The sequence below is a fragment of the Triticum aestivum genome, chromosome 3D, assembly GCF_018294505.1.
Source record: "Triticum aestivum cultivar Chinese Spring chromosome 3D, IWGSC CS RefSeq v2.1, whole genome shotgun sequence".
In the NCBI taxonomy this organism is placed as follows: Eukaryota; Viridiplantae; Streptophyta; class Magnoliopsida; order Poales; family Poaceae; genus Triticum; species Triticum aestivum.
Window position 1 is genome coordinate 43,684,467 of NC_057802.1, and position 72,089 is coordinate 43,756,555.

Sequence of the window (72,089 nt, forward strand, 5' to 3'; positions counted from 1 at the left end):
AAAGGCCATTTGACTTTATCGTACGCTTTCTCGAAATCCACCTTGAAAACAACTCCATCTAGTTTTTTCGTGTGAATCTCATGGAGCGTTTCATGAAGGACCACAACCCCTTCGAGGATGTTCCTGTCCGGCATGAAAGCAGTTTCGGTAGGCTGCACCACAGCATGCGCGATCTGCGTGAGCCTATTAGTCCAGACCTTGGTAAAAATTTTGAAACTAACATTAAGAAGACAGATGGGCCTAATTGCTCAATTCTCACAGCCTCTGTTTTCTTAGGAAGCAGGGTTATCGTTCCAAAATTCAGTTGAAAAAGCTGAAGTTGTCCACAGAATAAATCATGGAACAACGGCAACAGATCCCCTTTAATAATATGCCAGCACTTCTTATAAAACTCAGCTGGGAATCCATCCGGGCCGGGAGCCTTATTATTTTTCATCTGCGATATGGCCTCAAACACCTCTTTCTCAGAAAAAGGAGCAGCTAAAATATCATTCTCAACAGCAGTAAGTTGAGGAACATCCTCAATCCTAGACTCATCTAAGGAAACACAGTTATCCTCTGGAGGCCCAAACAACTGCTTGTAATACTCAGTGATATATAATTTTAGGTTCTCCTGTCCTAGAATTGTTCCTTCATCTTGTTCAAGCTGAAAGATCCTCTTCTTTCTGTGTTTGCCATTAGCGATCATGTGGAAGAATTGAGTGTTCGCGTCCCCCTGGACTACTCTTCGGACCTTGGCCCGCAACGCCCACTTTAATTCTTCTTCACGAAGAAGCTCTTTCAGCCTCATCTCCGCGTCAAGCTTGGCATGAAGCTCCGAGGCTGGCAGAACCGTGGTTTCTGCTTTTACATCTAGGGACTGAATAAGGGTAAGGAGCTGCTCCTTTTCGACCTTATAAATCCCGCTAAGATGCTTAGCCCACCCACATAGGAAACTTCTCAAGTGCCTAATCTTATTCTGCCAATGCTCAAGCGCAGTCCTACCTCCTGCATCCTTAGCCCACTCTCTGGCTACGAGATCAAAGAAGCCTTCTCTTTCAAACCAAGCAAGCTCGAACGAAAATGAGTTTTTGTTTCCCAAGTGGGTGGCCTCACCAGAGTCAAGAAATAAAGGCGTGCAGTCAGAAATACCACGAGAAAGTGCCTGAACTGTTACAAAGGGAAATTTTTGTTCCCATTCGACACTAGCCAGAACTCGATCCAACTTTTCAAACGTCGGATTTGGCATCGCGTTAGCCCAGGTGAACTTTCTTCCCGAAAGCTCTATCTCTCTCAGATCCAAGCTTTCAATGATAGTATTAAACATGAACGACCATCTGCCGTCAAAGTTATCATTGTTCTTCTTATCACGCCTTCTAATGATGTTAAAATCACCCCCCACCAGGATTGGAAGCTGCTCAGAACCACAAATCCTAACCAGATCAGCCAAGAAATCAGGTTTGAGTTCGGGCTGTGCGGCACCATATACCGCCGCCAAAGCCCAATTAAACCCATCAGCCTTCGACCGCACCCTAAACTTAACAGCAAAATCTCCCATGACCACGCTTCGGACTTCGAGCGAATCGCATCTAACTCCAAGTAAGATCCGACCCGATCTTCCTCGCGGTGGCAGACAATGCCAGTCAAAATCAATACCGCCTGATAAAGTATTGAGAAATTGTGGCGAAAAATTATCTCTACCAGTTTCCGACAATGCGATAAAGTCCAACCTATGCTCTAAAGACGCCTCTGCAAGAAACCTTCTTTTAGCCAAGTCTTTCAGACCTCTGCTATTCCAAAAGATTCCTTGCATATCTTGTCATGGAATTTTTTAGCCGTGCGGATCCTAGCACTCCTACGCACTGCGGAAGTCGGGTAGATCTTCCGCTTCCATTTGCGTTTAGGAATGTTCTTACTCTCCAGCCGGTCCTCACAACCAGGTTCAGAAGTTCTGACTACAACATTCTCAAAACTCTCATCCTCCTCCTCAGGCTCAGGAAGAGGAGGAGCAAGATCCGCACAAAAATTATCGAGCACCCTGACCCCAAAGCATCAATATCGGAATCATTCATGGGCTTAACCGCTTCTAAGTTATGAATCATCTCTAAAGCCCGTTCTGCATCTAAATCCGGGATATCATTAACGAAATTTGAAATTTCACTATCATTACTACCTAGTGAAATTCCAAGTTGGTTTGCATTATTAATAATCTCATCATTAGAAAAATGCAAGATGGAATTTGAGGTATTAACCGACATACCAATAGTGACCTCAACGTCATGAAGCTTGGCCGCCCTCATGGCGCACCGCTGCTGTATGTCGTCAACCTCCGGATGATCCTGGAGACGGTAGCTCAACCGTCGCCCCTCAGAAACCGGATCTGGAATCCCACCGAACGCAATAACCTCCTCCCGAGTGACCCTGCTCGGGGTGGGGCCTCCTGCCTCACCCCGAACACGCAACCGGTCAGCCTCCATCGACGAACCAGCTGGACCGCCGGAAAGCGGTGGGGCGCTCAACGGCACCGCCGACGTCGGTCGCGCCCCACGCCAGAGAGACGGCACCATGGTGGGGGAGGAGGGATCATGGGCCACCTGCCCGAGCCCCCCACCCACCCCGGCCCTCCGGCAAGAAGGGCTCACCGGCGCCACAGGAGGGCCGGCCACCCTAGGCGCCCCAGGAGAAGAGGGCCCCGAGGCCACCTGCCCCGAGCCCCCTCCGGAATGCGGAGCCGCCGCCTGCAGCTCCGGCCTCGCGAGAGGAGAAGAGGGTGCCGAGGCCACCTGCCCCGGACCCCCTCCCGAAGATAAAACCTCCACCACCAAGACCTCGTCCACCGCGAGAGGAGAAGAGGGCGCCGAGGCCACCTGCCCCGAACCCCCTTCATAAAGCGGAACCGCCACCTGCAGCTCCGGCATCGCGACAGAAGAAGATGGAACCGAGACCACCAGCCCCGGACCCCCTCCCGAGGGGAAGACCTCCACCACCGGACCCGCGATCTAAGGAGAATCAATGGGCAGTACATGGGAGGGAGCCTCCTCCTCCTCTCCCCTGACCGAGATCGGCGAAGCCCCAAGGACTGGACTCACAACATCCTCAAAATCCAAAGCAGGTAACGTGTGCTCAAACACCTCGTCAGACTCCACCCGCTCACTCCAAAGCCTCGGAGGCGCAGAAGCCGGCTTGAAAGATCCAAATCTCAGAGAAGTCGTGGGCACCAAGGAGGGTGGTACCGTCCCATCCCCGGACGTCTGAGAAACGGATCTCGGTCCATTGGACAACTCTCGTCCAGTATCATCAACCGGCGCCTCCTTAAGTCCCGAGCTGTCATCTCCCTCGTGCATATCAACATCAGTCCCGTTAGCCACCTCGGCGAACAGACTCTCATCCTCAAACTCAATCACGAGGTTATAAATCTGGCCTCGATATGCCCACTTGACCACATCAAGCACGAACTCAATATCCAGAACACTGACCTGCAGTCGGGCTATCCCGTGAGCTCTGGTAAAAGCCATATCCACTCTCTCCGTTTTTCCCACCATAATGCCCAAACCAGCCACGACCCTAGCATCCTGCATCGGCTTCGAGGGAGCCCCGGAAAAACGCAGCCAAACCTGAGTAAGAGGCTTACCCTGAGGCTCGACCCTCTTCCACTCATGAAACTCAAGGACACAATCTGTACCCGGCACTTTGCACATCCCAAAACTCAGAAGTCTACGCAAATCCTCAACCGAAGGGAACTCAACCCTAAACAATTTCTCCTCGAGACTAACAAGCTCCCACTGGAAGTCACCTGGAGCTAACTCCTTCAGCCTCTGCACAATCTGTGCCTCAGAGACCTCTTCTCTGGTAACTTTGACAATCCCAGTCGTCAAACTCAGGGTCTCGTCAGGAACCTCCCTCTCAGTAGGAGACTCAAAGAACGTGAGTTCAGCACAATACACTCCATACATCATGAGAGACGGTGACTGATCTCGCAAAATCGGACAATCCCCCGTATCATGTGCCAGCTTGCCACAAGTGCCACAAAGTTCAGCCACACACTCAGCAATAAAATGGCCCTTCTCACCACATCGATAGCACAACATTTTCTCTTTCTTGCGCGCCCACTTGGACGCCCTCTCCGAATCAGCCCTGTCTGTCGCCTCCACTGACGCTGTCACCATGGTCTCATTCCCGGGTATCTCAGCATTAGCTAGCGCCGACACCACCTCCATAGCCTGACCGGACAACACCGGCTCCTCGGCAGTCCCGTCAGCGGCCGTCTGCTCGACAACAGGCGGAGGAGGCTGTCATGGACGGTACCGGCCACCTCGACCACCACGATGACCGCGGAAACCACCCCGCTGTCGATAGCTCGGGCCAGACGCCCCCTCGACGAAACCACCCGGGGGTCCCATAAAAGGTCGCTCCGCCGAGCCATCGCTCTGCCAAGCGTAGACGCGGCCACCACCCGTCGACGAGGAGCCACGGTGCTGACCAACCCCATAAGCATTGTATCCATCATCTCCCGACTGACCCCGGGGCGTGTCAGAAGTACCTCCAACACCCGAGGTTTGAGGCGGCGGCGGTGCCTGCGTCTGCACCGTCCCAGCCCGAATCTGCGAAGACTTGGCGACGAGGTGAGGTGGCGGGGCCGCCCTAGGCAGCTGACCGGGCGTCAGCCCCGGGTTTCCCGGCGCAGGCGGCCTGGGCGCCGCGCCGCCCCGGCCCGCAGCGGCAGCCCCAGCCAAACCAGGCGCCGAAGGACTAGGAAGAACCTGCCCACCGCGCCCGAGCGCAGGCAACGCCGCCGAGCCCAGCGCCGGCGGCCGGGCACCGGGCAGCGTCACTCCACCGCGACCCGCGGCCGCACTGACCATCACCGTGCCCCGACCCGCAGCAGAAGCCACCGGCAGCACCCCTCCACGGCTGGAACCTTGGGCCAGCAGCGGTGCCACGCCACGGCCACTGCCAGCGCCCGGCGGCGGCGCTCCCCCGGCGCGGCCTGTCCCGGAAGGCGCGGCGGGCTTTTTCCCCGGCGGCAAAGCACCACCGCGGCTAGCCATGGCCCGAAGGGGAAGGATGCGCCGAGCACGACCACCTACAGCAGAGCGTAGCCGCGGACTCCGGCGACGAAAAACCCTAGGGCGCGAGGATGAGGATGGGGACGTAGATCGATAGGCACTGCATGCGATGTCTCCCATGTTAGCGATCGGAACCGGACCTGTCTGGGCCTCATACCCAACAGTCCCCGGCCCACTGATACACTGCGGCCCATTCTCCACACCCAGCCCACTTAGGCCCAGGAGCGAGTTCAAACGCTCCTGGCGAGCCGCCTTGATCTGGTTCGCCATGACCGCCGGCGTCGCCGCCGCGGCCACTTCCGGTGCCGGTCTAGGCCCTGCCCGGCGTGGCTTCTGCACATGGAGCTAAGGCAGCAACACAAGAACCCATCAATCAGGCCATCGACGAAATTGATGATCCCTCACTGAAGAAGGACAGACGTCGTCGTGGTGAAGCCCGAGGCCATCATGAGGGATGGAGCCGTTCTCGTCGAGATTAGTTAGTTTGTCTTATTTTCTCAGAGTTGTGAATAACAAATGGATGATAGCTTGTTTGTTGTGTTGATTTTTGTAGTGGAACATGTTGCTTACAACACGCTTTGGTAGGATGCATTGTGAGTAGTAGCTCTTAGAAATTATCCTGGTATGTTATTGCTGGTGTAGGAGGAGGCAAAACACACAAGTTTGCAATTCACTTGTTGTATTTCTGCTCTCATATGTGATATCTCATTTATACCATTGGTATTCTTCTCAAATTTCTCGCCTCATGGATCAAGGAAATGCTTTTTTTGTTTGCCTGATGAGATGGATAATACATGTATCAATGACCAACAGCCGTGTATGTATGTAAAAGAGATGGCATAGTGGCTGGCTTTTAGAAAGAAAAGAAAGAAAATCTTCCAGTTGTATATTTGGTATTGATGGGGAAAACAAGTCAAAGTCGGTTAGATACAAAGGTACTCCCTCTGTTCGGAAATACTTGATGTGGTTTTGAACTAAAATCATGTCAAATATATTTCCGAATGGAGGGAGTATTATATTTCTGCTCTCACTTATTTAGATTTGTGTATGAGATTGTTCATCATACTCATTATTTGTCCCTTGCGAAATAATATAACTATTTTATTACCGTTAATGTGTGGATGAAACAATTTACTGCTTCATCACTCAATGTTGTAGTCTAGCAAAAACAGTCATCATCAGTTCATCCAGAATAGATAGAAACAAACAAACTGGCTGTTATCTACCGGCAGCGGTTGTATTTTCTTCTTTGTGCAAGGTCTTCTCGCTTTCTGTGGGACAGCTGTACTTGTTCTTGACGGCTGCTGGTTGTTCTAATAAAATTCATAAGTTATTTGCAAAAAAAAAAGAACATAAGTTAAATGCTGACCATAAAGAATAGAGTAATTAGGAAATACTCCCTCCATCCCATAATGTAAGACGTTTTTTCACACTAGTGTAGTGTCAAAAAACGTCTTACATTATGGGACGAAGGGAGTAAATTATAATTGGGGTGAAAATTCCATCCCACGTATTCCCTCCTTCTATATATACAAGGCCTAATACATTTTTCAAGATTGTTTTTGACTGTTGATAAGATTAATAATATATGAGATGTATAATGTGAAAATTATATCATTACAAGCTCCTTCCACATACGAATTCGATGATGTGCTTTGTGTAACTTGCATGTCATATATTATTGCTCTAACATGTGGTTAAAGTTAGTTTCGAAAAACGCATTAGAGCCTATATACATGAAAGGAGGGAGTACTCCCAGTACCCGAATAGATGGATCCTTCAACTAGTAGTTGGGGCGCGCCCGTGGCACGCCTCTTGAGGGGCATCTGGCGCGCCTCTTGAGGGGCATCTGGGCGGTGCCAGGTAGATGAACGCCCTTTTTACTTCCCTTTTTGGATCAGGATAGCAACACATGTACATGCAATTCTTGATGGAACTTATTATATTGGAATATCACCTGAGGAAGAAACTGAAATGCCACGCCCACAACGATATAGCATTGACAGGAGCATGTTGTTGTTTGGCAACATAAGATACATTAATAGAAATTACACGCACGTCGGCCCCGGCAGCGGTGGCAGGCCCTTGATGCCTCCCTCTAACCATGTGGCTGACAAAGCTGCGGCAGTAGCTCGTCGTCGCGGACGGCGACGACCCTCCAGGACACGGTGTTGATGGAGGCACGAGGGAGATGTTGAGCTTGGTTTAGAGGTCCCTGATGGCAGCCCTAGTCCTCTCGATGGCAAACTGCTCCGCACCGTTGGGGTCTTGGTTCCTCAACTTCCTTGCCTGCAAATGAGTTCCACTTCATATCTTTGGCATGACTGGTTCTGAGCTTCTAACGATTATATGAATTCTGAGAGAAGCGAGTGTGCTCGTTCAAACATACACTGACTTCCGGCTCACCTTGTGGCTCTGAAAGAGCTGGAATGGCTCCGGTGAAGGTTTACAGATGCCGACTTGCTCGTGAAGATAGATAACCTACTTCCAGTTCTTCTTTTCTGCAAGGACTTTTCCTCAGCAAACATTTGTAACACTGGTTATATTTATTTCAGTTCTTAAAAAAGAATGGTACAAATAGGAGAAAATAGAGGAATATCAAGGTAAGATCCTAGGAAAGGATGCCTCAAATTAATTGAATGCCCACTGAAATGAGTCAGACATATCATGTAATATGAAATAACGTTCGTCAAATTGTGCAAAGGAACTACCTTTGCTGTCCCATTGGCTCGATAGACATCAAAGTAGTGTGAACTGATTCAGTCTCCGTCTATCTACAACGTTATTATATCCTGCCAAGAAAAAGCAAAACTAATTATACCACCATAAGTTTTATACAAACCACATCAGACAGATATTAGATCAAAACGGACAAGAAAGCATCAACGAAGTTTAAAGATTCCACCCTCTAGATTAACATTGGACTGTACACTTGACAGCGAAATCAGTTATTTGCAGCTTCTTTCCACAAAGTTTGCAGAAGTTACACAAAATACCCATTTTTTTAACATTGCCACTTTTTTTAGCAGAACACAAATAACCTTGTTGTTCAAATATGAGAAAAGTTATAGCTTAATGATTAACCAAAGTTCGTTTTCTTGAAAAGTGTATCAAACTTTTACGAGAAGGCCTGTGCGCATTTATCTTGTCTCGGCACATTCGGCTGCCATGTTTCGTCATTAGTCTAACTCATGTACATCAATATGGGCATATGCTATAACATTATGATCTAATAGTAGACCATCGATCAAACATACGATACTATATTATTAGAGTTCAGAACCATCATAGGCATTGGTACATCTAACGAGGATATGTACGACTCACCCTGGAGCATGGATGGGTACAATGCATTGTAGTTAATCGAAAAGCGAATACAAGCTAACATGAAGTGCTTTCAGTTTGGCTGAAAAAAGGGGCCTAATGAGGCCATGACTTGGCTTTGTCAGAAGCCTGTTGTACGCAATCGCAAGAAACGGCCAGCAGTAGTGCAATCCGGATACTCACGCCTGCAATGATTTTGTAGCATTGCCACTAGACCTCTTACGCTTATATTCACATAAATCCGAGTGAAGCTGCATCAAGAAATATATTTTAGACATGAGAAGCAACAACAGTAGCTTAAGAAAAAAAACATGTTACATATAGTAATATTTCCTTACAGCCTAATGGTACGAACAAATCAAAGTTGCTGGATTTGGTAGCATAGCTAAAAGACAGAAAATGCAAGTTGACTATGATGTCACTGCTAAAGAAGCATAAATAGCATCTATGTCTAGTGAAAAAACAGAACAAAAGGAATTATCTTCATGTTAATCCATCTATATCTAGCATAATGATTTTGTAATATGCTAGTACAATAGTATAATAAATGATCTTGTATGGCTACCGCATGAAGTATGGTGTAAAAAAACAGAAAATTGAGTGAAATAAGTCATGTCGACATAGTATAAGAAATCAATAAAAAAGGATCATACATCATGTACACCAAACCGGGTTGATCTCCCTTCTTAGACATGATAATCACTTCCAAATTAAAGACCAATGCTTGCCTATAATTCTAGTTGGAAAGTAACCTCACTTCTAAGAAATCTGAAGGTTCTAATTTCCAAATAAGCCACTCCTTGAATGTTCTCTCATGATTCTTGAAAGAAACCTTTGAGTTGGACAAGAACAGTAGCAAAAGTAAGTAAACATGAAAGAGCAGATCAACTCAAGGTGTAGATGGGTAAAGCAAGATCATTCGGTAAAACTGAAATATTTATCAATCAAATGCTAATAGCCATATGACACAACCAGCAAGGCAAGAAATCAAACGGGTCATGGAGGAACTCACCCAGAGTTTAGGCCCGTCAATCTGGCCGTATGGACCCTAGATGTAGAGAGAAAGCATGCATGCTCTTCTTGCTCCCACAACACCACAGCAGAGTAGGGGTTGGAGATCAACTAATAAACATGGAGAGATCCATATATGCCAATCAACTAATAAAACACCACCGGAGCAGCACATGCATACGTGGAATATGAACATGAATAAAAGCACCTGCTAATGACAAAAAGAAATGACTTAATATTCAAACATTACGCCATCGATAGGTAGAATACAGAAAGTGTATCTGTAACAGTAGATGTTCCCATTGACAAAATGAATCGTGTTCCCATCTTCAATTTTCCTGCAATTTCACCTATTTTTCATGCCTCGCTAATCATCTAGGGAATGAGACTATGATGAACAGCCGAGCACTAAAGTTTAATGCTAACAGCCTTCCACAAAGCAGATAACACCAGTAGCCAGCTTTTCAAGATCAATTAGCATAGCTTGTCTGTCAGAAATAAATTGCATCACGAAAGCATTCCAAGACTACCTGGCTGTCAGAAATAAATTGCAGCAAATAACACCAGTAGCCAGCTTTTTAAGATCAATTAGCATAATTTGAAGAAAGCTTAGCATGAATATTGTATTCATCACTCTGCTAGAGCAAATTTTGGTTGGTTGCGGCAACAGCAGGTTGATGAATTTCATGAACTATCAGTACTGTGCAGGTGCATCCAAATCTGTATGATACCATAAGAATAATATAAGCAAGAAAACAGAGTACTTCCATGCAAAGAACCATAAAGAAAGGTATAAAATAGGAGTTTAAAGAGAATCTTTGATGAAAAACCTCACAAAAAGTGACCATAAACTAAATCTTAGAACAGAGATAGATCTTGTGTCAGCATAATAAAAATGAAACGGCTATTTGACTAATTGAACGACCAATTAGATAGAGCATAGGCATTTCAAAACCTAATGTGGATAATAGCTAGTCATCTGAACGGATTAGAAGGCATGAGGGAAATTACATATGAAGCGAAGCAGTACACCTAATTATCAAGATTTTAATCCCCAAATAAACATTCGAAAAGAACATGAGAATATCTCGTGGTCGCCTTCAATTGACAATCTGAGAACAAGATTTGCAAGAACATTTAGTATGCAATTTCCTTGGGAGTTGGGTAAAGTAACTCTTGTTATATATAAGTGAACATAATTACGTATAGTCCAATCAGTAACTAACAAGGTATGCAAGTGAAGTGTCCAGGCTGTGCAAACTTACAGCCTGAGATGGTTTCTCACGTAGAAAATGCAACAAAAGCGACCCTTGCAAACACCAAATCATTTTGGCACCGCTGATTATTGCGTGCGTCGGGAGGGTTGAGGTGTGTCTGTTGCAACGACGTGCGCACGTCAATGCTTGCCATCGTCCAGGCCTGCGTGTGCCGTAGCAAACAGAAGAATCTTGCGCATCAGGACCCGCAATCCAGGAAATGGGAACAGAAAACTGAGATGCAGTTGAGTTTACCGACGAAGATAAAAGATTAGAAATATCATCAATAGAAGCTAAGCAAATAAGAGTTCAGAAGGAAAGTAAACAAATAAAGTCAGTGTGGGTTACCTTTCAGTATCTGAATTAACAAACGCCAGCCTTTCACCCAAGACAAGATCAATGATTAGCTGCATAGGTACTCAGCTAGTGTTGAGGTCCACAGTACATAGCTAACAGATGACCAATCTTGATCCCCTTAGTCTGAACTATAACAATCTAATTAGAGTTGCGGTGGCAAAATAGAACCTTTCAGATGGTAACTGGGCAGTGGAATGAACAGGTAGAATTTTAATTCAGCAGCGCACTTGTCGTTTTACACAAATTCATGGACCATGATTCAGCTACCGAGTCAACTTCAAAACCCTAGCTGTTTAGTTATATCTTGTTTCTACTACATGGTTGACGTAATAAAGAGAATCATCCTCTCTCTCTCTCTCTCTCCTCTCTCCTCTCTCCTCTCTCTCTCTCTCTCTCTCTCTCTCTCTCTGTGTGTGTGTGTGTGTGTGTGTGTGTGTGTGTGTTAGATGTTGATGCCCAATTCATTCCATCCCCGAAACAAGCAAAATCATGAGTGCTGCAACCCACTTCTCAAACCAAACCCCCAAACAATGTACGAAGGAGAGAAGGCACATCTAATCATCAGTTTAATTCGCTGGAAGTGTGAGAAATTATGTGAGTACTGTATAAACTACTTGGTTGGTCTTCCCATAATCAGTTCGTCCATTCACCCCAAAGGGAAATACCGCTATTTGCCTTGATTCCTGAACTAATGTGTAGCAACAGTGTCGTGAGTTTTGGGTGCCCAATCACCTAAAACCAAATAGATTTGAAGCAATGGAAACCTATGAGTGCCACTGCCTACCGACCATCTCAGCACCAGCTTCTACTATTCTACTAGAACTGGGTTTAATTTCGAGCTCAAAAAACTTCCCCAACCCAATTTCCACTTCCTCAGAGTTCAGAGTGGTGAGAAGGGCAGAAGGCACACCCTATGGATGGCGTGGGATGGTAATCACGATGAAATGATAAAAACTGGGGCGATGGATAGGCGTGTTGGACCTGAGCAAGGTGGCGACGTCAGAGGAGGAGGACGAAGCCGGAGTCGTCGACCTCGAGCTCCTTCGTGCCCAGCTCCAGGATCTGGTCCATCTGCCTCCAGATCCAGGCCGGCACCGCCAGGCCGCGGGCTGTTTGATCCCAGTGTACGGGAAGGAAGGAGATGGCGCCCGAACCTGCGACCACCCCGAGCCTCCTGCGCCAGATGCCGATCTGGTCCAGGACTCGACTAGGAGGAGAGAAGCGGGGAGGAGAAGACGCAGGAGAAGCGGCTGAGCCGGCAACGCAGGGACCCAGGAGAGGAGGAGGCGAGCGGAGAGGGGATGCACCGGATCCCCACCAGGCACAGCGACGAGAGCGCTCCTTCTCCAGAGGAGGGGGCGGCGCAGGGCAGAGAGAAACGGGGAGGAAGTTGCGTGCGGGATTGGACTCTTTTTTGTTTTTGTCCCAGTGATCTGTTTTGTCTTCCACGCTGTGATGACGTGGCTATCGCGGGGAGGCACCCGGCATTTTAACCGAAGACCGAATTACCGAACCCAGAAAACCGGGACCGAAGCCGAATGAACGGAAACCGGAAAAAATGGTACTAAATTCGGTCAGCAACTCTATAAAACCGAAATTACATCGGTCGCTTCGGTTTTAACCATCGAGTACCCGAAGAACCGAAGTAACCGAGAAAAATTAGTAACAGGCCAACTCCATGCATTAGGCCCATAGCCCACTCTCGTACATGTGTCCGTTTAAGCCTTCACGAGAGTGCCTTCAACTTCAGCGTGCCCTCACCGCACCTTATCCACATCTAAGACGCCGCAAGATCTGAGCCGCCAACCTGCCGATGCTCCACCGCTCCTGTTGATCTCGCTGGCTAGCGCCGGGCTGCCGGCGCCGCAGCATCTCTTCCCTCCTCCTCGTATTTCTCTCCAACAGCGACCACACCTCCCAAGTCCCAACTCAAATTCCACAAGCGCTCCTACAGGCTAACTGAACATGTCTGCCGAGCTGCTCCTACAGGCTACAGCTGCATCTCCTCTCCCGTTTCTTGTCATAATGTATTTTTTGATTATTTTTTTGGTTCATTTCATCGACGACCACTGCTTGAGTTCTTCCCTATGGTGTTTGACTTTTTCTTTGGTCTCTTCGGTCTGAAACCGACGACCGAACCGAAGTATCAGTCCACCGAATTCTCGGTTAGTAGAATTTTATAAGACCGATCGGTCATCAATTTCGCAAAACCGAAATTCTTGTTAAACCAAAGAACCGAACCGATCGGTTCGGGTTAACCGAATGTCCAGGCCTACCCTTGATGCGCAGCTGAATGGTTTTAATTAATTCTCCCTACACACTATAATTGAGTACCTACCAAGTGCGTTGTTTGAAGGAGCACTACCAATAAAGCTCTTGATGGATGGATGGGTGAATACTAGGCAATCCCTCCAAGCTGGATCCTTCAATTCTCCCTCGAAACTAGGCATGCCCCTTGAATGGTCTCCCAAACCAACGCAACGCTGCCTCTGAACATGGTTAATAATGTAGCCGGCTACCGGCTACAAAGAGATGCCATGTCATCTATAGTCTTTACAAAAGCTCACTCATATAATAAGTTGGCTATACTAATTACTGTAACATTTAATGTCTGCATGTGAAAGGAGACATGTAATTGGGAGGGAGGTGCTAGGGCAGGTGCATGCAAACTTTTTCCTCGTTTGTGCTGCTGCAGCCAGGCTGCACATGTAGGGCTCGCTGCCCTCTCTCTCCTCCTTTCTCTTTCCTCCACCTAGGATTTTAATGACATGGCATCTGCTATAGCCTGCTGAATAGACCTTACTATACTTGCTCTCCCTCTCGTTTCCATCCATCACGCGGATCGACCCTCCCCCCTCCCATCGGATGCCTCCCCGCATTGCTTGCCCGCTCCTCTCCTCTCCATGATATGGTGGCTGGCACCCCGTGCCCCCGCCCCCCATTGCTAGCTCCTCTTTTCTCCTTAGTCCAACACTTCACACGCTCATGTACAGCATCGTCGACCTGCCCCTACCATGATGCATCTCCGGTCGGCTTGCCTGTTTGTTTCGCCCTCTCTATTCGATGTAAGACCGCGCGCTGCTTTCTCCATCTAATCTCCTTCTTGAAGGAAATCAGCAATCTTGGCACTCAGCGAGCGCTGCCGGGCCTTGCCCGTGTGGTGCTAGCGGCTGCGGGTCTGCCCTTCCCCGCGCGCGCCCCTCCTGCTCGGGGCGGTGGTGGTTGGCGGCGGTGCCCTTTAGCCGGCGTCGGTGTGGCCTGGCGGCGGTGGTGCCATGACGGTGGCTCTCGACGCGACGGTGCGGCCATTGGCTGTGGGGCGGCGCTAGTGGCTGCGGCGCCCGCCCAGCCCAGATGTGGGCCCATTTGGGCCCCATCTGGGTTGGGCGGGCTGGTGGTTCGGCGTTCGGTGGCGTCGCTCCTTGGTGGTGGTGAGGTGACAGCAGTCTGCTGGCGGTGAGGACTTCATCGGTCGATGAGTTGCAGCGTGGTGACAGCGGTCGGCTCCGCTGCGGCGGTGGAGGCTGTCCCCTCCCTCCGATCGAGTTGTGGTCGCTCCCGTGGTCGATGTCTCCTTTCCCTCTCCAGGTTTCGTGTTGGCAGCTCCAGAGAGGTGGCGAGGGTGGTCTGGTACCCGTGGTTGCATGCTGATGGGGTGGTGCATTTCGTAGTACCTGGGGTGGTGGTGGTGGTTGCGGATCGGGAGAAATCCCTATCGGCTTGTCCGGTACCGACGTGGTAAGTCCTGCGGGCGCCGTCGGACCTTCCTGAGGGGCGTCGGGTATATCCCTTCCCCGCTATCCCCCGCGCACCAGGGGAAACCCTAGAACTTGTTCGGGCAACAGCGACGGCGTCGTCGCATCCCTTCTTGAAGGTGTTGCTTGGTGCGCGGCGCTTCGGGATGCTGGGAGCGTGGTGGTACTTCTTCGGAGGGTGCAGCGGTCGCCGGTCTTCTTTCTTTGTTGATTTGCCGGTGTCGGCATTTATTTCTCTTGCTTTTTCTTGTTTTTCCTTTTGGGCTTGTCTATGCTGCGGCCCCAGTGAGCTGGATGTATTGGATGTTTGCTTTATAATATAAAGCGGGGGAAACCCTTTATTGGAAACAACAGACAATCTCTTCGTTCACTGTAAGTTTGCTGGCCATATTTATGCCCTGACATCAGTTTGGGAAGTAACACCATAGATAATATCCAAACTCTAAAGCAAGCAACCGACAAGCCATTTTCCATGAAAATCATCACTCTTGCCTCATGGATCACCATAATTTATCATATCTTCAAAGAAATTACAGATGTAGGAAAGCTTTCAAAGATGAACTGAAGCTAATCTTCCACAGAGCAAAAAGAGAATCTTACTCTGAATTCCATATCTGAATTGGTAGCTTCATGTACCCCGCGGGGGTAAAAGCTTGTATACATTTTCTTTAATATGTTTGCAGTGTTAACTCACTTATTGTTTTCACTTAGAAAGAGAAAAAATATAATTCAGATTATTTAACAAAGATCCAACACTCTTTAAATGTGTGTGTTCCACTTCTAATATTTACCAACATAATCTTCAAGGTGAAGAAAGTTCCATCGTTGCTATTCCTTGGTGACACCCAGCCACAATCCTACACAAATCAATCAGTATGTCCTTCAGTTACACTCAATTAATTTAAATATCTTGGCATATACTTAAGAAAATATGATATATTGAGTATGGCACAAACTCGTGAAGAAGTATCTGACAGTTTATTACAAGATGAGCAAAGTTGTTAAGATCATCAAACATGATTAATATGAAACACGTACCACATGGGAAGGTAGTTGTATTAACACATACTCCCTCCATTCGGAATTACTTGTCTCGGAAATGGATGTATCTAGAATTAAAATACGTCTAGATACATCCATTTCTGCGACAAGTAATTCCGAACGGAGGGAGTAGGTGTTAAGTTCAGATGCGTGAGGATATATGGAAAACAGAAATCTGTAGCAGACATATATTGCAAAATAGAAAAGGGAGTAATGATGCATGCCTAGCTACTTGTTAAGTTTTGTAGATTGAACTTAAAAAAGTTACCCAGTTTAGTCTGTTTCTCTTTTCACTGACACCTTTCAGAAAACATACATACCACATCACCCATCAATTCCTAATTAGTAACATAGATAAAGGACAAGAACTTCACTGCCTCTTACCTTCTTGAGCCCTTTATACATCCAACAGCATAAACTGCACCGAGATTGAAACCAATTATGTTCTCAAGCCTGTAATGTTAAGGAGGCCATGCACTACTAATTAGTAAGAAACTCAAAAATACTAGCAAGAGATCGTCTTACACGTGGAAAATAGAGCTATATACATCTATGCAACTAAAGGGAGAAGAATTGAAGTAGTACGTACTTGTAGGTAGTGGAGTTCCATATGCGTACGGTCCCATCAAGTGAACCTGTAATTAACATTGGAAGCTCAGGGTGCAAATTGGCGGCACTGACATGGTCCACATGCCCTTCTAGCTTGTCAACACATTGACCCATTCCCAGTTTCCAGATCTGATTCAACAACAGGGGAAAAGAGAGAGGAAAGGCATTGAACAATCGTACATGGTTTATGGCAGTTAGGATTAATTGAGTGTGTTCTTCTGTTAAGAGTGCACATATGTGGCTAGGAAAAAGAAGGCACCTGTGCGATCCTGTCCTTACAGCCCACAATCAGATGCTGCTTCTTATTGCGTGTAAAGTAATCAATACAAAGAAGGTTTTCCACACACCCATCCAATTTCAACGTGACGATTTCATCAGAACTTATACTCCAGATCTGTCAATTATCAATGCCACTTACTGTAAGTGCATATAAAAATAAAGGCACCGACAAATTTAATTAAAGGAAACATTAATATAAATAATAAGAATCATATCCAACCTTGACCGTGCCATCCCTAGAAGCACTAGCGAAACTGTCCTTGTCCTCTGGGTTAAACTTTACTTGCATCACTCTGTCAATGTGCCCCTGAAATGTCCGTGTGCATTCCCAATCCTTGCTCCAATCCCAAAGCTTAATCAAGTGATCATCATCATCAGATGATGACAGCACAAATGAATCTGTTGGATGCACAGCCAAGGTTGTGATGCAACTATCGTGAGCATCAAAGCTCGCTACGTCTTTGCTTTCAACGTAGTTGTACACATGAATACCCCCGTTGCAATCACCGACGACGAGCCAGCTCTCCCGTGCAATAAATTTAGCCACATGAACTGCATATACGAATGATCTAATTAAGCATGGTGATGCATGTGCAAGCAACGAATTATACCATGCGTGGGTAAGCCATCAATCTTGTTTGAACCGGATTAATTAATTAATTAAGCAAATCCATGCCTGGTTCATCTGTGACATCTTGAATCGAGTTCAACGTTGCCTGCGCATGGGATGGGATACATAATACATGAATCAGTACGTAACATTGAGAATGAATATCTGATCGACCACTGCTAGTTCTAGCTATTGCGCGCGTACTGCATATATGATTGAGTCACCCCATGTACGTACCATTGTCTTGTAGTTCCAAGAACGAAGGCTCCCCACATTATTGGTCGTAATAATCCTGCACATTAATTATATTTCGTGAGCAAATGGCTGACAGATGAAATTACAAGAGATTAAGTAGCTAGCACTCACCATGGCTCGGTTGGGTGCACATCTATGGAGGAAACTTGCTGAGCATCAGACGTGGTTATGACCTGAAATTAACATTCAAGTCCACCAGAAAACCCATTCAATTTACATATGGAACACAAAAACCCCAACACAAGACCGATCAAAAGGCCGGAAAAGAAAATCCCTACCTCAGTTGTCGGCCGAGTGGGCTGCCAGCCACATCAATCACAGATCACGCGCAAGCCAAGGAAAGAAAACAACAAAAATTAATGGAAAATGAAATAAACAATGACAGACGGACCACAGATGCACGTACAGGATCCAGCTTTCACAGGTAATAGTAGTATCATGCGCGTGTATCAACCTAGACAGACTAGAGTAGTACAACATCAATCTATAAAAAGACTTATATTTAGGAACGGAGGGAGTAGATAAATTACCTCAGATGATGATGTCACATGATCATCTTCTTGATGTTGACAACAGAGAACCTTCAACGTCATCTCTTGCACTACCTCTTGGTCAGCACCAGCTTTCTCTTTAGTTTTCTCAAAGAAGTTGTTGTACTTGACGGAGATCGAATCTTTCTCAACATCCTCGTCCTGGAGGTCATATTCATTCACCGCAAGGCTATACAGTGTGAAGAACTCGCCGTCAATGCCCGATGGAAGTGGCTGCTGCTTGAGCATTGTGAGAGTGAGGGTGTAGGTGGATCCTGGAGGCACAACGCCACATAGTGGCTTCTTTGTCAAGTACCTCTTGGGGCTTTTTGCCACAAGCATGAACGCAACGCGGTCATCTCCCTTGTTATTTAACTGCACTGAGCAGGAGGAGATCATGGCCACCTTCTTTCTTGGTACTTCTACCGATGACATGGCTGGGAGAAAGTAGAGCTCTGAGGGATGAACATGAAGAAGCTGATCAGAGTCTTCTGAATCAAGCAGCTCCGAGTCCAAGATAATTTCCACTTGCGGAATCAAGGTTTCTGTTTCGTTCAGTGTATGTACGATATCCCCGATGGTAGGCCTTCTGCGTCTGTTACTCGCCAGACAGGTCAACGCTATATCCAAGCATTTCTTAACTTGTTCACAATATCCTTCAATTAATGTAGCATCCACTGTTTTCTGCAGCCTCTCCCTCCAATTTTCAAGCGTCTACAAAATGCCATGGAATTGATGCAACAACATAATTGACACATTTAATGTTGATCGGCAGAAGAAATGTCTATGTACACAACATATACTTACCAGCTCAATAAACTTCTCGGAAGACATATCGTAACATTTCAAATACATTTTCACCCCTGTCATCAGCTTTATGATTATAACGCCTAAGCTGTATATGTCATGCTTTTTTGATATTACTTGTTTTTCAATGAATTCCGGCGGCATGTATTCACTGTGTAGCCAGATAAGAAATATTACAGTTATTGTCAGTGACTCAGTGTAAAGCAAAATTTATTGACCATTTAAATAGAGTTCACAACTTAGGCCAGGCCATTTAGCTCACCGTGCTCCACTTATATCCATTGTCCTGTCGCTCTTTCCTGCACCGAATCTTGCTAGACCAAAATCGCCTATTTTAGGTGTCAGTTTCTCATCCATCAATATATTGCTAGGTTTTAGGTTCATGTGAATAACAGGACTCTCCAAACCCTCATGGAGGTATCTTAAACCATCACATAAGCCCTTAATTATTTGGTAGCGCATACACCAGTCCAGTCCGGATTTCACGTCTGTAAAAATAAACAGAGATTGCATCCAAAAGAATTTATTTTGTTTCCGTACAGTTGACAGGCAAATCAATCACGAACGCACATTTTGTTTGCATGTTGGCGGTGTCATATATACCTGAGATGTACCGATTAAGGGATCCATTTGGGAAATACTCCAAGCAGATTGCCATGTGTATATCCAAACCAACCACTACATGCTTTCCGTTGAACGGTATAACCACTTCTTCTGTCTCGTAGCAGTAGCCAACTAATTGCGCGACATTTTCATGATGGAACTTCTTGTGGACTTCAATTGCATTCTGGAACTGCTTATTATCTATTCCTTTTAAAGTATAGAGCTTCACAGCAATTTGTCCATCCCCATAGACTCCCTATTAATTAACTCGACAAGTTTAACTTATTAGTACAACTGGGTCTTAATTTGACCAGAGGCGTGACGACATTATCTGGGTATATCTGTTAATGTAAATGATGATCATACTCATACCTTGTAAACACCTCCATAGCCACCCCGGCCAATTAATTCCTCTCGAGAGAAATCGCTTGTAACGACTTTTAGTAAACTGAAAGGCATTGCCCTTGGCTCCGCATACCGAAAGTTGCCTGTGTAAGTGTAGAAAATACTAGCATCACTGTCCCTTGTAATTTCGATAGTTGTAAGTAGAGAATCTACTCGTGTGAAGCTAGTGCAACCGATTGAGTATCCTAGTTAATTAAAGATAGGATAGATAGCACTAACCTGAAGAAGATCTGGACTTGATCGTGATGCTGTTGTTCTTTCTTATAAGAATGGGCGAATTCTCACCACTGTCTTGATAGAACTACAGTATATATCAAGAGAGAATTTTCAGGATCCGTGTCCATGTGAGCTCCCTTTTGCAAACTTGGTGGAAATTATATTTCTAAGTATTGAAAAACTACGAAAATAATCATGTACATAGGAATTCGGTAGAAACTTACTCATGTAAACTTTCATAAAAAGTTATGACTATTTGCGATCTGTGTGAAAAATTAGAAAATGAGAAAGCTACGGTACAAAATGGGAAACTTAAACGGTCATTTTCTTACTTTCACATAGGTTATATATGGTCATTGGTTTCATGAAATTTACATGGGTAAGTTTCTACTCAAAACTTACTTTTTGCGAAGTTTCAAAAAGTGAGTTTACATGGGCCTAGGTTATATTGAGCATTTTCCTATATATCAAGCAAACAAAAGAGCCAAAAATTTAAGGGTAGGAAATGCTCCATACAGGTACGTGGCCACAATACATGTGTGGTCCATATATATTTGACCGACCAACTAGGCTGGCTAATGGCTTGGTCTGAAACAGGCTGGGTGAGCTGTGTTCGGGTTGTGGGTGTCAATTGGATTGGTTCAAAGGGGCAAATGGTTTGATGGTGAAATAGGTTGGCAATTTGGTTTGGGTTGAGTATTTCAGTTATCAAGCAGGCCAATAGAACCTTCCCCACCTCTGCCCGCACCCAATAACAGCAAGCAATACAGATCCCGTTTCTTCTGGCAAAGCGACGAGGCCAAGAAGAAATATAGATTGGCTATATGGGATATTATGTGTAAACCCAAAGACCAGGGCGGGTTAGGGATCGAGAATTTAGAGGTAAAGAATAGATGTTTGCTTAGCAAATTGTTATACAGATTATCGACGGAGACCGAAGGCATGTGGGTACAAATCTTGCGGAATAAATACCTACATACTAAGACTTTGGCTCATGTGAATGCAAGATCAACAGACTCACCCTTTTGGAAAGGGTTAACAAAGACAAAAGTAACTTTCTTCTGGCGGGTGAAGTTCCTAATTGGTAGTGGTACTTCTACTAGGTTCTGGGAGGACACTTGGCTAGGGGAGACGCCCCTGCCTTACAATACCCCTCTCTTTATAATATTGTGCAACGTAAGGAAGATTATGTCGTCACAGTATTAAACTCAGTACCACTTAATATCCAATTTAGGAGATCTCTTGTAGGGGAACATTGGAATGCTTGGTTACACCTGGTATGTAGGTTGATGGATGTTCAACTTTCAGATCAACCGGATACAATTAGTTGGAAGTTAACCACGAATGGAGTATTCTCTGTCAAATCCATGCATTTGGCCTTAATTGGTTCCGGGCCATTGTCGAGGTCGTTGCACATATGGAAGATTAAAGTTCCACTCCGCATCAAGATCTTTATGTGGTTTGTTCACAAAGGAGTCATCTTGGCCAAAGATAATCTGATGAAAAGGAAATGGGTCGGTCAATTTAGATGTTTTTGTGATCAAAACGAGACAATTAAACACCTTTTTTTCGAATGTCCACTTGCAAAACTGTTATGGCGATCCATTCATATAGCTTTTAACATTAATCCTCCAATGAGTATAAACACGTTATTTGGGACATGGCTTAATGAAGTAGACATACACACAGCTAAACATATTCGGATAGGGATATGTGCACTATTATGGGCTATATGGAACACTCGAAATGATATGACTTTTAATGGGACAAAATTCACTAATTTTTTGCAGGTTATCTACAGAGCTACAACCTGGATCCATATGTGGTCGTTACTCACTCATGCGGACTACAGGAAGATTATGGTTATTGGGTGCAGCCGATGGAAGACGATAGCACGGGCTACCCTCGGCCGATTTGGATGGCGAGCTAATAATAGGCTAGGTGTATAAGCATCGTAGCCTGTTTTTTATAGCCGGATGTGGCACTTTCTCACACGGTGTGACGTTTTACAGATTTGTTTATCTTTCTTGCTCAGACTTTGAGTTTTCATGGAACTTAAGACATTGTTTTGATTTTATTTAATATGACTGCATGCATCGATTGATGCAAAGGCCGGAGGTAAGCCTCTTTTTTTTAAAAAAAATATCCCAATTCGGGTGGTGGGGCGCCCTCGAAGTGCTTCCTCTTCGAGGCCAAGACCAAGGCAAGGCCGTCGAGCCCATAACACCATCCGCACTAAGCGGTCCGGTGATAAGTCGAGGAAGTACAATAAAGAACTACTTCAACTTCATTTGAACTTCGAAAATGGTAAATCCCGTCTTCAAATGTTCAGTGTATCTCCATGTTCACCTCATAAGCATCAGGACCATTTTAACTGTTGTGGTATTGTTATTGTGGTTGCGCTGGTTTGTTAGCATATACTATCGCACTCGCGCTGGCGGTTTTCCCCGTCAATGCAAAGTCACATTTGTTGCTATTTGTCAGCAAATTTTGACATCAACGTCTCAAACAACACGGCGTGATGAATGTACAGGTTGAGATGTGACCCTTCTATCATCGAAAATGATTCCCTCCAATCTATTCTCAAACCCCACCACCAAAACTGACTCTTCGCCTTCTACTCTGTTAATCTATTTCTCTGTCTGTGGTCGTGTCTCCGGCATGTCTGTTAAGTAAACATTTCCTTAGCAATGTCCACACTAGAAAATAGGATGATGTGTTGCCAGCACGGCAGACACATTCGCAATCCTAACTCCAAATGTACAACTAGGTTCTGATAGTTTGGAGATCTCTCGTTATTAATTTCTGCTTCTATTTGGTTCGTACTTACATGGAACAAAGGCGTTGGAACTGGGAAGCTACGAATTGGGGATTAATTTGTGCAAAACGCGTGCATCTTTCGGATGGACCTAACTAGATGGGAAAATATATACCAGATTCAAATGACATTTTTTCCAACTTAAGTGGTGAACAAAAAAAATCAGCTATTCTTTGGGGCACCTCTCATATATTACCAAAAGGTAACTATTTAAGGAGCTTCAATTACTAACTCATACCCATTACACTATGAGTTGTAGAAACCTAGTAATATATAAGGTAATTTCTGACAAACCGAAATGTCATATGTGTCGTGAGTGATGGCACCTGTTCATTCTGCATCCATTGGTCACCTATCATTGTTTCGGTCTCGTTCAAACTAGAAACAATATCCTGTATAGTAGGCCTTTCTTGTCGGTTTGGCTTCAAGCAATGTAATGCTATCTCAATGCATCTTTTCACCTGGTTGCAGTATACTTCGAGTGACGTGGGACTCACTGTTTCACGTAGCTTCTTCTTCCAACTTTCTTGTACCTGCAACATTGGACCCAAAGTTAGAATGACAAAGCACGCAATGGTTCACATAACACACTGTTGATGTTGTAGTTGACATATACAAAGAACATGCATTCTTACCAGCGTAACAGATTTCCGGGTCATCATCTCAACAGTAGAATTGTAGCCTTGATGTCCGGTCATTATCTTTACAATGATAACGCCCAAACTAAATATGTCAAACTCGCCTGATATTATTTGACACTTTATGTATTCCGGTGGCCAATATCCGCTGCATGCCAAGTATGGTAAAAAGTGTTGCTTACTGGGTAGAAACACAAAATAGATACCAAGATTTCATGCATTGCGATGGAAACACATAATGAAGCGTGGCAAATGGGATAATGTACCATGGGATCAATTCTTCTCTTTTAGAAAAGCATTTCTGAATTCTAAAGCAAATATATAAAGTAAATCAAACTGGAGATCATATTCATGCATTGCGATGGAAACACACACACACACACACACACACACACACACACACACACACACACACACACACACACACATATATATATATAATAGGTGGAGGAAATAGTTTTGTTTATATGTTAATTTTGACCTCACTTATACAATATTTATTGTTTTATTATATGAAAGGAATCATTTTTTGCAAACTAGTGAGGAAGGAGAAAGGTGGTGAGACAAGGGCTTATGGGCAGGTCTTAAGTTTTCTATACTGTGAGATTGTGCTGCACGGGGCATCCATGACTCCCTGTGGCTTAGGCCTTGTACAATGCTAGGTGCTTAGAAAAATAAATCATGTTTTTCTGAAGCACCGGTGCCTATTTTTATAGGAGAGACGCCTAATTCAGGATCTGTCCTGTACAAATAAGCACATGTGCTTAGAAAAAGCCTGATTTATTTCTATAAGCACCTCCCTTATACACTTTGCATTATACAAGGCCTTAAAAGATGGGTCAAACAATAAAGCTTCCCAAGTTGTGAAATCGGATGATACAAAAAGGTGGATTCATGTTGAAAATTAAACTCATAGTTATTTGAAAATTGAAATATCGATATTTTTCATAATATGACTAAACCTTCTCAGAGTAAAAGAACTGAAACACACCAAGCTCAGGTCAAACTTCTACAATGACCTAGACCCAACTGCCAAATAGAATACTTACAGTGTACCGACAGCACTCATCGCCCTTGTTGTGTTTTCTTCACCGAAGAGCTTTGACAAGCCAAAATCAGCGATTTTCGGCATCATTTTATTATCTAGCAATATATTATCCGGTTTCAAGTCAAAGTGCATTACAGGATACCCCAGTCCCTCACGAAGATATTTTAGACCCTCACATATCCCTTTGATTATTCTGTAACGTGTGTGCCAGTTAAGTCCCGTTTTTTGATCTGCAACAAAGCAAGGAAAAAAATAGGCTCAAAAAATGCAAATCGAAAACATAGACGTTCATGAGCTAAAAAAAATTTAATTCTCCTGCGATAGAGTGGGCCAACTTAATTACCAGAGATATGCTTGTGAAGGCTACCATTGGATACATACTCGAAGCAAAGCGCCGTACGCAGACTTACAGCAGTAACTTGTTTTCCTTCGAACATAGCAGGTCCTTCCACTGATTCATTACAGAAGCCCACTAACTCCACAATATTTTGATGCTTAAGCCCCCTAAGATTGTTGAACTCTTTGAGAAACTTTGTATCATCTAATCCAACTGGAATGTTATTTAGTATCTTCACGGCAATCTCTCCACCATTTTCATACACACCCTGTCCGACATCTCTTGTTAATATTCAGCATCATTGTTGTGCTAGTAGTGGACACAATTATTTTGTTAGATATTAATTAGGTTATCTTGAGCATAGTACTACATCTTTTTGACATTAAGACAAAAGCGTTGGCAGTACCCCCCCACCCGCGTCGCTCCCAGGGCGGCTCGGTCAGAAACCCTACCCGCAGCCGCAGCCGCCCCCCTCCCCTCCTCCCCCCCTCGCCGCCGCACGTCTCCGGGCAAAGCCCGTGGGCGGTCGGCGGCGGTGGGATCTGGTTTGCGCGCGTGCGTGGCGCAGGGGCGTGGCCCTCTCGGTGGTTGCATGTGGCGGAGTTGCTCGCTAATTTTTTTTAAATAATACATTTTTTATATTAAATTACAGAAATATTACGCTGAAAAAATAATTTTCGAAAATAATACACCGTCGGCCCGCTGCAGGCCGACTGGACCTAATCGGCCCACAGCAGGCCGATCGGCTTGCTGCTGGCCGACTGGTGGCCCGGCTGCCAAGCGGCGGCCTCTGATTCGGCTGGCCACGTCGCGAGGGGGAGGGAGGGGGCTGTCGGCGTGGGTGCGCCCCTGTCGGCCTACCGCGGGCCGATCGGCCAGCTGCTGGCCGACAGGGTGCTGCCACCTCGCGGAGCTGGCCGGCTGCTGCCTTATCCTCCCCTTCCTCCCTTCTTCTTCTCCCCTTCCTCCCTTCTTCTTCTGTTCTTTTGTGTTCTTACCTTCTCCTCTCTCTACACAAAAATGCCACCAATTTATACACCTAAATGAGCAAGTTTTTCGCAATTTTGGCACCGTGAATGGATTCAACTCAGTTAGGGCAGCCAAAAGAGGTCTCGATCTACTGATGGGGTAGCTCGTGGTGGTCGTGGTGAGCATTTTGGTGGAGGTGGTGGTGGTGAAGTTGGGGCAGTGTGGTGGTGGTGAAGTTGGGGCAGTGTGGTGGAGGTGAAGCTGTTGTTCGTCGTTCTTCGTTGGAGGCGGAGCACCGGCAGTTTGGTGGCCGCCGTTCGTCGTTCTTCGTTCGCACGCACGCTTTAAGGGTATATTTCATCCCACATTTTATTTTTCGTAGGTGCTCCGGTAGTATTTGTTAATATGTTTCGATGTGAAATAAATTAGGTGTGCGATTATTGTTATTTGCCCGGTAGTATACGTAAATATATTTAGATGTCAACTAATTAGTTGTGTAAAAATGTGTAGTTGCTCCGGTAATAATCCGTACTATATGTGGATGTCAAGTATTTAGGAGTGTCAGTATTTGTAGTAGTTCCGAAAAAAGGTCCGTAATATAGGCAGTCCAGTCAAATATATTAATCTGTCAATATTTGTAGTTGCTACGGAAAATATTCGTAATATACTTGTAGGTGGGTGAATTGTATTAGTTGCTCCGTTAATATTATGTAATATATAGCTAGGTAATATATAGACATGTCTAATATTTGTTAGTGGGGATATTAAGTTGTTGCTTAATACTTGTATTTCGTTGTTGAAAAAAAAAATAGGTGAGTCGAGATGTCCGATGTAGTGAAGTTCAGATTTTACTACGGTCCTGGTACTGTCCAAACAACTGAGTTGGGAGCAGATCTGAGTGAATTTACTCACATAGAGGTGCCAATGAGCGCACCACAAACATGGTCAGTCAGTCAGTTGAAAGAATGGATTGCGGCAAGTTTAGGTCTTGATACTGAAACACACACCGTCGGTGTTCATGCATTGTGGACACGGTCAAATTCAAAAATTTACTTTTATTTGAGGCCAATAGAGGGAGACTCCGATTGAGTGCGGTGGTTACAAGGTTGTGAACGAAGGGGATGCAATCATGTTGCTTTAGTGCTTTCCGTCGTGAAGGAGGTCACTGCACATGAAGGCGAGGGTGGCTACGAAGGACAGAGCAGTCAAGTAGAAGGAGGAAATGCTTATGGTTACGAACAAGGACAGAGCAGTCAGGTAGAAGGAGGAAATGCTTATGGTTATGAACCAGGGCAGAGTAGTCAGGTAGAAGGAGGAAATGCCGATGGTGATTACAATGGCGAGGTGGACGCTGACGAGGTAGATGGGCACATGCAGAACCAGATGGAAGAAGAAGACACCGGTGTTGAAAGGGGTCATGCCGATGATTCTGACGAGTCAGATGAAGAAGAAAATGTAGAGGAGGTCCCGAATCCTGCATGGTGGAATCATGACTTATCATCTGCAATGACCGTGAATGATGGACATGATTCAGCCTGGCAATATCACCAGAACAATATTGCGACGGGTGCTATGTATCCGAACAAGCAAGCCCTGAAGGATGCAATAATTAATTGGGCAATGTCCACGCAAAGGGTTTTCACAGCTCAGGTGTCCAGTCAGAAATTCCTGACAATGGTATGCAAGAACGCAGATTGTCCCGCCAGGGTGCACGGCTTTCTCCCTAAGTATGGCACAAGTTGGGTGATAAGTGACTTAGTTAATCACACTTGTCTTATTCCCTGCATCCCTCAAGATCATGCCAACCTTTCATCCACGCTTATTGCTCGATTGTTTTACGATGAGATAGTGCAGGGCAAAGCTATGGAAGTGAAGGCAGTCCAGACAAAAGTCTTTGCCAGGTTCAAGTACATAATTTCTTATGGCAAGGCTTGGAGGGCTAAGCATGCGGCGCTTGAGAGGAGATTTGGTTCTTATTTTGATGCATATGACTCTGTTGTCCACCTCCTTCACACCCTGCAGCAGCGGAATCCAGGCACCTATATCGATATCCAAGACATGTTCATGCCAGAGTTCCCAACTGTGAGGGTGTTGCATCGTCTCTTCTTCTCTTTCGGTGTATGCATCGAAGCTTTCAGGCATTGCCGACCGGTGATATGTGTTGACGGTACTTTTCTCACAGGCAAGTACAAGGGTCAGATCCTGACAGCCATAGGTCAAGACGGCCAAAATCAAGTCGTCCCACTGGCATTTGCTTTTGTGGAGAGTGAGAACATTGAAAGTTGGACATGGTTCTTCAGGCAGTTGAAAATATCAGTTGTGAAGGAGAAGCCCAATGTGTGCATCCTTCATGACAGGCATGCAGGTATACTCAGTGCGATAAGGACACTGACAAACCCAGGCCCTGAGAAACAAGTTCCATGGCAGGACTTGCAGAGCCGTTGGTGCATGCGCCATCTGGGGGCTAATTTCTTCTCGCAGTTTAGAAATAAGAACCTGATGAATCTGTTCAAAAAACTCTGCAAGCAGAACCAGTTATGAAAGTACAATTTGATACGCGACAGACTTAATGTGTGCACGCAGAGACACGTGAGGGACAGGAAAGCTGCAAGAGATGCAACGGTTAGGGCACATGTTGAAGCAGTAGCTGCACAGTTGGCAACAGGAACAGCGGCCGTGGAGGAGGAGCCTGTTGGGCTATGTGACCTGCCAGGCTTTGACCCACCTGGTACTAGGAGAAGGCTCTGGAGGTCGATTAAAACCTTCGAGCAATGGATAGAGCATGAGCCTCTGGAGAGGTGGTCTTTGCTACATGACACACATGGAGCAAGATACGGTGTCATGACAACGAACCTCGCGGAAACATACAACTTTGTCCTCAGAGGAAACCGGGCATTGCCACTTATAGCCATCGTTGAGGGTATTTTCTATGGCACCGTCAAGTATTTCAGAGACAGACGTCAAATAGCAGAGCAGCATATCTTGAACAACCCAAATACACGGTACTGTGAAAGAGTCACGAAGTACATGGACAACAAGATGCAAAAAGCTAGGTCACACACTGTAGTCGCCATCGGTAATCAAGAAAGAAGGTTTGAGGTCCGCTTAGCCAACAACAAATTCAGATGTGCAAATGAGTTGAGGACGCATGAGGTGAAAATTGGCAATGAAGCCTGGCCAACGTGTGAGTGCACATGCAATAAACCGAAATTGCTTCACCTACCTTGCTCACATGTACTTGCTGCTTGCGGGCAGCTTGGAATGGACGCAATATCGTTTGTGTCTCCATTTTTTCTGAAAGAGTCTGTCCTCAATACCTGGACAGGTGAGCTGATGGGTTTTCGATCAATGGGTAATTTCAACAGCGTCAACCCCGCCGAAAGGCGTTACATTCCAAACCCAGAGCATATGCGTACAAGTAGAGGCAGACGGCAGTGTCAGCGCATCCGAAATGATATGGATGAATCTGAAGCAGGAGGTTCGACTAGGCAATGCATTCTATGCAATGAATTTGGCCATAGGGACACTAATTGTCCCACTTTCGTCACTGGGCGTGGACGAGGCAACCGGGGAAGAAGAGGAGGTAGAGGCAGTAGAGGAGTAAGGGCGAGAGGAAGAAGCTAAGCTAGCAGTAGTATGTTCTGAATTTGTATTAAGTGTGGCACTATGTTCTGAATTTGTATTAAGTGTGGCACTATGTTCTGAATTTGTATTAAGTGTGGCACTATGTTCTGAATTTGTATTAAGTGTGGCACTATGTTCTGAATTTGTATTAAGTGTGGCACTATGTTCTGAATTTTTATTAAGTGTGCACTATGTTCTGAATTTTTATTAAGTGTGACACTATGTTCTGAATTTTGTATGTGCAGGAATGTCGGGATTGTGGTTGCTGAATGGGGACATTGATAGGGGTCATCGTGCTGCGATATGGTATGAGCGCAAGCTTGAGCCTCTGGTCACTCGCACTCCTAAGGAAAACTGGAAGATACACTCAGGATGGCTTCAGCGGTACGTGCTTTATTAATTTGCACACTGACATGCATATTAATGGTTGAAATGGGAGACACTAACTGAAAAGTTCTCTGATGAAGGTTGAAATGGACCGGCCTTTTACCTTTCGCGCGTCTGGTTGAGTCTATCCCGGGTGAGAAACGCCTCGCCATCGATGGGTCTTTGCTGAGCTGCTTAGTGGACCGTTGGAGGCCAGAGACCCACACGTTTCACTTCAGATGGGGAGAGATGGCTCCTACTCTGGAGGATGTGTCACTTTTGCTCGGACTACCGTTGGCAGGTCATGCCGTAGGACCGTTGGACGCACCGGCTGGTTGGGAGCGAGCTCTTACACAACGTTTTCATGGTGTTTTTCCGGATGCTCCGGATCCGGTATGGGAGCATCACGGACCTAAGTATGAGTGGTTGCTAAATTTCCGGGTAATTTCCCCTACCTATTATCTTCAAGTTATCGTGCATACAGTTTACAGAAAATAATTGCGGCTTACTAAAACTTTATCTTCGCTTAATGCAGATCCAGAACTTTCGGGCGCCGTTGACTGCGGAACAGATCACTCAGAGCCTGGAGGCCTACTTACTGTGGCTTTTCGGCAAGGTGATGTTCACGGAGAACCATGTCACCACTATTAGCGCCCTCTACATCCCTATGGCACTCGAGATAGCGAGCGCTCAGACGGCGGATCAGATCAGACAGAGGAGTTGGGGTTCGGCGGTCTTAGCGGCTACATACCGAGGTATGTGCAACGGTTGCCAGCTTACATCGAGAAAGCCAGCCCTTCTTGGATGCCCTCTATTCCTACAGCTGTGGTCGTGGGAGAGGTTCTCTATAGGGCGACCAGATGTACGTGTTCATGAGCCTATAGACGCCATGTTTGATGTTGACGGCATCGACATGCCTACTTTCGGTCTGTGTTGGACTCGTCGCGAGGTATGCACCGTGTTGTAGTTTAATGCAACTTTTTTCTGCACAAGAGATAGTTCGATGCTAGCGGCTACTAACTTTTCTTCTCTGCAGAGACGCTTTGCTAGTGATCAGACCAGGAAGGCATACACAGCATTGAACGAGCAGTTCGATGCGTACACCGGGGTCATCTGGCAGCCCTACACAGAAGCAGCCATACAAGCGAGATACCCTGTTGGTATGTCTGTGCTATGCACAAGGGACCGAGATTACTGGATGACAAAATCTAAGATCATCTTCGATGTCTTCGTCGAGGAGATGACACAACAGAGGGTTATGAGGCAATTTGGTCTTCTGCAGTTGGAGCTACCTCCCCCTATAGAGAACCTGGTGCCAGCACACATCCACAGGTATTAACCAGTTTTTCAATGTTGCATTATCTTTCATAGTACTCCATTCGAAGCTTTAGGTAATTGTTGAACACACACCACAATTTTAGGACGACAAGGAAGGGCATGACGAGGACAACTGCTGACTGGCTAGTTAGACTAGAGTCGTATGTTATAGAATGGGAGACAGCAAACACAAATCTATGGCACGAGAATCACAATTTCGATCTCGATGAATTCAATCTCTATTTGCAGCGGTACATGACCCGAACACGGTTACGCATTGTTGAGTACTCCCACCCAGAGGAGATACCGGATCCTACTCCGTCGGATATGTACCCGAGCTATGATACTTCGGGCTCTAGGCAGTACGCGGTAAGATATATTTTCTTTACGTAATGTTGTCACATACTTTGACGTGCAAGAGACAGACATTATTAATCGTCTTGGAAATTTGCAGGCTACCTTGACACGCGAACTCTACGACGACGTGACCACCTTTGGACAATCACTATCGTCTGGACCTCTTCTTCATCATCGTCCAGTGGTACAACCCTTCTTGGAAAGAATTCAGAATAAGATACGGACTGTGTACGAGGCTATCACATGCACCCGGAGAACCGATGTTGTTCAGCACCAGCAGGAGCAGCTGCGTCACTCCATGCACCGACATCAACCACGTCCACGTCTAGCACATCAGCCGACAATCAGGCCACCCCGTCCTGACCAACCTGGCAGTTCTACGTGGCACCCGCAGCACTATGGTCCCATGTCGAGCTTCGTGTTTTCTCCACAGCCACAGCAACACGGTCCCTTGTCGAGCTTCGTGTTATCTCCACAACCACAGCAGCACGGTCCCTCGTCCAGTTTCGTGTTTGAGCCAGAGCAGACGTCACAACCAGCAGGTATGTGTCTTCATATTTATTGTTTTCAATATTAATTGACGCGACCTCATTCTTCATGATGAAACGTTCCATCGCGTAGGAGCCTATGGATATCAGGCGTCTATGTCGGCATCACATGATACGTGGGGGAGTGATCAACATCCCGAGGAGAACATACAGGCTCAGATGTCGCAGCACACCCAGTGGATGAACATGTTTTCGACTCCTCCACCAGGCCCCACACAGGATACACAGCATGACCAGGGAGAGTCTGAGATTCCTCCTCGTCACATTAGGGCACCCGACAGGTTGGGATGGTCGCCGCTTCCAGATCCGCCTCCCCGCCAGGCCAGACGTCGTCACTGACACTTCTATCTATCAGTAGAGACATTACCATCTATTTCTGTGTGAGACTTATGTCTATTCTATGTATGAGACAAATGACTATGTACTTATGTACGAGACATATGCCTACTCTATTTTAGTACTCTGTTATCGGAACTACAAGATCATATTTAGATAGAACATAATATTCATACAACGAGACATTACAAACAACTAGATAGAACTACGTCTAAATTAAATGGTACGTAACTGAACTCACAACATACAACATAAAAACTACATGAAGTCATCCTCGATCGATGCAGAACTCTTGCCCTTCGACGATGAAGAACTCTTGCCCTTCGACGATGCAGAAACCTTGCCCTTCGATGATGAAGAACCCTTTCCCGCCATATGTTCGCGCCAACTATTTCCCGCCACCCGTTTCCCTCCTCCCATTTCCCGCCAACCCTTTCCCGCCATACCACAGTCGTTCTTTCCCGCCATTTTCTCCTCTCTACCTATAAAACCCCCTTCAGACGGAGGTGGATAAGCATTGCAGTGTGGTGGTGGTGAAGTTGGGGTAGTGTGGTGGAGGTGAAGCTGTTGTTCGTCGTTCTTCGTTGGAGGCGGAGCACCGGCAGTTTGGTGGCCGCCGTTCGTCGTTCTTCGTTCGCACGCACGCTTCAAGGGTATATTTCAGCCCATATTTTATTTTTCATAGGTGCTCCGGTAGTATTTGTTAATATATTTAGATGTCAACTAATTAGTTGTGTAAAAATGTGTAGTTGCTCCGGTAATAATCCGTACTATATGTGGATGTCAAGTATTTAGGAGTGTCAGTATATGTAGTAGTCCAGAAAAAAGGTCCGTAATATAGGCAGTCCAGTCAAATATATTAATCTGTCAATATTTGTAGTTGCTACGGTTCGTAATATACTTGTAGGTGGGTGAATTGTATTAGTTGCTCCGTTAATATTCTGTAATATATAGCTAGGTAATATATAGACATATCTAATATTTGTTAGTGGGGATATTAAGGGGTAGGTTAGGTACTCAATGCGATTTGTGTGTTGCAGATGGCTAAGGGTACTCAGTGGGTGCTTAGCCCTATTGTTCATGTCCAAGGCTTTTCTCCAAGTGTTGTGCAAGTTAGTGAAGTGGACCTCACTTTTGATTGGTTGAAGACTAAATTCATGTTGAAGCAAGGGTTGAAGGAAGACGATTTTGTGTACTACGTCAGCAGGAAGCAGCCAGATGGCCCTGGGGAAAGAAAATTGATTGACATAACTGATGATGGCGAGATTCAAGAAATGCTGAGCGAATGGGAATGGAAAAGGGTTGTTGAGTTGCATTGCTACAGGAAACCGAGTTATATGTGATGAATTTGTCATTCGAGATCCGCCTCTCCGCTAGGCCAGACGTCGTCACTGACGCTTCTATCTATCAGTAGAGACATTACCATCTATTTCTGTGTGAGACTTATGTCTATTCTATGTATGAGACAAATGACTATGTACTTATGTACGAGACATATGCCTACTCTATTTTAGTACTCTGTTATCGGAACTACCAGCTCATATTTAGATAGAACATAATATTCATACAACGAGACATTACAAACAACTAGATAGAACTACATCTAAATTAAATGGTACATAACTGAACTCACAACATACAGCATAAAAACTACATGAAGTCATCATCGTCATCCTCGATCGATGCAGAACTCTTGCCTTCGACGATGAAGAACTCTTGCCCTTCGACGATGCAGAAACCTTGCCCTGCGATGATGAAGAACTCTTGCCCTTCGACGATGCAGAACCCGGAAGCGGCGGCATGAAGATATCATCTTCGTCCTCGCTCTCCTCAGTCCATAAACATGGATTATTTGCTGCAATCCTTCTGAAGGTTTCACTCTTCGGCACCACTACCTTCTTCCACCTGTCATGCAACCTAAGAAATTCTTTACGTACCTCCTCATAGGTCCTTTCAGGCCACCCAGACCTACGTAATTGGTGAGCCAACTCATTCATTATGGTGTCACTACCGGTGAGTTCGTCCCATGGAACTATCCTATTATCCATCCTGAAATCGGTAGCTAGCCTCAGAAGAATCCCGCTCATCCCAGGGTGAAAACTACGATCGAAAAGATAATGGGACATCTCAACTACACTACACTGCAATGCTTATCCACCTCCGTCTGAAGGGGGTTTTATAGGTAGAGAGGAGAAAATGGCGGGAAAGAACGACTGCAGTATGGCGGGAAAGGGTTGGCGGGAAATGGGTGGCGGGAAACGGGTGGCGGGAAATAGTTGGCGCGAACATATGGCGGGAAAGGGTTGTGCGGAAGAGTCCTGCTCATCCCAGGGTGAAAACTACGATCGAAAGGATAATGGGACATCTCAACTACACTACACTGCAATGCTTATTCACCTCCGTCTGAAGGGGGTTTTATAGGTAGAGAGGAGAAAATGGCGGGAAAGAACGACTGCGGTATGGCGGGAAAGGGTTGGCGGAAATGGGTGGCGGGAAACGGGTGGCGGGAAATAGTTGGCGCGAACATATGGCGGGAAAGGGTTGTGCGGAATACGTCATAGTTTTACAAAAAAACCAGGGATCATTCGGAAAAAAATGGCGGCATGCACCAGTCGGCCCACAGCAGGCCAATTAGTCCTTGTCGGCCCACTGCAGGCCTATCGGCCAACTGCAGGCCAACTGGACCCTGTCGGCCAACTGCAGGCCGACTGGACTTGATCTGGTGGCCGACAGCCCAATCGGCCAGCAACAAGCAGTTGGCCACCAGTCGGCCTGCTGTGGGCTGACTAGGCTCAGTCGGCCTGCAGCGGGCCGACAGTGTATTATTTTTGAAAATTATTTTTTCAGCGTAATATTTCTGTAATTTAATAAAAAAATGTATTATTTAAAAAAAATTAGCGAGTTGCTCACCGCGGTGGCCGGCCTTGGCTCGTGGGCTGACCTTAGGTGCTGCTCCGGCGGGTGCTGAGGCGACTTGGCATGGCTGCGTGCGGCGGCGCGTGCTTGCATGTGGCGTGCTTCGTCCGTCGGCGAGGCCGTCCCCTACGATGGCGAGGTGGTCCAGTGCTTCGTGGTGGCTCCTCCGTGACCTGGGCGGTGGCTGCTGGACTTGGCGACCTTGGGTCGTCCCAGGCTCGTTCCAGATCCGGTGTGGTGATGGGGACTCCACGCATCTGCGGTGGAGGGCTACAGTTGCCGGGCGGCGGCCCGGATCTGGTGGTGGCAGCTTCGGCCAGGGGGGCGGTGCGTGCCTGGGCGTGGCGGATCGAGGGATCCCGGGACTAGCTTGGCGTCAGCTTCAGCAACAGGGGTGGGCGCGGTTGGGAGGTGCTCCCCCTTGGTGCTCTGCGGTGGTTGGTGGGTGGTGGTTTGCAGCCAACCGGTACGGGGAGTTGTCGGGAGGGCGTCACTGGGAGAAATCCTTTCTTCGGCCTTGCTGGATCCGGCGACGGCGACGACCGCGGGCATCGTGCTCTTCCTTGGAAGCGTCACTGTTGTGTGGTGCCCCTCCCCTCTCGCTGCGGCCTTGGCTCCGGAGGGAAACCTTAGATCCGCGGGATTGGGCGATGAAGGCGAGGCGATGAAGGCGACCTCACGTCTTCTTCCTCCTTGGAGGCATCGTCTCGGAGCCGGCTACAACCTGAAGACTGGTGGATGGCGGCATCTTTGCCGCATGGTTTGCTGAGGCGACCGTTTTTAGGGGCGCTAATTTCTGTTTGGCAACGATGATGGTGGCGGGTGGAGCTCGGGCTTCGGTAGTCGGATCTTCCCGGCGTGTCCGAGGTGCTTTTATGTGGTTGCTTGGTTGCTTTGAAGTTGGAGCTGCGTGGAACGAGTCTAGGTGGTGAGTTGTGACGATGACAGGCTTTCAGTGGTCGTTTGCGGAGGGCACGGTCGGTGTAAGTCCTGCATATTCCCCTTGCGAACCTCATCGTCGAGTTGGAGTTGTCGGTGGTTCGCGTGTGTGGTCATCTGTTGGCATGTTAGCCAGGTTGGTCGGCGATGCCCATTTTATGGGTTGGGTTGTATCGGTTTTAGCCCGGTTTTCCATTAATAAATAGTGCAATTCTCACTTCTTCTTAATCAATGAAATGGGAAGTCTTTTGCCTGGTTTAAAAAAAACGTTGGCAGTGGAGACGTCCCGATTCTGAAAAGGCACTCACGTAGCTCTCCACGGCGAGCGAACGCAGCAGCCGCCGCCGCCCCGTCCCTTCCATTCTCTCTCCGACCCTGGCCGCTGCTGGATGAGGCCGGCAGGGCGGACGGCAGCGGCAGGACGAGCTCCTTCTGGAGTTCTGCTGTGTCGCGTCGCCCTGGCCGGCGCGGCATACTTATGGGACGGCAGCGGAAGCCAGGGCGACGGCCCCGGGCGGTGGATCTGGTGGACAGGGAGATCCAGCACGATGGTTCAAGGGGCGGTCCGACGCACGAGGGATTCGTGCTCAGTGCCTCGATCTGGCGCTCATGTCGGCAGTTCGTCGTGCTCATGGGGACGGCGGCCATCCGGCGCGGCGGTGGGCGCTCGGCTGCTGGGCTGTAGCGCCCTTAATCGGGGTGGCGGCTCCTGTCTGGTGGTCGACTGGTCGGCATATTGGGCCATGAGGCGGTTCCGACCGGCCGTGAGGCTCTCTGCTGTGAGGTGGATCGCGGCGGCGTGGTGCTGGACTTCCGCGAGGGCGGTGCCCGGACGGCGGCGCTATGATCCACTCCTTGTGGTGGTGATCTAGATCTAGTTTAATGACAGTGCGCAGCCATGAAAAGCTGAGAGAAGAAAACATGGTTTTATCCATACCTTGTAAACTGTTCCGTATGAACCACTCCCAAGTATTCGTTCCTTATCGAAATCATTTGTAATCTGCTTTAGCAACTGGTACGGTATTTTACTTGGCTCGTCACCAGTGCATTGTAGCTTGGCCTCCATGCTACCAGGAAGCAAAAAACTCCTGCATGAGAACAGGTATATATTTTCTCTTGTCTCGAAAAAGTAAGACTTGCAAACTATGCTGCGGCTGGATCTTTTGCAACTGTAGGTGGACAAAAGTTGTTGCTCATAAAAAGGGAAACGCATGGTACTTTGTGAAGAAACCACTATACTACTATAGATGAAGCAAGTTGCTAATAAGCAATGAATATTTGTGCCAATTGAACACAAGTGAATAGACTCTTTTTCAGATATTCTACCATCTGCAACTTATCAGACCTGAAAATGGCTAACGGTTGCATTGCAAAGGCGAAGGCACTTACCTGAGAGCTGGAGAAAGAGAACAGCAAGGGGTATGCAGATGAAGCTACCGGCTGGCTGGAATGAGACGGGATACGAGTGATTGAGCAGCTTGGGCTTGGCCAACCCTTTAACAAGGGGCAGAAGAGTTGAGCCAAACGGCAAGTGGCAAGACCGCCGTTTCTTTCTTTAACCAAACGGCCAGATCCCTTTGCTACTTTAAAGTCTATGGTCCTTTTTCCTCTTATCTATAGAATACATTGCACATTGTTCCGCGTTCTCATGCTCCAGCGAAGAGGTATCAAGTTAGAATAGTTGACTAAGAGCTAGAAATCGATTGCTAAGCTTCCTGATGCTACTTGCGTACTCCCTCCGTCCGAAAAAAACTTGTCCCAAACTTTTTTCTCAAATGGGTGTATCTAGCAGGACAAACTTTTTCGAACGGAGGGAGTATTACATATGACATTTTAATACTTGAAGCATCTTTAGCTACTCCATCCTAAGCTAGATACAGATGGTGCAAAGTCCATATGATGGGTTTCTGACAATGCCAATTGAAAAGCAAGACCCCATATACCAGTCAAGTCTTCGAGTATATATTTACGTTAGTTGCTAGCTGCCCATCGAAGCAACAGAACCTTTCAAAAATTTCCACTTGTCTAACTGGAGTACAGTCAGATGACATGTGATAAGATTCTAATCTACATGTCTTGTGTGGTAGAGATGGCAAGAGATATAATAAAAGAGTATGTGTGTGCTGCCCATCAAAGCAGCAAAACCTTATAAAAACTTCCAAAAGCAGGTCAATATGAAAAGGTTTTGGTGTGTAATTTGTGTTCGCAATCGTTAATCTGAACTCAGGTAGTGTGGTAGAGATGGCAAGAGACAATGAAATAGTATGTGTGTGGTGTAGATTTGAGGCACCAAAATAAATAACGAATTTCATGCACCAGCTATAAAAGCTTGTTCAGGACCCAAACCCTTCAACACCAAACTGTTATAGTACTCGATCTACTAGTTTTCTCACTCAATGAACGAGCAGCAAGGAATTCGAATTCAGTGGCGATACAATTTTGGATACAAGAATGGGGAATTGCAGGGAGGAAGAACTGGTAGGTGGGTGAGCCGGTGCCGTGCCGTTTTGCCTGATCCACTCGACGACCATCCTTTCGATGCGTCTCTATTAAGTAGCTGGCCGCTACCGGGTCCACTCGTCAGCGTGTTGGGTTTGCGCTGGCGAGTGGGGCGTGTTGCTTCTGTTGGTGGAGCCTGCATGTCAGGGACTCTGACATCCCCTCCTTGCGAGGAGGCTTGCCCCCAAGCCTCGGCGTTGGGAAAACGAGCTTGAAGTTCTGCTCGATCTTCCCATGTGTCTGCTACGGCGTTGCGGTTAGACCACCAGACCAGGACTTGCTTGATCATTTTCCCTCGCCGCTTGAGCCATCGATGCTGTAAGACTGTCGCAGGAACTACAGGAACATCAGTACTGATGGGTAATTTCGTGGAAGCTTGTGTACCTTGAAGTAGAGCACAACGCAGCTGGGAAACATGGAAAACGGGATGGACTTGTGAAGTGACTGGCAGCTGCAATTCATAGGCCACCTCGTTGATGCGGCGAACAATCTTGTACGAACCAAAGAAGCGAAAAGCTAGCTTGTGGCTGAAGGAAATATGCCCTAGAGGTAATAATAAAGTTATAATTTATTTCCTTATTTCATGATAAATGTTTATTATTCATGCTAGAATTGTATTAACCGAAAACTTGATACATATGTGAATACATAGACAAACATAGTGTCACTAATATGCCTCTACTTGACTAGCTCGTTAATCAAAGATGATTGAGTTTCCTAGCCATAGACATGAGTTGTCATTTGATTAAAGGGATCACATCATTAGGAGAATGATATGATTGACTTGACCCATTCCGTTAGCTTAGCACTTGATCGTTTAGTATGTTGCTACTACTTTCTTCATGACTTATACATGTTCCTATGACTATGAGATTATGCAACTCCCGTTTACCGGAGGAACACTTTGTGTGCTACCAAACGTCACAACGTAACTGGGTGATTATAAAGGTGCTCTACAGGTGTCTCCGAAGATACTTGTTGGGTTGGCGTATTTCGAGATTAGGATTTGTCACTCCGATTGTCGGAGAGGTATCTCTGGGCCCTCTCGGTAATGCACATCACTATAAGCCTTGCAAGCATTGTAACTAATGAGTCAGTTGCGGGATGATGTATTACGGAACACGTAAAGAGACTTGCCGGTAACGAGATTGAACTAGGTATTGAGATACCGACGATCGAATCTCGGGCAAGTAACATACCGATGACAAAGGGAACAACGTATGTTGTTATGCGGTCTGACCGATAAAGATCTTCGTAGAATATGTGGGAGCCAATATGAGCATCCAGGTTCCGCTATTGGTTATTGACCGGAGACGTGTCTCGGTCATGTCTACATAGTTCTCGAACCCGTAGGGTCCGCACGCTTAAAGTTCGATAACGGTTATATTATGAGTTTATGTGTTTTGATGTACCGAAGGTAGTTCGGAGTCCCGGATGAGATCGGGGACATGACGAGGAGTCTCGAAATTGCCGAGACGTAAAGATCGATATATTGGACGACTATATTCGGACTTCGGAAAGGTTCCGAGTGATTCGGGTATTTATCGGAGTATCGGAGAGTTACGGGAATTCGCCGGGGAGAAGTATTGGGCCTTATTGGGCCATACGGGAATAGAGGAGAGAGGCCAAAAGGAAGGAGGCGCGCACCCCCCTCTGGTCCGAATTGGACAAGGGGTGCAGCCCCCTTTTCCTTCTCCCTCTCCCCCTCTTTCCTTCTCTCCTACTCCAACAAGGAAAGGAGGAGTCCTACTCCCGGTGGGAGTAGGACTCCCCCCTTGGCGCGCCCTCCTCCTTGGCCGGCCGCCTCCCCCTTGCTCCTTTATATACGGGGGCAGGGGCACCCCATAGACACAACAATTGATCGCTTGATCTTTTAACCGTGTGCGGTGCCCCCCTCCACCATAGTTCACCTCGATAATACTGTAGCGGTGCTTAGGCGAAGCCCTGCGTCGGTAGAACATCATCATCGTCACCACGCCGTCGTGCTGACGAAACTCTCCCTCAACACTCAGCTGGATCGGAGTTCGAGGGACGTCATCAGGCTGAACGTGTGCTAAACTCGGAGGTGCCGTGTGTTCGGTACTTGATCGGTCGGATCGTGAAGACGTACGACTACATCAACCGTGTTGTGCTAACGCTTCCGCTTTCGGTCTACGAGGGTACGTGGACACACTCTCCCCTCTCGTTGCTATGCATCACCATGATCTTGCGTGTGCGTAGGATTTTTTTTGAAATTACTACGTTCCCAACAGTGGCATCCGAGCCTGGTTTTATGCGTAGATGTCATATGCACGAGTAGAACACAAGTGAGTTGTGGGCGATATAAGTCATACTGCTTACCAGCATGTCATACTTTGGTTCGGTGGTATTGTTGGATGAAGCGGCCCGGACCGACATTACGCGTACGCTTACGCGAGACTGGTTCTACCGACGTGCTTTGCACACAGGTGGCTGGCGGGTGTCAGTTTCTCCAACTTTAGTTGAACCGAGTGTGGCTACGCCCGGTCCTTGCGAAGGTGAAAACAACACCAACTTGACAAACTATCATTGTGGTTTTGATGCGTAGGTGAGAACGGTTCTTGCTAAGCCCTTAGCAGCCACATAAAACTTGCAACAACAAAGTAGAGGACGTCTAACTTGTTTTTGCGGGGCATGTTGTGATGTGATACGGTCAAGACATGATGCTAAATTTTATTGTATGAGATGATCATGTTTTGTAACCGAGTTAGCGGCAACTGGCAGGAGCCATATGGTTGTCGCTTTATTGTATGCAATGCAATCGCCCTGTAATGCTTTACTTTATCACTAAGCGGCAGCGATAGTCGTAGAAGCATAAGATTGGTGAGACGACAACGATGCTACGATGAAGATCAAGGTGTCGCGCCGGTGATGATGGTTATCATGACGGTGCTTCGAAGATGGAGATCACGAGCACAAGATGATGATGGCCATATCATATCACTTATATTGATTGCATGTGATGTTTATCTTTTATGCATCTTATCTTGCTTTGATTGACGGTAGCATTATAAGATGATCCCTCACTAAATTATCAAGGTATAAGTGTTCTCCCTGAGTATGCACCGTTGTGAAAGTTCTTCGTGCTGAGACACCACGTGATGATCGGGTGTGATAGGCTCTACGTTCAAATACAACGGGTGCAAAACAGTTGCACACGCGGAATACTCAGGTTAAGCTTGACGAGCCTAGCATATAACAGATATGGCCTCAGAACACGGAGACCGAAAGGTCGAGCGTGAATCATATAGTAGATATGATCAACATAGTGATGTTCACCGTTGAAACTACTCCATCTCACGTGATGATCGAACATGGTTTAGTTGATATGGATCACGTGATCACTTAGAGGAATAGAGGGATGTCTATCTAAGTGGGAGTTCTTAAGTAATATGATTAACTGAACTTAAATTTATCATGAACTTAGTCCTGATAGTATTTTGCAAATTATGTTGTAGATCAATAGCTCGCGTTGTTGCTTCCCTGTGTTTATTTTTTGATATGTTCCTAGAGAAAAATTATGTTGAAAGATGTTAGTAGCAAAGATGCGGATTGGATCCGTGATCTGAGGATTATCCTCATTGCTGCACAGAAGAATTATGTTCTTGATGCACCGCTAGGTGACAGACCTATTGCAGGAGCAAATGCAGACGTTTTGAACGTTTGGCTAGCTCAATATGATGACTACTTGATAGTTTAGTGCACCATGCTTAACGGCTTAGAATCGGGACTTCAAAGACGTTTTGAACGTCATGGACCATATGAGATGTTCCAGGAGTTGAAGTTAATATTTCAAGCAAATACCCGAGTTGAGAGATATGAAGTCTCCAACAAGTTCTATAGCTAAAAGATGGAGGAGAATAGCTCAAGCAGTAAGCTTGTGCTCAGATTGTCTGGGTACTACAATCGCTTGAATCAAGTGGGAGTTAATCTTCCAGATAAGATAGTGATTGGCAGAATTCTCTAGTCACCATCACCAAGTTAGTAGAACTTCGTGATGAACTATAATATGCAAGGGATAACGGAAACAATTCCCAAGATCTTCGTGATGCTGAAATCGACGAAGGTAGAAATCAAGAAAAACATCAAGTGTTGATGGTTGACGAGACCACTAGTTTCAAGAAAACGGCAAAGGGAAGAAGGGGAACTTCAAGAAGAATGGCAAGCAAGTTGCTGCTCAAGTGAAGAAGCCCAAGTCTGGTCCTAAGCCTGAGACTAAGTGCTTCTACTGCAAAGGGACTGGTCACTGGAAGCGGAACTGCCCCAAGTATTTGGCGGATAAGAAGGATGGCAAAGTGAACAAAGGTATATTTGATATACAGATTATTGATGTGTATTTTACTAGTGTTCGTAGCAACCCCTCGGTATTTGATATTGGTTCAGTTACTAAGAGTAGTAACTCGAAACAGGAGTTGCAGAATGAACAGTGACTAGTTAAGGGTGAAGTGACGATGTGTGTTGGAAGTGGTTCCAAGATTGATATGATCATCATCGCACGCTCCCTACACTTTCGGGATTAGTGTTGAACCTAAATAAGTGTTATTTGGTGTTTGCGTTGAGCATGAATATGATTTGATCATGTTTATTGCAATACAGTTATTCATTTAAGTTAGAGAATAATTGTTGTTCTGTTTACATGAATAAAACCTTCTATGGTCATACACCCAATGAAAATGGTTCGTTGGATCTCGATCGTAATGATACACATATTTATAATATTGAAGCCAAAAAAATGCAAAGTTAATAATGATAGTGCAACTTATTTGTGGCACTGCCGTTTAGGTCATATTGGTGTAAAGCGCATGAAGAAACTCCATGCTGATGGGATTTTGGAATCACTTGATTATAAATCACTTGATGCTTGCGAACCATGCCTCTTGGGCAAGATGACTAAAACGCCGTTCTCTGAAACAATGGAGCAAGCAACAGATTTGTTGGAAATCATACATACTGATGTATGTGGTCCGATGAATATTGAGGCTCGTAGCGGGTATCATTATTTTCTGACCTTCACAGATGATTTGAGCAGATATGGGTATATCTACTTAATGAAACAAAAGTCTGAAACATTTGAAAAGTTCATATAATTTCAGAATGAAGTGGAAAATCATCGTAACAAGAAAATAAAGTTTCTACGATCTGATCGTGGAGAAGAGTATTTGAGTTACGAGTTTGGTCTTCAGTTAAAATAATGTGAAATAGTTTCACTGCTCACGCCACCTGGAACACCACAGTGTAATGGTGTGTCCGAACATCGTAACCGTACTTTATTAGATATGGTGCAATCTATGATGTCTCTTACCGATTTACCACTATCGTTCTGGGGTTATGCATTAGAGACAGCTGCATTCACATTAAATAGGGCACCATCTAAATCCGTTGAGACGACGCCTTATGAACTGTGGTTTGGCAAGAAACCAAAGTTGTCGTTTCTTAAAGTTTGGGGTTGCGATGCTTATGTGAAAAAGTTTCATCCTGATAAGCTCAAACCCAAATCAGAAAAATGTGTCTTCATAGGATACCCAAAGGAGACTGTTGGGTACACCTTCTATCACAGATCCGAAGGGCAAGACATTCGTTGCTAAGAATGGATCCTTTCTAGAGAAGGAGTTTCTCTCGAAAGAAGTGAGTGGGAGGAAAGTAGAACTTGATGAGGTAACTGTACCTGCTCCCGAATTGGAGAATAGTTCATCACAGAAATCAGTTCCAGTGATGCGTACACCAATTAGTGAGGAAGTTAATGATGATGATCATAAAACTTCGGATCAAGTTACTACAGAACTTCGTAGATCAACCAGAGCACGATCTGCACCAGAGTGGTACGGTAATCATGTACTGGAAGTCATGTTACTAGACCATGATAAACCTATGAACTATGAGGAAGCGATGATGAGCCCAGATTCCGCGAAATGGCTTGAGGCCATGAAATCTGAGATGAGATCCATGTATGAGAACAAAGTATGGACTTTGATTGATTGCCCAATGATCGGCGAGCCATTGAGATTAAATGGATCTTCAAGAGGAAGATGGACGCTGATAGTAGTGTTACTATCTACAAAGCTAGATTTGTCGCAAAAGGTTTTCGACAAGTTCAAGATGTTGACTACGATGAGAGTTTTCTCACTCGTATCTATGCTTAAGTCTGTCCGAATCATGTTAGCAATTGCCGCATTTTATGAAATCTAGCAAATGGATAAACAAAACTGCATTCCTTAATGGATTTATTAAAGAAGAGTTGTATATGATGCAACCAGAAGGTTTTGTCAATCCTAAAGGTGCTAACAAAATATGCAAGCTCCAGCGATCCATCTATGGACTGGTGCAAGCATCTCGGAGTTGGAATATACGCTTTGATAAGTTGATCAAAGCATATAGTTTTATACAGACTTGTGGTGAAGCCTGTATTTACAAGAAAGTGAGTGGGAGCACTACAACATTTCTGGTAAGTATATGTGAATGACATATTGTTGATCAGAAATAATGTAGAATTATTCTGCAAAGCATAAAGGAGTGTTTGAAAGGAGTTTTTCAAAGAAGGACCTCGGTGAAGCTGCTTACATATTGAGCATCAAGATCTATAGAGATAGATCAAGACGCTTGATAAGTTTTTTCAATGAGTACATACCTTGACAAGATTTTAAAGTAGTTCAAAATGGAACAGTCAAAGAAAGAGTTCTTGCCTGCGTTACAAGGTGTGAAATTGAGTAAGACTCAAAGCCCGACCACGGCAGAAGATAGAAAGAGAATGAAAGTCATTCCCTATGCCTCGGCCATAGGTTCTATAAAGTATGCCATGCTGTGTACCAGATCTATTGTATACCCTACACTGATTTTGGCAAGGGAGTACAATAGTGATCTAGGAGTAGATCACTGGACAACGGTCAAAATTATCCTTAGTGGAATAAGGATATGTTTCTTGATTATGGAAGTGACAAAAGGTTCGTCGTGAAGGGTTACGTCGATGCAAGTTTTGACACTAATCTAGATGACTCTAAGTCTTGGTCTAGATACATATTAAAAGTGGGAGCAATTAGCTAGAGTAGCTCCGTGCAGAGCATTGTAGACATAGAAATTTACAAAATACTTACGGATCTGAATGTGACAGACCCGTTGGCTCAAATTATCTCACAAGCAAAACATGATCACACCTTAGTACTCTTTGGGTGTTAATCACATAGCGATGTGAACTAGATTATTGACTCTAGTAAACCCTTTGCGTGTTGGTCACATGACGATGTGAACTGTGGGTGTTAATCACATGGTGATGTGAACTATTGATGTTAAATCACATGGCGATGTGAACTAGATTATTGACTCTAGTGCAAGTCGGAGACTGAAGGAAATATGCCCTAGAGGCAATAATAAAGTTATTATTTATTTCCTTATTTCATGATAAATGTTTATTATTCATGCTAGAATTGTATTAACCGGAAACTTGATACATGTGTGAATACATAGACAAACATAGTGTCACTAGTATGCCTCTACTTGACTAGCTCGTTAATCAAAGATGGTTGAGTTTCCTAGCCATAGACATGAGTTGTCATTTGATTAAAGGGATCACATCATTAGGAGAATGATATGATTGACTTGACCCATTCCGTTAGCTTAGCACTTGATCGTTTAGTTTGTTGCTATTGCTTTCTTCATGACTTATACATGTTCCTATGACTATGAGATTATGCAACTCCTGTTTACCGGAGGAACACTTTGTGTGCTACCAAACATCACAACGTAACTGGGTGATTATAAAGGTGCTCTACAGGTGTCTCCGAAGGTACTTGTTGGGTTCGCGTATTTCGAGATTAGGATTTGTCACTCCGATTGTCGGAGAGGTATCTCTGGGCCCTCTCGGTAATGCACATCACTATAAGCCTTGCAAGCATAGCAACTAATGAGTTAGTTGCGGGATGATGTATTACGGAACACGTAAAGAGACTTGCCGGTAACGGGATTGAACTAGGTATTGAGATACCGACGATCGAATCTCGGGCAAGTAACATACCGATGACAAAGGGAACAACATATGTTGTTATGCGGTCTGACCGATAAAGATCTTCGTAGAATACGTGGGAGCCAATATGAGCATCCAGGTTCCGCTATTGGTTATTGACCGGAGACGTGTCTCGGTCATGTCTACCTAGTTCTCGAACCCGTAGGGTCCGCACGCTTAAAGTTCGATAACGGTTATATTATGAGTTTATGTGTTTTGATGTACCGAAGGTAGTTCGGAGTCCCGGATGAGATCGGGGACATGACGAGGAGTCTCGAAATGGCCGAGACGTAAAGATCGATATATTGGACGACTATATTCGGACTTCGGAAAGGTTCCGAGTGATTCGGGTATTTATCGGAGTATCGGAGAGTTACGGGAATTCGCCGGGGAGAAGTATTGGGCCTTATTGGGCCATACGGGAATAGAGGAGAGAGGCCAAAAGGAAGGAGGCGCGCACCCCCCTCTGGTCCGAATTGGACAAGGGGTGCAGCCCCCTTTTCCTTCTCCCTCTCCCCCTCTTTCCTTCTCTCCTACTCCAACAAGGAAAGGAGGAGTCCTACTCCCGGTGGGAGTAGGACTCCCCCCTTGGCGCGCCCTCCTCCTTGGCCGGCCGCCTCCCCCTTGCTCCTTTATATACGGGGGCAGGGGGGCACCCCATAGACACAACAATTGATCGCTTGATCTTTTAACCGTGTGCGGTGCCCCCCTCCACCATAGTTCACCTCGATAATACTGTAGCGGTGCTTAGGCGAAGCCCTGCGTCGGTAGAACATCATCATCGTCACCACGCCGTCGTGCTGACGAAACTCTCCCTCAACACTCAGCTGGATCGGAGTTCGAGGGACGTCATCGGGCTGAACGTGTGCTAAACTCGGAGGTGCCGTGTGTTCGGTACTTGATCGGTCGGATCGTGAAGACGTACGACTACATCAACCGTGTTGTGCTAACGCTTCCGCTTTCGGTCTACGAGGGTACGTGGACACACTCTCCCCTCTCGTTGCTATGCATCACCATGATCTTGCGTGTGCGTAGGATTTTTTTTGAAATTACTACGTTCCCAACAGTGACACGCTCGCGTGGCCACGGAGGTTTGCACATAAGGTTGCAGCTTCAAAAAGACCTAATCTCCCACAGCAAAAACCCTGTGGGTGCGCTTCTTATCAGCTTGACTCTTCATGTACTATTGGGCGAGGTTAAGCTGCTGTTGCAGTGCCTGCTGAACCACTTCCCTCTCGTCGAGCCAAGTGTGTAGGGACGAAGCTGACACAGAGTTGGTAGGAGTGATGCCCCAGTGGCATGGCTCTCTACCGTACATAGCCTTGAAAGGTGACATGCTGATAGCAGGATGGGGAGCTGCATTATACCAGAACTATGCCAGGGGTAACCAGTAGCTCCATCTTTACGGGCAGGTCTGAGTGAAGTACCGGAGGTAGGTTTCCAGACACTGATTCACACGCTCGGTTTGACCATCCGTCCGCGGGTGATTTGCTGAGCTCATGCGCAATTCTGATCCTGCATAAGCAAAGAGCTCTTTTCAAAAATGACTTGTGAGGACTGGGTCACGGTCAGAGATGATTGCTCCTGGAAACCCATGCAACTTGTAAATGTGTCTCATGTAGATGAGAGCAAGCTTGGCTGCTGTGTATGGATGAGCCACGTGTTGGAAATATGCCCTAGAAGCAATAATAAAGTTGTTACTATTATATTTCTTTAATCATGAAAAAGGTTTATTATTCATGCTAGAATTGTATTGACCGAAAACTTAAATACATGTGTGGATACATAAACAAACACAGTCTCCCTAGTGAGCATCTACTAGACTAGCTCGTTGATCAAAAGGTGGTTAAGGTTTCCTAACCATAGACATGAGTTGTCATTTGATAACGGGACCACATCATTATAAGAATGATGTGATGGACAAGACCCATCCGTTAGCTTAGCTTATGATCGTTCAGTTTATTGCTACTGCTTTCTTAATGTCAAATACATATTCCTTCGACCATGAGATCATGCAATTCCCGGATACCGGAGGAATACCTTGTGTGCTATCAAACGTCACAACGTAACTGGGTGATCATAAAGGTGCTCTACAAGTATCTCTGAAGGTGTATATTGAGTTGGCATGAATCAAGATTGGGATTTGTCACTTCGTATGACGGAGAGGTATCTCTGGGCCGTCTCGGTAATACAACATCACAAGAAGCTTGCAAGCAAAGTGACTAAGGAGTTAGTTACGAGATGATGTATTACAGAACGAGTAAAGAGACTTGCTGGTAACGAGATTGAACTAGGTATGGAGATACCACGATCGAATCTGGGGCAAGTAACATACCGACAGACAAAGGGAACTACGTATGTTGTCATAAATGTTCGACCGATAAAGATCTTCGTAGAATATGAAGGAACCAATATGGGCATATATTACGCCCATTTTGCATCATGTTTTCTTACTATTATTCATAATGTTTTTATCCATAATAATGCTTTTGGGAGCAATTCTAATGCCTTTTCTCTCATAATTTGCAAGGTACACATAAAGAGGGAGAATTCCGGCAGCTAGAAATCTGGACCTGAAAAAGCTACGTCAGGCTACCTATTCTGCACAACTCCAAACAAGCTGAAACTTTACGGAGATTTTTTATGGAATATATAAGAATTATTGGAGCAAATAACTACCATAGGGGGCCCACCAGGTGGGCACAACCCACCTGGGCGCGCCAGGGAGCCCAAGCACGCCCTGGTGTGTTGTGCCCACCTCCGGTGCCCATCTTCTGGTATATAAGTCATTTTTACCTAGAAAAAATAAGGAGAAGACTTTTGGGGCGGAGCGCCTCCGTCTCGAGGCGGAACTTGGGCAGGAGCACTTTTGCGCTCCGGCGGAGCGATTCCGCCGGGGGAACTTCCCTCCCGGAGGGGGAAATCATCATCATCATCATCACCAACAACTCTCCCATCTTAGGGAGGGCAATCTCCATCAACATCTTCAACAGCACCATCTCATCTCAAACCCTAGTTCATCTCTTGTGTTCAATCTTGTTACCGGAACTATAGATTGGTGCTTGTGGGTGACTAGTAGTGTTGATTACATCTTGTAGTTGATTACTATATGGTTTATTTGGTGGAAGATTATATGTTCAGATCCATTATGCTATTTAATACTCCTCTGATCATGAGCATGTTTATCATTTGTGAGTAGTTACTTTTGTTCTTGAGGTCACGGGAGAAATCATGTTGCAAGTAATCATGTGAATTTGATATGTGTTCGATATTTTGATAGTATGTATGTTGTGATTCCCTTAGTGGTGTCATGTGAACGTCGACTACATGAAACTTCACCATACTTGGGCCTAAGGGAATGCATTGTGGAGTAGAAATTAGATGATGGGTTGCGAGAGTGATAGAAGCTTAAACCCTAGTTTATGCGCTATTCCATAAGGGACCGATTGGATCCAAAAGTTTAATGCTATGGTTAGAATTTACTCTTAATACTTTTCTCGTAGTTGTGGATGCTTGCGGGAGGGTTAATCATAAGTAGGAGGTTTTTTCAAGTAAGAACAACACCTAGGCACCGGTCCACCCACATATCAAATTATCAAAGTAGCGAACACGAATTAAACCAACATGATGAAAGTGACTAGATGAAATTCCTGTGTACCCTAAAGAACGCTTTGCTTATCATAAGAGACCATTTTGGCATGTCATTTGCCTCAAAAGGATTGGGCTACCTTGCTGCACTTTTGTTAGTACTATCGTTACTTGCTCATTACAAATTATCTTGCTATCAAACTACTCCACTACTTACAATTTCAGCACTTACAGACATTACCTTACTGAAAACTACTTGTCATTTCCTTCTGCTCCTCGTTGGGTTCGACACTCTTACTCATCGAAAAGAGCTACAATTGATCCCCCATACTTGGGGGTCATCAAGGCTATTGAAAGATCGAGGATGTCGCCTAGAGGGGGGGTGAATAGGCGCTTTAAAATAATTACGGTTTAGGCTTGAACAAATGCGGAATAAACCTAGCGGTTAATTTGTCAAGAACAAAACCTACAACAACTAGGCTCACCTATGTTCACCAACAGCTTATGCTAAGCAAGATAAACAACTAAGTGATAGCAAGATATATGACAAGAAACAATATGGCTATCACAAAGTAAAGTGCATAAGTAAAGGGCTCGGGTAAGAGATAACCGAGGCACGCGGAGACGACGATGTATCCCGAAGTTCACACCCTTGCGGATGCTAATCTCCGTTTGGAGCGGTGTGGAGGCACAATGCTCCCCAAGAAGCCACTAGGGCCACCGTAATCTCCTCACGCCCTCGCACAATGCAAGATGCCATGATTCCACTAAGGGACCCTTGAGGGCGGTCACCGAACCCGTACAAATGGCAACCCTTGGGGGCGGTCACCGAACCCGTACACTTTGGCAACCCTTGGGGGCGGTCACCGGTACCCGTCAAATTGCTCGGGGCAATCTCCACAACCTAATTGGAGACCCCGACGCTTGCCCGGAGCTTTACCACAATGATTGAGCTCCGAACACCACCAACCGTCTAGGGCGCCCAAGCACCCAAGAGGAACAAGCTCAAGGGTACCAAGAACCCAAGAGTAATAAGCTTCTCAACTTATAACTTCCACGTATCACCGTGGAGAACTCAAACCGCTGCACCAAATGCAATGGCAAGGGCACATGGAGTGCCCAAGTCCTTCTCTCCCATATCCCACCAAAGCAACTAATGCTAGGGAGGAAAATGAGAGGAAGAACAAGAAGGAGAACACCAAGAACTCCAAGATCTAGATCCAAGGGGTTCCCCTCACATAGAGGAGAAAGTGATTGGTGGAAATGTGGATCTAGATCTCCTCTCTCTTTCCCCCCAAAAACTAGCAAGAAACCATGGAGGGATTGAGAGATAGCAAGCTCCAAGAGGTCAACAATGATGGGGGAAAAAGCTTGCAAGAGGAATAGGGTTGAAGGTGGAAGAAGGGGGTATAAGTACCCCCAAGAAAAATGTGGCCGTTGCACACAGCCGCCACCCCAGGCACCCGGACAAAAGGGATCCGGGCACCCGGACCGAACAGAGAAAAATGCCATACAACCCCGGGCACCTGGGGGCAAAACCCCGGGCACCTGGACACGCATGGAAAGAAACAGGGCAGGGGGCCGGGCACCCGGAGGGGGCCGAGAGGAGGTGACAGAGGAGCCCGGGCACCCGGGGGTCCAAGACCCCGGGCACCCGGGGCGGTCAGAGGAGGTTCGGGAGCAGCCCCGGAAGACCCCGGGCACCCGGACCGGCCAGAGAGGTCACTAAGGAGGGGCTCGGATGACCCCGGGCACCCGGGGGTCAAGGACCCCGGGCACCCGCACTAGGCACAGAGATGCGGGAACCGGTAAAATTGAAACGACCACAACTTTTGCAAACGAACTCCGAATTCGATGAAACCAAGTTTGTTGGAAAGCTAAGGACAAGGGCTAACAAAATATTGATAGAAATATCAAAAAATAGCAAGTTAGAAAAAACCCAAAATAAAATGGTGAGAACCCTTTCTCAAATAAGACCGGTAAAACCTCCAACACCGAAAATGCGATAGAAGAAGCAGGTGAACTCCGTTTTCGATGAACTCGAGCTTGTCATAAAGATGACCATAAGCTCCAAAACTCACAAAGAGAACCAAACAAGTACCAAGAAAGATGATGCAAGGATGCAATGGTTTGAGCTCTCTACTAATGATACGATAAAGCTACTCATCGAGAGCCCCCCTTGATAGTTCGACAATCAATCCTAAAACCCGGTCTCCCAACTACCACCATGAGACTGGTAAAATAGAAAACCTATCAATGGCAAACCTTTGCCTTGCACATGGTCCACTTGAGCTAGATGATGACGAACTTGTCCTCCTCAAGATGGACCACCTTTCTTGATTGCGTTGAGTCGATGAAGACTAGATGATTGCTCCCCCATACTCCACTATGGGTGAGCCACTCTTCGGCACATCTTCACCAGTCCATTGACACCAAAATGGACGGCAAGCTTCAAGCATTTGATCTCTTCATGATGCTCCACTTCAACTTGCACACGACAATCTTGATGACCATCACTACTTGATGTTTCCTCTCCATGGGTTGAGTGATATCTTCCTCTTGACGCAAGCCCATGAACACGTACCTAACCCCACATAGAACTCTCACATAGACCATGGGTTAGTACACAAAGCACAATGGACAATACTTACCATACCATGGGATCACTTGATCCCTCTCGGTACATCTTCTACGCTTTGTGAGTCGATCAACTTGATTCACTCTTGACTTAGTCTTGATCAACCTTGAATCTTTCCAACTCTCTTCATTTGGATGATGTCTTGAAGGTAAACATGAATGATCACACAATCTTCTTCTTCAAGACATGTTTGCAATAAGCACAACACTCACATAACCAATCTTTGGATAATTCCTTAATAGCACCTTGGTCAACACTTAAACTCCTTGAAACCAACACATGGACTTCAAGAAGAGCCTATGGAAAAATCCTTCAAATATAACTCAATGCAACCATTAGTCCATAGAGAGTGTCATCAATTACCAAAACCACACATGGGGGCACCGCATGTCCTTTCAATCTCCCCCATTTTGGTAATTGATGACAATCACTTTCAAGAGAGTTTATATAAGGAATTATGCTTCACTATGCAATTCAACAACTAACAGTGCATGCGTATGAGATGAAAATGCTAAGGAACAAAACCAAAGCAAGAGGAGATAACTCTCTAAACTTCCCCACAAAACTCTCTGAAACTTCTCCCCCATTGGCATCGATTGCCAAAATGGGTGAAAAGCTAAGAAGGCCAATATAAATTGTGGTCCTCCATAGATTGTGTATTTCTCCACAAGAGAGTGGAATGCAATACACATATCCAACGGTAAATACTTGGAGGAACACAAACTATATTGAGGCACAAAGATTGCTAAAGAAAGATATGCCACGAAGACATAACAAAGAGAGACACAAGCAATCAAAAGATATCAATTGAACCAACTAGACCAATGATCCTACGAGCCACATGAAAAAGATATTATGATATGAGCAGAGGAGTGTTCTAAAGAAACTAGAGAAGCTCCCCATGATTTGTGCACAAATAAGAGTATTTGTATTGGATACAGAGTGCACAAAATAGGATCATAGCTCCCCCAAAATCAATAGAAACTTACAAAATTTTTAAGTGAGCATATAGGAAACAAAGCCTAGCACTTGCAACAGACAAATGATTGAGCAATCATGAAAAATAGGCAACTAAGAATAGGCTCAACCAAAATGATGTGTGTGAGTCATGGCAAAGCACTTGAGAAGACTAAAATAAGGATGAGCATTAAGCATCAATATAGTCTTGGATAAATGAGATACACAGTGCATGACATGATGACCCCACACACACCCAACAAGCAAATGGGTTCACAAGCTCACTAAAATGTGAGTTAACAACAAGGCTTGCGACAACCCATGGTGAAGAAAGAAAAGGAAAGCCTCATCAAGACAAGGGATACCAATTAGATGGCAAAAGCCTCGTAAAGATAAGTAGAGGAAAATAAACTTCACCACACAAGAGTGCATCAAGATGCAACGATATAAGACACGCACTCAAAGGAAAAGCTTTCACGGAGCCACCAAAGAAATAACATAAGAAAGACAAGGTGGACGTGAAAGAAAGGATATCATCTAGAGATGTAAATTCTCTCGGGTGTATAAGGTTCTAGGTAGACGAAATCATGATGAAATATATCTACAAGAAGGATGTAGACCCGACATAGTTACAACACAAAGGAACAAGATATCCAAAAGGAAGTCATACATATACCAATAAGATATTTTCTTGGAAGCATAGCACATGGCTAGATATGGTCTTATCGTATATAAATGAATTCCTACCACAGAACCATCAAAGACATCACAACTAGCAACAAGAGATCATTGTCGAGATGCTTTGAGAAGGGAAACAAGTACCACAAGAACTAATCAAGAAATTCATGCCATGATGCAACCTACACAAGGTTGAATGTAAGAGGTGTATGCATGAGTAGATACTTGTTACCGAGATAGCATTGGAAGGATGTAGTAGATACCAATTAAAGGCAGATAGTTGATCATTGATCATCCTAGCTTGACTCCAATAAGCACATGGTGACACCACCTTCCTTGTGAGTGAGCCGAGCATCCAATGCATCTCCAATTGTTCCTAGAACAACAACACAAACAAAATGGTACCCAAACTCATTGGGACCAAAGAGTTAGAGAACCAACAATACATAGGACAAACTCCACATAAATATGTGCATATAGATATGAAAATTAATTTCATGCACATCTCATCCAATTTGAGACTTGGTGGAGTTTCCCCTATATATTGGGACAAAGAAAGAAAGCATGCCAAAGAGACTACAAGAAGTTAATATGCATGCTCAATACTTTCAAGAACCGAAACCAAACAACAAAGAAATACCAAGTGAATAAAAGATACCAAATGAATAAATCATCACTTGGAGGATACCCATAATTGATACATCGAGGAATGAGATATCCGTTGATACACACTAAATGAAAGATATCAAACTCCCAAAAGAGAGGATGGTTCCAAACAAACCAAGCTCTCTACAAAGTTTCATGATGGCACAAAGTACCAAAAAGAAAACGGCTTGCCTTCCACCAACACACACTTGATAAGGATCGCAAGATGAGTGTTTTACACAAAATAGGATAGCTCCCCCAAGACTAGTGCATTATAGAGAATTTGCATTTGAATACAAAATGCACAAGGTGGGATCACCACTTTCACAATATCTAGAAAACACTAGACAAGATCAAGAAATTAACAAGATCGACAAGTGGTATGGAAGACAAAGGGAGTTGACACGAACCTTGGCAAGAGATAAGGCAAATAAAAGCAAAGGCCAATGTAAAGATGATCAATTATTTCTACCGCATATAAGTGAGTACCAATTGTCATAAGACAAGAAGTATTTCAAAATAATTACCTTTGGTAGATAGCAAGGATATCCAACATCATCTTCACACCACACACAAGCAAATTGCAACTTGTAGAGCTAACATGCCACCTAGGAACAAGATAATTTACAATATCAATTCTAGGTGACAATATCTCAAATGCACACATTTTCTAGGCTTGTAATATGCACATAGCATATTACTCCCCCATAATGTGATACCAATAAAAACTTAACAAGAGGCAATAAGGGGATCCAACAAGAGATACTTAATGGACTATTTAGAATTTGAATTTCTCATGAGAAGACATACCACATAGCGACTAGATAATCTTGTAATATCAATACTAGATGGTATTCCTCACGTACACACATTTATAGGATTGTGAGGTGCACAAAGCACATCACTCCCCCACAACGGGATATTCCATTAATCTCTCACAAGAGCCAACTAAGATACAAACAAGATGCATAAAGGCTCAACACACAAATCACACGTACATGAAGTGCAAAACAACATACACATACTTGATTACTCAAGATAAGCAAATTGGAAGCACACATATACAAAACACATGCAAGGTAGAAAACCAAAACATGCAAAGGGGCAAGTAACTTTCAATGTAAACAATGTAAGTACAAGTTATTGCAAGGAGGCACATTGGATATGAGATAGAAACTTGATAATCCGAATGACTTGGCTTGAGGCAATATGAATGATGAAGACCCCTTAATTCTTCATAATGTAGCCAAGTCTCCAATGCCCTCCAACAACACCTATTGATCAAGTTTGAGCTTGTTGGTCCCCAACCAAGTTGGTCCTAAGAGATTAGTCACAATAGGCTTGGCTACCCAAATGGTTCTTTTCTTGACACCACTTTGAGTACCAACAACTTTGGCAAACACATTGCCAACCTTATCCTTCCCAAGAGAATAGATGTCATCAATAATAATTGGGTTGGATAAGTTACCACTAGTGCATGAAGAAGCGAGGTGACCTTTCCCACGACATAGGTAGCAACGTCTACTCTTAACTTTCTTCTCACTTGATTTCTCAACTTGAGAAGCATTAGCTTGAGTCTTCTTGGGAAGAGGCCTTTCTTCAACTTGAGGTTGAGCATGAGAATGCACTTGTAGCTGCTTCCCTTTTTGCTTGTCACTAATGGCCTTCTTCTTCAATGGGCAAGATCTAACATGATGCCCTACAAATTTGCACTTGAAGCAAATTATCTTGGCCGAATTCTTGACTTGTTCTTGGCCCTTCTTCTTGTTCATCTTGTACTTCTTCTTCTTGTTGGAGTTGAATCCAAGTACACCTTTGTTATTGGGGGATTTTTGCACACTCAAGATATTGTTGAGTGTGGATTTCCCTTCATGACTCTTTTCCAAGTCTTTCTTCAAAGAAGTGACTTGGGCCTTGAGCTCTTTGATTTCCTCTACATGGTTAGTTTCAACACAAGTACTAGAGGAAGTATAAGCTTCATCATTAGAGAAACAAGGCAAGGAAAGCAATTCATCACAAGATGTACCAATGTTATGCATAGAAGAATTACGAGGACTAGCACAAGGCAATATAGCATTTTGACTAAAAGTAGTGCTAATGTCCACATGAGGCTCACTAGATGTTACCTTAGAAATCATAGCCTCATGAGCTATTTTTAGCACATTATGGGATACAAGAAGATCATCATGAGAGCTAGAAAGATTTTCATGACTTTCTTCCAATTTCCCATAATTGATAGATAGCAACTCAAGTTGAGCCCTTAGCTCAACATTCTCCTTTAAAATGGATGCTTCACTAGAAATAGAGTTAGTAGCATAGGCATCATCATTAACAACAAGAGGAGGAGGCAACTTGGCAAGCTCTTTTAAATAAGAAGCTTCAAGTTGAGCATGAGACTCGGTGAGTTTGATGAGCTCACCCTTGATGACCCTTGAGCCATTTTCGAGGTGCTCAAAATCCTCAAGGAGTCTAGCATGAGCAACTTCAAGCTTAGCATTTTTAGTTTCAAAATCATTGGCCACCTCAAGAGCTCTATCATGAGATTCCTTCACCCTAGATAATTCTAGAGCAAAAGTATCCTCAAGAGATTCCCTGGTGGTTTGTTCAAGTTCAAGAGCTTGGGAGAGGTCTGCAATCTCATTAGCGTAATCGCGCTCATGACCTTCCATTTATCAATGGTGACCTCATGCTCCTCGAGATGAGATTCCAACTCCTCAATGTATTTCTTGCCCTCGATGGCAATAGACATGATTTCCATGAAGTTGGAACGAGCAATTTTATTGTTATGAAGAGCTTTAAAAATCATTTCTCCCTTAATTTTTAAGGAAGCAACATTATCATTATCTTCATCATTATCCTCATCATCATTAGCATTAACATCATCATTAAGAGACATATTGGGGTTCAAAGTAGGAGATACCTTTGAAGCCTTAGCCATAAGGCAAAGAGCAATAGATGATGATGTAGGATCCCTTGAAGCACCATTCAAGACCACATCTTGTTCCATGGAGTGTTGGATTTCCTCTACATTGTTAGCACAGCAACTCGAGGAAATAGATACATTTTTATCATGGCAACAAGACATAGCAAGCATATCATCATGAGATTTGAGCAAGAAATTTCTACATGATATGCAAGGACTATCAACACAAGCATGTGAAACATGTAAGGTGCTCGAAGTGTTAAAGTCCAAAGAAAGACCATTGCAATAAGATAATGATGAAGGGTCACCAAGAACAAGCACACTATCATCATTGCAATGACCAACACTACTCACCATAGCATTACCTTGTGGCAATCCACATGTAGGTGAAGTAGAAGAAGTTGAGAAGGCAACACGGCCGGAGGTGGAGGGAGAGCAATCATCCCCACAAATCTTGGACACACCATATTTATCTTGAACCTTTGTCCACAACTCATGAGCATCTCGGAATGGCATGAGTTGAAATATAACTACATTGCTCAAAGCATCGAAAAGCACATCAGAAGCTTGAGAATTGAGATAAGAATTTTTCTCATCCTCTAAAGATAATCTTTGGGGATACTTTGGAGGAGAAAAACCCATATCTACAATTTGCTCTAAATTTGGGTCCATGACCCTAAAGAGATTAAGCATGCGAATAACCCAAACATCAAAATTTGTGCCATCGAAACTAAGAGTGCCAGAGAATCCTAATCCCCTAGTCGACATCTTTACTCTCTAGGCGGTTAAGCCTAATAAAGAGAGACGAGGCTCTGATACCAATTGAAAGATCGAGGATGTCGCCTAGAGGGGGGGGGGTGAATAGGCGCTTTAAAATAATTACGGTTTAGGCTTGAACAAATGCGGAATAAACCTAGCGGTTAATTTGTCAAGAACAAAACCTACAACAACTAGGCTCACCTATGTGCACCAACAACTTATGCTAAGCAAGATAAACAACTAAGTGATAGCAAGATATATGACAAGAAACAATATGGCTACCACAAAGTAAAGTGCATAAGTAAAGGGCTCGGGTAAGAGATAACCGAGGCACGCGGAGACGACGATGTATCCCGAAGTTCACACCCTTGCGGCTGCTAATCTCCGTTTGGAGCAGTGTGGAGGCCCAATGCTCCCCAAGAAGCCACTAGGGCCACCGTAATCTCCTCACGCCCTCGCACAATGCAAGATGCCGTGATTCCACTAAGGGACCCTTGAGGGCGGTCACCGAACCCGTACAAATGGCAACCCTTGGGGGCGGTCACCGAACCCATACACTTTGGCAACCCTTGGGGGCGGTCACCGGTACCCGTCAAATTGCTCGGGGCGATCTCCACAACCTAATTGGAGATCCCGACGCTTGCCCGGAGCTTTACACCACAATGATTGAGCTCCGAACGCCACCAACCGTCTAGGGCGCCCAAGCACCCAAGAGGAACAAGCTCAAGGGTACCAAGAACCCAAGAGTAATAAGCTTCTCAACTTGTAACTTCCACGTATCACCGTGGAGAACTCAAACCGATGCACCAAATGCAATGGCAAGGGCACACGGAGTGCCCAAGTCCTTCTCTCCCATATCCCACCAAAGCAACTAATGCTAGGGAGGAAAATGAGAGGAAGAACAAGAAGGAGAACACCAAGAACTCCAAGATCTAGATCCAAGGGGTTCCCCTCACATAGAGGAGAAAGTGATTGGTGGAAATGTGGATCTAGATCTCCTCTCTCTTTTCCCCCAAAAACTAGCAAGAAACCATGGAGGGATTGAGAGATAGCAAGCTCCAAGAGGTCAACAATGGTGGGGGAAAAAGCTTGCAAGAGGAATAGGGTTGAAGGTGGAAGAAGGGGGTATAAATACCCCCAAGAAAAATGTGGCCGTTGCACACAACCGCCACGCCGGGCACCCGGACAAAAGGGGTCCGGGCACCCGGACCGAATAGAGAAAAATGCCATACAACCCCGGGCACCCGGGGGCAAAACCCCGGGCACCCGGACACACATGGAAAGAAACAGGGCAGGGGGGCCGGGCACCCGGGGGTCTCAACCCCGGGCACCCGGAGGGGGCCGAGAGGAGGTGACAGAGGAGCCCGGGCACCCGGGGGTCCAAGACCCCGGGCTCCCGGGGTGGTCAGAGGAGGTTCGGGAGCAGCCCCGGAAGACCCCGGGCACCCGGACCGGCTAGAGAGGTCACTAAGGAGGGGCTCGGGTGACCCCGGGCACCCGCACTAGGCAAAGAGATGCGAGAACCGGTAAAATTGAAACGACCAAAACTTTTGCAAACGAACTCCGAATTCGATGAAACCAAGTTTGTTGGAAAGCTAAGGACAAGGGCTAACAAAATCTTGATAGAAATATCAAGAAATAGCAAGTGAGAAAAAACCCAAAATAAAATGGTGAGAACCCTTTCTCAAATAAGACCGGTAAAACCTCCAACACCGAAAATGCGATAGAAGAAGCAGGTGAACTCCGTTTTCGATGAACTTGAGCTTGTCATAAAGATGACCATAAGATCCAAAACTCACAAAGAGAACCAAACAAGTACCAAGAAAGATGATGCAAGGATGCAATGGTTTGAGCTCTCTACTAATGATACGATAAAGCTACTCATCGAGAGCCCCCCTTGATAGTACGGTAATCAATCCTAAAACCCGGTCTCCCAACTACCACCATGAGACCGGTAAAATAGAAAACCTATCAAGGGCAAACCTTTGCCTTGCACATGGTCCACTTGAGCTAGATGATGACGAACTTGTCCTCCTCAAGATGGACCACCTTTCTTGATTGCGTTGGGTCGATGAAGACTAGATGATTGCTCCCCCATACTCCACTATGGGTGAGCCACTCTTCGGCACATCTTCACAAGTCCATTGACACCAAAATGGACGGCAAGCTTCAAGCATTTGATCTCTTCGTGATGCTCCACTTAAACTTGCACACGGCAATCTTGATGACCATCACCACTTGATGTTTCCTCTCCATGGGTTGAGTGATATCTTCCTCTTGACGCAAGCCCATGAACATGTACCTAACCCCACATAGAACTCTCACATAGACCATGGGTTAGTACACAAAGCACAATGGGCAATACTTACCATACCATGGAATCACTTGATCCCTCTCAGTACATCTTCTACGCTTTGTGAGTTGATCAACTTGATTCACTCTTGACTTAGTCTTGGTCAACCTTGAATCTTTACAAATCTCTTCATTTGGATGATGTCTTGAAGGTAAACATGAATGATCACACAATCTTCTTCTTCAAGACATGTTTGCAATAAGCACAACACTCACATAACCAATCTTTGGATAATTCCTTAATAGTACCTTGGTCAACACATAAACTCCTTGAAACCAACACATGGACTTCAAGAAGAGCCTATGGAAAAATCCTTCAAATATAACTCAATGCAACCATTAGTCCATAGAGAGTGTCATCAATTACCAAAACCACACATGGGGGCACCGCATGTCCTTTTAGCTATTTTTTGGCGCCGTTGCCGGGGAGTGAAGCGCCTTTGGTAAGTGGAATTTGGTAAGGAAACATTTATATAGTGCGTTGAAATTTATTATTACTTGTCACTATGGAAAACAATCCTTTGAGGGGTTTGTTCGGGGTATCTTCACCTCAACAGGAACCACAATTAGTTACCCCTCAACCTACTACACCTACTGAAAATATTGAATATGAAATTCCTTCGGGTATGATAGAACAACTGCTAGCTAATCGTTATGCAGGAGATGGAACCGAACATCCTGATATGCACATGATATATGTAGAACAATTTGTGGATTGTTTAAGCTTGCAGGTTTACCCAGTGATGAGGTGATGAAAAAGGTTTTCCCTTTATCTTTGAAGGGAAAAGCATTGGCATGGTATAGGCTATGCGATGATATTGGATCATGGAATTGGAATCGTTTGAAATTAGAGTACCACCAAAACTATGCATCTAGTTCATCATGATCGGGATTATATATATACTTTTTGACCTTGGGAAGGAGAAAGTGTCGCTCTAGCTTGGGGGAGGCTTAAGTCAATGTTATATTCATGCCCCAATCATGAGCTCTCAAGAGAAATTATTATCCAGAACTTTTATGCTCGACTTTCTCGTAATGATCAAACCATGCTTGATACTTCTTGTGTTGGTTCTTTTATGAAGAAGACTATTGAATTCCGGTGGGATCTTTTGGAAAGAATTAAACGCAACTCTGAAGATTGGGAACTCGACGAAGGTAAAGAGTCAGGTATTAAGCTTAAGTATGATTGTGTTAAATCTTTTAGCACTAAATATGGACTTGACTCTAAGATAGTAGCCTCCTTTTGTGAATCATTTGCTACTCATGTTGAACTCCCTAAAGAGAAGTGATTTAAATATCACCCACCTATTAAAGAAGAAATTAAAGAACCGGTACCAGTTAAAGAAGAAACTATAATTTATAATGTTGATCCAGTTGTCCCTTCTGCTTATATTGAGAAACCACCTTTTCCTGTTAGGATAAAGGAACATGCTAAAGTTTCAACTGTGGTTAACAAAAGTTATATTAGAACACCTAAACTTGATGAACAAATTAAAGTAGAACCTAGCATTGCTATGGTTAAAGATCTCTTAGAAGAAGATATGGATGGGCATGTTATTTATTTTTGTGAAGAAGCTGCTAGAATTGCTAAACCTGATAAAAGGGATAAACATAGACCTGTTGTCGGTATGCCTGTCATCTCAGTTAAAATAGGAGATCACTGTTATCATGGTTTATGTGACATAGGTGCTAGTGTGAGTGCTATTCCTTACACCTTATATCAAGAAATTATGAATGACATAGCACCCCTGAGATAGAAGAAATAGATGTTACTATTAAACTGAAGGAAATATGCCCTAGAGGCAATAATAAAGTTATTATTTATTTCCTTATATCATGATAAATTTTATTATTCATGCTAGAATTGTATTAACCGGAAACATGATACATGTGTGAATACATAGACAAACAGAGTGTCACTAGTATGCCTCTACTTGACTAGCTCGGTGATCAAAGATGGTTATGTTTCCTAGCCATAAACAAAGAGTTGTCATTTGATTAACGAGATCACATCATTAGGAGAATGATGTGATTGACTTGACCCATTCCGTTAGCTTGGCACTTGATCGTTTAGTTTGTTGCTATTGCTTTCTTCATGATTTATACATGTTCCTATGACTATGAGATTATGCAACTCCCGTTCACCGGAGGAACACTTTGTGTGCTACCAAACGTCACAGCGTAAATGGGTGATTATAAAGGTGCTCTACAGGTGTCTCCGAAGCTAGTTGTTGGGTTGGCGTATTTCGAGATTAGGATTTGTCACTCCGATTGTCGGAGAGGTATCTCTGGGCCCACTCGGTAATGCACATCACTATAAGCCTTGCAAGCATAGCAACTAATGAGTTAGTTGCGGGATGATGTATTACGGAACGAGTAAAGAGACTTGCCAGTAACGAGATTGAACTAGGTATTGAGATACCGACGATCGAATCTCGGGCAAGTAACATACCGATGACAAAGGGAACAACGTATGTTGTTATGCGGTTTGACCGATAAAGATCTTCGTAGAATATGTGGGAGCCAATATGAGCATCCAGGTTCCGCTATTGGTTATTGACCGGAGACGTGTCTCGGTCATGTCTACATAGTTCTCGAACCCGTAGGGTCCGCACGCTTAAAGTTCGATGACGTTTATATTATGAGTTTATGTGTTTTGATGTACCGAAGGTAGTTCGGAGTCCCGGATGAGATCGGGGACATGGCGAGGAGTCTCAAAATGGCCGAGACGTAAAGATTGATATATTGGACGACTATATTCGGACTTCGGAAAGGTTCCGAGTGATTCAGGTATTTATCGGAGTACCGGAGAGTTACAAGAATTCGCCGAGGAGAAGTATTGGGCCTTATTGGGCCATACGGGAATAGAGGAGAGAGGCCAAAAGGAAGGAGGCGCGCACCCCCCTCTAGTCCGAATTGGACAAGGGGTGCAGCCCCCTTTTCCTTCTCCCTGTCCCCCTCTTTCCTTCTCTCCTACTCCAACAAGGAAAGGAGGAGTCCTACTCCCGGTGGGAGTAGGACTCCCCCCTTGGCGCGCCCTCCTCCTTGGTCGGCCGCCTCCCCCCTTGCTCCTTTATATACGGGGGCAGGGGGGCACCCCATAGGGACAACAATTGGTCATTGATCTCTTAGCCGTGTGCGGTGCCCCCCTCCATCATATTCCACCTCGATAATATCATAGCAGTGCTTAGGCGAAGCCCTGCGTCGGTAGAACATCATCATCGTCACCATGCCGTCGTGCTGACGGAACTCTCCCTCAAAGCTCGGCTGGATCGGAGTTCGAGGGACGTCATCGAGCTGAACGTGTGCTGAACTCGGAGGTGCCGTACGTTCGGTACTTGGATCGGTCGGATCATGAAGACGTACGGCTACATCAACCGCGTTGTGATAACGCTTCCGCTTTCGGTCTACGAGGGTACGTGGACACACTCTCCCCTCTCGTTGCTATGCATCACCATGATCCTGTGTGTGTGTAGGAAATTTTTGAAATTACTACGTTCCCCAACAGTGGCATCCGAGCCAGGTTTTATGCGTTGATGTTATGTGCACGAGTAGAACACAAGTGAGTTGTGGGCGATACAAGTCATACTGCTTACCAGCATGTCATACTTTGGTTCGGCGGTATTGTTGGATGAAGCGGCCCGGACCGACATTACGCGTACGCTTACGCGAGACTGGTTCTACCGACGTGCTTTGCACACAGGTGGCTGGCGGGTGTCAGTTTCTCCAACTTTAGTTGAACCGAGTGTGGCTACGCCCGGTCCTTGAGAAGGTTAAAACAACACTAACTTGACGAACTATCGTTGTGGTTTTGATGCGTAGGTAAGAACGGTTCTTGCTCAGCCCGTAGCAGCCACGTAAAACTTGCAACAACAAAGTAGAGGACGTCTAACTTGTTTTTGCAGGGCATGTTGTGATGTGATATGGTCAAGACCTGATGCTATATTTTATTGTATGAGATGATCATGTTTTGTAACCAAGTTATCGGCAACTGGAAGGAGCCATATGGTTGTCGCTTTATTGTATGCAATGAAATCTCCCTGTAATTGCTTTACTTTATCACTAAGCGGTAGCGATAGTCGTAGAAGCAATAGTTGGCGAGACGACAATGATGCTATGATGGAGATCAAGGTGTCGCGCCGGTGACGATGGTGATCTTGACGGTGCTTCGGAGATGGAGATCACAAGCACAAGATGATGATGGCCATATCATATCACTTATATTGATTGCATGTGATGTTTATATTTTATGCATCTTATTTTGCTTGGATTGACGGTAGCATTATAAGATGATCTCTCACTAAATTATCAACGTATAAGTGTTCTCCCTGAGTATGCACCGTTGCGAAAGTTCTTCGTGCTGAGACACCACGTGATGATCGGGTGTGATAGGCTCTACGTTCAAATACAACGGGTGCAAAACAGTTGCACATGCGGAATACTCAGGTTAAACTTGACGAGCCTAGCATATAACAGATATGGCCTCGGAACACTGAGACCGAAAGGTCGAGCGTGAATCATATAGTAGATATGATCAACATAGTGATGTTCACCATTGAAACTACTCCATCTCACGTGATGATCGGACATGGTTTAGTTGATTTGGATCACGTGATCACTTAGAGGATTAGAGAGATGTCTATCTAAGTGGGAGTTCTTAAGTAATATGATTAACTGAACTTTAATTTATCATGAACTTAGTCCTGGTAGTATTAGCATATCTATGTTGTAGATCAATAGCTCGCGATGTTGCTTCTCATTTATTATTTTTGATATGTTCCTAGAGAAAAATACGTTGAAAGATGTTAGTCGCAATGATGCGGATTGGATCCGTGATCTGAGGATTATCCTCATTGCTGCACAGAAAAATTATGTCCTTGATGCACCGCTAGGTGGCAGACCAATTGCAGGAGCAGATGCAGACGTTATGAACGTTTGACAAAGCTCGGTATGATGACTACTTGATAGTTTAGTGCACCATGCTTTACGGCTTAGAACCGGGACTTCCAAAATGTTTTGAACGCCACGGAGCATATAAGATGTTCCAAGAGTTGAAATTGGTATTTCATACTCATTCCCGTGTCGAAAGGTATGAGACCTCTGACAAGTACTTTGCCTAAAAGATGGAGGAGAATTGCTCAAACAGTGAGCATGTGCTCAGATTGTCTGGGTACTACAATTGCTTGAATCAAGTGGGAGTTAATCTTCTAGATAAGATAGTAATTGACAGAATTCTCTAGTCACTATCACCAAGTTATTAGAACTTCATGATGAACTATAATATGCAAGGGATAATGGAAACAATTCCCAAGCTCTTCGTGATGCTGAAATCAACGAAGGTAGAAATCAAGAAAAGCATCAAGTGTTGATGGTTGACAAGACCACTAGTTTCAAGAAAAAGGTCAAAGGGAAGAAGGGGAACTTCAAGAAGAATGGCAAGCAAGTTGTTGCTCAAGTGAAGAAGCCCAATTCTGGACCTAAGCCTAAAACTAAGTGCTTCTACTGCAAAGGGACTGGTCACTGGAAGCGGAACTACCCCAAGTATTTGGTGGATAAGAAGGATGGCAAAGTGAACAAAGGTATATTTGATATGCATGATGTGTACTTTACTAGTGTTTATAGCAATCCCTCAGTATTTGATACTAGTTCAGTTGCTAAGATTAGTAACTTGAAACGGGAGTTGCAGAATGAATAGAGACTAGTTAAGGGTGAAGTGACGATGTGAGTTGGAAGTGGTTCCAAGATTGATATGATCATCATCGCACACTCCCTATACTTTCGGGATTAGTGTTAAACCTAAATAAGTGTTATTTGGTGTTTGCGTTGAGCATGAATATGATTTGATCATGTTTATTGCAATACGGTTATTCATTTAAGTTAAGAGAATAATTGTTGTTCTGTTTACATGAATAAAACCTACTATGGTTATACACCCAATGAAAATGGTTCGTTGGATCTCGATCGTAGTGATACACATATTCATAATATTGAAGCCAAAAGATGCAAAGTTAATAATGATAGTGCAACTTATTTGTGGCACTGCCGTTTAGGTCATATTGGTGTAAAGCGCATGAAGAAACTCCATGCTGATGGGCTTTTGGAATCACTTGATGCTTGCGAACCATGCTACTTGGGCAAGATGACTAAAACGTCGTTCTCCGGAACAATGGAGCGAGCAACAGATTTGTTGGAAATCATACATATTGATGTGTGTGGTCCGATGAATATTGAGGCTCACGGCGGGTATCGTTATTTTCTGACCTTCACAGATGATTTGAGCAGATATGGGTATATCTACTTGATGAAACATAAGTCTGAAACATTTGAAAAGTTCATATAATTTCAGAGTGAAGTGAAAAATCATCGTAACAAGAAAATAAAGTTTCTACGATCTGATCGCGGAGACGAATATTTTAGTTACGAGTTTGGTCCTCAATTAAAACAATGTGGAATAGTTTCACAAATTCGTGCCACCTGGAACACCACAGCATAATGGTGTGTCCGAACGTCATAACCGTACTTTATTGGATATAGTGCAATCTATGATGTTTCTTACCGATTTACCACTATCGTTTTGGGGCTATGCATTAGAGACAACTGCATTCACGTTAAAATGGGCACCATCTAAATCCGTTGAGACGACACCGTATGAACTATGGTTTAGCAAGAAACCTAACTGTCGTTTCTTAAAGTTTGGGGTTGCGATGCTTATGTGAAAAAAGTTTTCATCCTGATAAGCTCAAACCCAAATCGGAGAATTGTGTCTTCATAGGATACCCAAAGGAGAAAGTTGGGTACACCTTCTATCACAGATCCGAAGGCAAGATATTCGTTGCTAAAAATTGGATTCTTTCAAGAGAAGGAGTTTCTCTCGAAAGAAGTGAGTAGGAGGAAAGTAGAACTTGATGAGGTAACTGTACCTACTCCCTTATTGGAAAGTAGTTCATCACAGAAATCTATTCCTGTGATTCCTACACAAATTAGTGAGGAAGCTAATGATGATGATCATGTAACTTCAGATCAAGTTACTACCGAACCTCGTAGGTCAACCAGAGTAAGATCCACACCAGAGTGGTACGGTAATCATGTTCTGGAGGTCATGTTACTTGACCATGACGAACCTACGAACTATGAGGAAGCGATGATGAGCCCAGATTCCGCAAAATGGCTTGAGGCCATGAAGTCTGAGATGAGGATCCATGTATGAGAACAAAGTGTGGACTTTGGTTGACTTGCCCAATGATCGGCAAGCCATAGAAAATAAATGGATCTTCAAGAGGAAGACGGACACTGATAGTAGTGTTACTATCTACAAAGCTAGACTTGTCGAAAAAAAGGTTTTTGACAAAGTTCAAGGTGTTGACTACGATGAGATTTTCTCACTCGTAGCGATGCTTAAGTCTGTCCGAATCATGTTAGCAAATTGCTACATTTTATGAAATCTGGCAAATGGATGTCAAAACTATATTACTTAATGGATTTCTTAAAGAAGAGTTGTATATGATGCAACCAGAAGGTTTTGTCGATCCTAAAGGTGCTAAACAAAATGTGCAAGCTCCAGCGATCCATCTATGGACTGGTGCAAGCATCTCGGAGTTGGAATATACGCTTTGATGAGTTGATCAAAGCATATAGTTTTATACAGACTTGTGGTGAAGCCTGTATTTACAAGAAAGTGAGTGGGAGCACTACAGCATTTCTGATAAGTATATGTGAATGACATATTGTTGATCGGAAATAATGTAGAATTATTCTGCAAAGCATAAAGGAGTGTTTGAAAGGATTTTTTCAAAGAAAGACCTCGGTGAAGCTACTTACATATTGAGCATCAAGATCTATAGAGATAGATCAAAGACGCTTGATAAGTTTTTTCAATGAGTACATACCTTGACAAGATTTTGAAATAGTTCAAAATGGAACAGTCAAAGAAAGAGTTCTTGCCTGTGTTACAAGGTGTGAAATTGAGTAAGACTCAAAGCCCGACCACGACAGAAGATAGAAAGAGAATGAAAGTCATTCCCTATGCCCCAGCCATAGGTTCAATAAAGTATGCTATGCTGTGTACCAGACCTATTGTATACCTTTCTCTGAGTTTGGCAAGGGAGTACAATTTTGATCTAAGAGTAGATCACTGGACAACAGTCAAGAATATCCTTAGTGAGGACTAAGGAGATGTTTCTCGATTATGGAGGTGATAAAAGAGTTCGTCGTAAAGAGTTACATCGATACAAGCTTTTACACTAATCCAGATGACTCTAAATCTCAATCTGGATACATATTGAAAGTGGGAGCAATTAGCTAGAGTAGCTCCGTGCAGAGCATTGTAGACATAGAATATTTGCAAAATACATACGGCTCTGAATGTGACAGACCCGTTGACTAAACTTCTCTCACGAGCAAAAACATGATCATACCTTAGTACTCTTTGGGTGTTAATCACATAGCGATGTGAACTAGATTATTGACTCTAGTAAACCCTTTGGGTGTTGGTCACATGACGATGTGAACTATGGGTGTTAGTCACATACAGATGTGAATATTGGTGTTAAATCACATGATGATGTGAACTAGATTATTGACTCTAGTGCAAGTGGGAGACTGAAGGAAATATGCCCTAGCGGCAATAATAAAGTTATTATTTATTTCCTTATATCATGATAAATGTTTATTATTCATGCTAGAATTGTATTAACCGGAAACATGATACATGTGTGAATACATAGACAAACAGAGTGTCACTAGTATGCCTCTACTTGACTAGCTCGGTGATCAGAGATGGTTATGTTTCCTAGCCATAGACAAAGAGTTATCATTTCATTAACGAGATCACATCATTAGGAGAATGATGTGATTGACTTGACCCATTCCGTTAGCTTGGCACTTGATTGTTTAGTTTGTTGCTATTGCTTTCTTCATGACTTATACATGTTCCTATGACTATGAGATTATGCAACTCCCGTTTACCGGAGGAACACTTTGTGTGCTACCAAACGTCACAACGTAAATGGGTGATTATAAAGGTGCTCTACAGGTGTCCCCGAAGGTACTTGTTGGGTTGGCGTATTTCGAGATTAGGATTTGTCACTTCGATTGTCGGAGAGGTATCTCTAGGCCCACTCGGTAATGCACATCACTATAAGCCTTGCAAGCATAGCAACTAATGAGTTAGTTGCGGGATGATGTATTACGGAACGAGTAAAGGGACTTGCCGGTAACGAGATTGAACTAGGTATTGAGATACCGACGATCGAATCTCGGACAAGTAACATACCGATGACAAAGGGAACAACGTATGTTGTTATGCAGTTTGACCGATAAAGATCTTCGTAGAATATGTGGGAGCCAATATGAGTTCTCGAACCCGTAGGGTCCGCACGCTTAAAGTTCGATGACGGTTATATTATGAGTTTATGTGTTTTGATGTACCGAAGGTAGTTCGGAGTCCTGGATGAGATTAGGGACATGACGAGGAGTCTCGAAATGGCCGAGACGTAAAGATCGATATATTGGACGACTATATTCGGACTTCGGAAAGGTTCCGAGTGATTCGGGTATTTATCGGAGTACCGGAGAGTTATCGGAATTCGCCGAGGAGAAGTATTGGGCCTTATTGGGCCATACGGGAATAGAGGAGAGAGGCCAAAAGGAAGGAGGCGCGCACCCCCCCTCTAGTTCGAATTGGACAAGGGGTGCAGCCCCCTTTTCCTTCTCCCTCACCCCCTCTTTCCTTCTCTCCTACTCCAACAAGGAAAGGAGGAGTCCTACTCCCGGTGGGAGTAGGACTCCCCCCTTGGCGCGCCCTCCTCCTTGGCCGGCCGCCTCCCCTCTTGCTCCTTTATATACGGGGGCAGGGGGGCACCCCATAGGGACAACAATTGATCATTGATCTCTTTGCCGTGTGCGGTGCCCCCCTTCACCATATTCCACCTCGATAATATCGTAGCAGTGCTTAGGCGAAGCCCTGCGTCGGTAGAACATCATCATCGTCACCACGCCGTCGTGCTGACGGAACTCTCTCAAAGCTCGGCTGGATCGGAGTTCGAGGGACGTCATCGAGTTGAACGTGTGCTGAACTCGGAGGTGCCGTACGTTCGGTACTTGGATCGGTCGGATCGTGAAGACGTACGACTACATCAACCGCGTTGTGATAACGCTTCCGCTTTCGGTCTACGAGGGTACGTGGACACATTCTCCCCTCTCGTTGCTATGCATCACCATGATCCTGTGTGTGCGTAGGAAATTTTTGAAATTACTACGTTCCCCAACATAAACTTGCTAATAGAGACACCATATCACCAATTGGGATTGTTAGAGATGTTGAAGTCTTGTGTGGGAAAATAAAATACCCTACTGACTTCCTTGTTCTTGGTTCCCCACAAGATTACTTCTGTCCCATTATTTTTGGTAGACCTTTCTTGAACACTGTTAATGCTAGAATAGATTGTGAGAAACAAACCGTCGGTGTTACTTTGGTAATGAGTCTCATGAGTTTAATTTTTTCAAGTTTAGTAGAAATCTTCATGAAAAAGAATTGCCTAGTAAGGATGAATTAATTGGTCTTGCTTCTATTGCTGTGCCACCTACTGATCCTTTAGAACAATATTTGCTAGACCATGAAAATGATTTACATATGCATGAAAGAAATGCAATAGATAAGATTTTCTTTGAACAACGTCCTCTACTTAAACACAATTTGCCTATTGAAACTCTGGGAGGTCCTCCT

The 72,089-nt window shown here is 44.8% G+C and overlaps 1 protein-coding gene and 1 long non-coding RNA gene across 23 annotated transcripts; both read right to left on the reverse strand.

The window, feature by feature from the left end:
• Positions 1–6,972: 6,972 nt before the first annotated feature.
• On the reverse strand, positions 6,973–12,416 carry LOC123077237 (uncharacterized). Of its 22 annotated transcripts, XR_006436498.1 has the most exons (8): positions 11,975–12,415; positions 10,985–11,116; positions 10,646–10,799; positions 10,392–10,492; positions 9,382–9,588; positions 8,373–8,620; positions 7,452–7,837; positions 6,973–7,334 (listed from the first exon to the last, which is right to left on the reverse strand). It is a non-coding gene; the product is annotated as an uncharacterized lncRNA (long non-coding RNA). The 22 variants fall into 22 exon arrangements; XR_006436485.1 differs by lacking the exon at positions 10,392–10,492 and having other exon boundaries at positions 9,382–10,100; positions 11,975–12,416; XR_006436495.1 differs by lacking the exon at positions 10,392–10,492 and having other exon boundaries at positions 9,382–9,591; positions 11,975–12,414.
• Positions 12,417–15,139: 2,723 nt separating this feature from the next.
• Positions 15,140–36,125, reverse strand: LOC123074026 (uncharacterized). Its single transcript, XM_044496982.1, has 20 exons — positions 36,058–36,125; positions 24,951–25,225; positions 24,609–24,837; positions 23,557–23,740; positions 23,383–23,454; positions 20,506–20,541; positions 20,107–20,188; positions 19,855–19,970; positions 19,483–19,738; positions 19,142–19,367; positions 18,880–19,030; positions 18,073–18,786; positions 17,654–17,715; positions 17,525–17,579; positions 16,898–17,029; positions 16,379–16,527; positions 16,174–16,242; positions 15,787–15,964; positions 15,540–15,605; positions 15,140–15,190 (listed from the first exon to the last, which is right to left on the reverse strand). The coding sequence occupies exons 1-20, from the start codon at positions 36,123–36,125 to the stop codon at positions 15,140–15,142; spliced, it is 3,171 nt and encodes a 1,056-aa protein (XP_044352917.1).
• Between the last annotated feature and the right edge of the window lie 35,964 nt (positions 36,126–72,089).

What these genes read in the sequence shown, in the direction of transcription:
- LOC123074026 (XM_044496982.1), bottom strand. Translation starts at nt 36,125, where the DNA reads ATGCCGCCATCCACCAGTCTTCAGGTTGTAGCCGGCTCCGAGACGATG. An exon ending in ATGGATATAAGTGGAGCACG is followed by an intron (nt 19,031 to 19,141) that starts GTGAGCTAAATG and finishes CTGGCTACACAG; the next exon opens with TGAATACATGCCGCCGGAAT. An exon ending in GTGCACCCAACCGAGCCATG is followed by an intron (nt 17,580 to 17,653) that starts GTGAGTGCTAGC and finishes ATTAATGTGCAG; the next exon opens with GATTATTACGACCAATAATG.